We start from the raw sequence: 70154 nt of genomic DNA, 5'->3' as shown, positions 1-70154 counted from the left end.
GGTTAGAGAATTTCATGACCCATAAATCTTTAGTATGTTGTGGTGCAGGCCACACAACTTAAGGGATTGAAGAAAGCCAAAGTTAATAACCAAGTGGTCACGTGGGCTCATTTGCTTCTGTAAGTAAGACATCTAGCTGACAACTTTGCAAAAGTTCTACACCAAAACCTACGGCTACATAAACTACGTGGGCATGTTTGCTTATAGAAAAGTAGCATGCCTGCCTCTAGTCTAAAGGTCAAAGGTTAGGCGTAAACAAAAAAAGCAAAAATGAAGAAAAAAAAAGAAACAAGTTTATTAAATTTTCTAGCAAAATTGATAAATAAATAGCAAGGGTCGATGAAGTTCAAGCAAAGCAAAAAAGCAACAAGGAAAATAAAGAAAATCTTAAAGTTTACCTAAAAGACTACTCTTCAGCAGCTTAGACATCCCACGACTACTCGATTGCCACACCTTCAGCAGCCACCACATTCTCAGCAGCACCATCATCCAGCGTTTCACCCCCGACTGCCACAGCCTAGGCACCAACTTCTCTGACTACTTCACCAATGAAAGCCTCAAAAGTAATGGCAAGCAAGTATTCCGAAGAAATAGAGAAGGTCTCGAAGTCTTTCCTAACAAACTCAAAGTAGACGGCCTACCAAAAAGATGATTTACATAACGCAACTTATAGAAATCGGCCTAACTTTGAACAAGCGAAGCCTTGAGTCCAACCTTCTCATATTTTAGCTACTCATTCTCCTTGAGCAGGCCAACAAAGACGCGCTACAACTCATCCACTTCATTCTTTAGACTTTCGTTCATCTTCAACGCACCTTGGAGTTCCAACACTTGGGGTTCAAGCCTTGACGATTTTCTGGAAGTAGATCACTTGATTACAAGCAGCAATCAACTCTTTATCCTTTGCGTAAGCAACAAAACAAAGCTTAGAAATGGTACGCTCAAGATCTTTAATCTGAGGTATGTAACAACTAATCTCATTCTCTGCACTTTTAAACTTAACTTGGATCGCATCAAACTTAGTCTTCAAGTCAACAATCTCGTAGCGAACAATCTCAAGCTGTAGAGAAATGGGGGCAGAGATATTAGACCCCTTTAAAGTGACGAGCTTAGACTCCAACTTGTTTATCTTATCAGCAGAAAAATAAGCCTCAACTGTCACAGTCGTTGCCACCTCCTTGGCAGCCTTAGTATCCCCTTGGTCAAGGAACATATATTCGGCAGCCAGAATTGCTGTTTTTTTCATCATGGTAAGCAGAGCAATCCTCCTATATTGAGTCGTATGCTTCACAAATGAACTTGGGCACACAACCTCTCTAACACCATCAATAAGCTTGGCACAAGTGTTTATGTCTTCAAGTAGATCTGGTTTCAAGAGGGCACAAATCTCAGCAGCCTCCCCAGAAACAGGCTTGGTGGATTTCTCACAACTGCCCACGCAAGCAGTCTTATCTTTCTTAGCAGGTGAATTAGTCTCAACAGCAAAGGGAATGGGTTTAGGCACCACTTTAGTAGCAGAGTCCACCTTATCGCTCCTCATAATGGCAAGCCTCTCCAAAGATGAACTAGACTTAGCTCCTAACGGACGTCAGGGCATAAATTTCAGCATTAAGGGCACGACGGAACCTTTACGTTGAGCAATCCTATCAGTAATCGTACTAGCCATCTTTGGCATGGCAGACATCACCGACTCAGATTTAGCAGCCCCATCTTTCAATGGGAATTGAGATCGGTGTGGAGCAAAAAATAATCAAAAAAATTATGAAGGTGACACATGAACGTTTGGGTAAAAATGAAGAAATTACCCTCGAGGCACACCAGGGTTCCCTTTTGCATGCAGCAGATAATAACGGCTCAATCAAGGAAGAGTCAAAAGTGATTATAATGGTATTTATTCAAATTCCTTTGATCACTCCTCATCAGATCCTTATTCAAAAGGTAACTCCCAAATTTCCTATTTAATTTAGGATTAAGTGCCATGTTAATGGCAAGATATTATTTCACATAATATCTTGCAATTATTCACCCGGTTACAGCATATGTGGCCGGCCACTATTCTCTAAATAGGGCCGGTCATTCCCCTATAAATAGCCATATTATCCCACTAAAAACCTAAGTTATTTGCTACCCACAAACTCCTAAACACATTCTTTTCAAAATTCTAACCTTGGCATCGAAGATTCTTCGGCCAATGCCCCATCCCATTCATCATGGGCACTTGAGGTTTTTGGCCTGAATCTTAGGTGTTATTATTTTGCATCTACATTTTTGTCAAATGAGAAAACGGCGGAAATTTGCATCCACACAACTAGCATCATTGCAATCAAACAAGAAGACCCGATTAGCCACATGCGGCAAACATCCATTCCGAGTATAAGAGTTTGTACTTTTAAAGCCTACGCTAATACTGTTGCATCCAAAACAAAATTTACTTCTCTAACAACATGCTTCCAGAATATAGACTCATGTCCATAATAATATTCTTTAGCCTCCAAGATATTAATTTATTTTGCCCCTTAGATAATTATTTTGTTTTTATTTTTTTAAACTAAAATTTTATTTGATAATTTGTTTTAATTTTAAAATAAAAATTACTTTAATAAGTTCTCAAAAGTTGGGGTTTTTTAAGTTTTAGTTCCTAATTTTTAGTTTTTTTTTTAATAAAAGTAGTTACTAAATTTCAAATTTTAATTTTCAAAATTTTATCTTTTTCCACTATATTGTATCATCTTGAAGCTGCACTTAAACTTGTTGACACACCCCGATCCTAGAATCAAGGCATGCTGGCTGTCACGTGAGCGTGACGTAACTAAAAGTGCGATGCGGAAGCAAAAGATAAGAGAAATACGAAGGAATAAAAACCAACAACTAGCAATAATATCCAACTAGTATGCTAGAGTAAGTTTAAGTGTGAAACACACAAATTCAAAGCATAAGTACTAGGTGCAGTCAAGTAGGACCATAACTAAATTACAACACCCGCAGGTGAGTCCTACATTTATGTAGTCTGTCAGTACGCCGTGGGAATCCTCGTGGGCCACTAACACTGCTAACTAGAACCTGGAGGGGCGCAAAACAAAATTGAGTGGGTCAGTAAAACCAAAGTTTTTCAAAAACATTTCATTTAAAACATTTCTAACCCCTCGCTGTAAAACCTGTATACTTTCCCAAAAAATAACATAATATGCATATACTTCTTCAAATATCTCAAATCACCAATCTTTATCAAAACCCAGAAAATATGCCATGCCATAAATGTCAATAACAGATTAAGAACACATCAATATAACAGGTGACATAATGAATCAACCGGAGACCATGCAGTTGGTCCTGTACGGTTAATTCCATAGCTCAATATCCAAACCAACCAGAGTCACCACCGTGACCTGTACGGCACTACTCTGCACATAAGTCAGAACTACCAGAAGTAGTCTGTACAACAAGAATGGTGTAATAATACGCTCTAGTGCTTCACTCATCAATCATCTATGCATATAATCTAAGGTCACCTACCAGTCGGAACCACCTCTAGTGATATGTACGACTAGCATGTCGGAACCCTCTCATGGTCTGTACGACATGCACCTACTTAGATCCAAGGTGAGCATGCGGTGCGGTGAATAATATAAGCACTAACACCAGGGGTGCAAGTTATGAGCTCTCAACACAATTCACATCATCAATGATTCACATAAATAACATAAAACTCACTGGATACTCACCTATGCGTCCACAACACCAATTCACACATATATATATATATATATATATATATATATATGCATCAATTATCAATTCATATAATTCATAATATGTATGCATGACATCTTACAAAAATACTTTCTTTTAAATTCAATTTCTGGGAATTTCAATAGTATATAGGTAATAACAGAAAATAATTGTCCACTCACTGGTAAGTCGAAGGGTCGTAACCCCCGTGACGTCCCTGGATGCGCTCGTCCTCGGGATAGGTATCACCTATATGCGAAACAACTATAAAAACGTTAATTAAAGCACATAACCGACAATTCCTAATAATTTCTCATACGGTGCTCAATTTGGATATATGAATATACCACAGTGACCTATCTCGACGTCCCAACTAACACACCCCGTCCCGAAGGAGGACATGCTGGCCGTCACATGAGAATGACGTAACCATTTACACAGTTCGGAAGCTTTAAAGATACCATTACTAAGATATAACACCCGAGGGTGAATCCTACTTTTGTGAATTCTGTCAGAACATCGTTGGATTACTAATGGCCACCCAAAGCTCTGCTATCTTGAACCTGGAGGGGCACAAAACAAAGTTAAGTGGGTCAATAAAACAAAGTTTTTCGAAAACATTTCATTTAAAACATTTCTAACCTCTCGCTGTAAAACCTGTATACTTTCCTAGAAAATAGTATATAAATAACCATATATAATCTCAAAACTCAAATCACAAGTCTTTAACACTTTTTGAGAAAATATGCCATGCCATGCATCAAAACATAATAAGGATGCAACATTATAACAGGTGAAATAAGGAATCAACCGTACGGCACGCCTTGATTCTAGGATCGGGGTGTGTCACTTGTAGCTTTAATTTCTCTTATTTTCATGCATTTTTTTCAACATTGGCATAATCAAAGACATCAGGGCATCTCTATGGACTCTCTCCTCTGCACATCACCCCTACCTCAAGCATTTGAATGCTGTATAGTTTGAGCTCCATTGCAGCATCAGGTGTGCCTCTCGAGTATGCATCATCCTTCAATGTGACATCAAATGCATAAGTCACCCACTTCCTTAAATCAAGCCCACCCAAAAACATCAGCTATGCATCCTCCTTCAATGTGACATCAAATGCAAAACTCACCCACTTCCTTAAATCAAGCTCAACAAAAAACATAAGTTGTCGGTCTTTTTGTGTCATAATCTCGAGTAGAATCACACCAAAGCTATACACATCACCTTCAGCTAATACCTCAATTCCATGTCCATATTTTGTTTCACAACCTAAATATATATATATATATATATATATATATATATATATATATATATATATATATATATAACACAGTTAGAAGCAATTTCTCTCAATCATAATGCTCCTTTGTGGAGTATAAATTTATGTCGTATGCATACCTAGTGGATATAACCAAGGAATCTACTCTTTTAAAAAAAATAAAAATAAAAAAACAGGGCGCACATGCTAAAGATTATGAAACCATAAATATTAGGCTACCTCTAATTCCCCTATTTCTTTTTCCTGGTTCATAAAATAGAGTAGGGGATCTAGCTTTAGATTAAAAGATCACAAAAGTTGTTTTTCACTTTGATTCTCATGTCATTTGATAAATAGAATACATAGATAATATTTTCCAGTCAGCATACTAAAAAAAATCTAAAGGACGCATCATAGTAGCTCACTAATTCAAATGATCAAATGAATTATTAGTGAGCTACTAGAAGATGGAGATATTGGATTAGTCATTTAACAAATTCAAAGTGAAAAAACAACCTTTGTGAATATATTCTAGGCATCTCATTTAGCAAAATGAGCAGTGGATGGTGAAAACTCATTTTTCTGACATTCACAACCATAGGGGCACTTTTCTTAGCAATATAGTCCTTAGCTTAAAGTCAAAATGTTTTCCAGTTGTATTGAATTTGCTTGACTAACCAATTTTCTATGAATTTCTAAATGAGATGCCTAGAATCTATTCATTTCAAGTTAAAATCCAAAACTGGAAGATGGAGATATTGGATATTGAAAAGTGATTGAATTGGTAGTTTAACAATCGATTTAAACTATATACACCTACATGTATCAAATTCGATCTTAGATAAAAATGAAGATGCTGATGAAATAATCGATTCTTGGTGAGTCATCACTTCTACTTTTTTTAGGTGGTCCGACCAAATTTTCATCCATGCAATCTACTCCTTTTTGTTCAGTAGTATATTGCTCACCTATTTGCCTAAAAAAACAGTTAGTCTATTCTAATAGTGTATATTGAATTAGTATCTACTTTTGATGTTCCACTTTTCTTTCTAAGTTACATTCAATTTTTAACTCTAATAAATTATGGTATTTTTTTGCTCCTCAAATATGTTGTACTCTTCTATCTAATATTAAATTTTCATTTCTTCATCTGAGATCATGTGTAGTCATAAATCATATTTTTTTATAGTTTCTAAATATTATTTCTCATCTAAATTATCAGTATTTTCTATGAGATCAAAATTATGTTCGATAAATTAATATCTAAATTATTAAAAGGCATATGAATACTTTCACGAATTCTTTCAATTTTACTTTCATCATCTTCTAAATTCTCTAATTGCTTATAATTACTAAACCTAATTGTTATGTCTCCTGCATTAGTTTTATATATTTGTACATGATCTGAATGCCTATTTTTGCTACTTGTAAAGTAGGTAATGTCCATTGGGCTCTTTCTAAAATGTTATTACCTAGAAGTTTTGCTTCTATCTTTACATGCTTACTTCCAAATGTTTGAACTAAATCTTGAAACTCTAAATGAAATTTATGATTATATTTATCAGATATTTTTCCTATGTACATTAAGCTAATGAAATTTATGCTTACTTCTTCCTCAATGGGATAAATATTTGCTGCTCTCACTATTTCTTTTCCTTTTTTTTTTGGAAGAGTTCTATTTCTATTATCAAGGGGACTAATCTTAGGTCTTCTACTATGATTATTCGTACTCAAAATTAAATTTTCTAATTTTTGTAATAAAGGTGGTGGCAATGATGAAAATATGTTCTGTACAACTTGATTGATTTCTGTCACATCCCGGCTTAGGCCCTCACCACATTCCGGGCTCGATTCCGCCGTAACACGATATTATCTGCTTTGGGCCCCGACCACGCCCTCACGGTTTTGTTTCTGGGAACTCACACAAGAACTTCCCACTAGGTCACCTATCTTGAGATTGCTCTCGCGCGAACTCGCTTAACTTTAGAGTTCCGATAAAATCCGAAGCCAGTGAGCTCCCAAAAATGCCACATGCTAGGAAGAGATGAGAATATACATATAGGGCTTATAGAATCCTCACCTTTGGGCGATGTGAGATCTTACAATTTCTGCTATTTGATCTTCAGCTTAATCTAATTTTTATGCTAAATTTAAAACTAATTGAATGATTAATGGCTCATTTGGTTGTACTTTTGAAAGAGCCAAAAACTTTTCTTAATAAGTAAAAGTGCTTCAGTTTAAAAAAAATGTCATCTGTCAAATATTTTAAAAGTGTTTTTAGTTGGAAGTAAAAGTAGTAATAAGCATTTTCTAAGAAGGACCAAGGAGATGCTTCCTCCTAAAAGTGATGCGCAGAGAAAACATGGGAAACTCTTTGCTTCATTTGCACGCAAAATTTTCAATTCTAAAATTATCCCTATTTTTAAATTTTTGCAAAGTCTAAAATGTCATTACCCTTTAAAAAACATTTAAACTACCATCAACAACTTTATTTAAAATGCACGTTGAAAACCTAAAGGTTTTTTTTTTTATTTGTTTAGATTATTTTGAAGGCTAGAGCAGTTTTCTTGATCTCCCATATCTTGGGCTCTATCTTTCCCAAATCTCTTTACAACTTCATCATCTGAAAATTTTGTGAACGTATATATGCTATTTCTTATCTTAGATTTGTATGTAGTGTGTGAATTTAATTGGTGATATGTTATGTTTGCAAAAATTGTTGTAAATTTTGAACCATACGAAAATAATTTTGTTTGGTGACCGTTCATTTGCCTTCCGAAGATATTTTTTACATTATTTGTTTGGTGATCATTCATTGACCTTCTATAGATATTTCCTACATTATTTGTTTGGAGATCGTTCATTGTCTTTCATAGATATTTGTTTGGTGATTGTTATGAAGCAATATGAAGCAAACTTACAGATGCATGACTATTGTCTTTTATGATTGTTATTTTTAACTTGCTGATAATAAACTTCTTGCAACATTAATGATTGTTATTTTTAATGATAACATATCCTACATTATTATATAACAAATACTATGCATGATTGCTGTTTTTAGAATGTATTATGAATCATAACATCAATTCTCAAATTTTACAGACTGCTTGCCTATTCTCATGAATATAATATAGAAACGACTATATGCATTTTGCACACTTGTGAAAAGATTATTGAGAATTATTAATGAAAGCTTTTTTTTTTTTTTTTCATTTGACAACCAAACACTCTATTTAATTAAAAAGCACTTCCATACAATATAAAAGCATTTAATTGGTTGCATGCCAAATAACAAACTGCTTCCTCATAAAAGTGTTATTGAAAAATGTTACAAACAAAAACTGCTAGTGAGTAAAATCACTTTATAGAGTAGCATATTCAAACAAGCCCTAATTATTTTGTCTAATTAGAATATTACTACTAGCTACTTGTGATACAAAATCTGTTAAACTAACTAGTTCTTTATCTAATATACTAATTTCTTACAAAGTTTGATTATATTTTCTATTCATTTAGGGATTTATTTTATTATGCAACTTATTGCTCTGTTAATATTTTTTTTGTACTAAATGTATTTTTTGAACTTCTAATTTTAATTAGTTAATTATCTCTAGTGATCTAATTTCTACTTGTTTGGGCTTACAATCCATAATATCTATGAGCTGTTTTATTATTATTTTTCTAGGAAATATTTGAATATTTTTTAATTAGGATATAATATAATCTAAATCATGCCTAATGGTCTTTATGGAGTTTTTCTAAAAGTAGCCTAATAACTAGTTTAATAAATTATTAGGCTTAATATTTTCTAATTTCATATTTTCTGCTTGACTAATAATAAGATCTACAATATTATTTGCTTGAGATTTTTCTTTTTTGTTAATCACTAATTTCTAAACTAAGGTAACGTATCATAAACTAAAACATACTTTTCTCTAAAGCTATTGCTAATTGATTTCTTAAATACTCTTTCTTCTCACAAAATCTACAAAGTATGAGTAGTTGCTCTACTTGGTGCTAATATATTATGCTGAACTTGGAGTGTTCAATACACTAAGATAAAATTTAGGAAAACTAATGAAAATGACTTGAAAACTTTGAGTTTTAACGATAATGACAAAATAAAGGGTAAAGTGAATAGTACAAGGATTGACTTTTTAGTGTAAAAATGTGGTTTTTTGTTAAAGTAAACAGTACCGGGAGTTTTTCTTTAAATTTCTCATAAAATTTTTGTTTCTTCAGAGTTCTTTTAATATGCGGATAAATATTTGATAATCTTCTTTTTATTATAGTTCTAGTTGGATATCTAAGACAATAAACTCCTAGTAATTGTGGTTGACAAAGCCTGCAGGGATAATAATATAAGTATTCATACCAAATTAAGTGATTGTGTGATATTAGTTGTGTTGATGACTTCTGTCTTCAATGTACTTTACTATTGTAATTATACTGTTAAAATGCTAAATTTGGCTCTGATACCAAAATCGAAGTAGAGGCTCAGTGAAATAATCAAATGACCATTATAACAACTAGACATAAAACTCGACGTGTTTCAAGATAAAGGCCACTCATAATGAAGGTATGAAACCACGAGGGCTAAACTTATAGACACATTGGTTCAGTTATTTGTATGACAAACATTCAACTATAACAGAATACTTAAACAAAGTATAATTGTCAATTTAGCAAGATAATAATATAACTACAATAGTGTTTCTCTGTTTTTGACTGAAAGTCTAATTAGACAAACCCATTAAAAGAAAGAAAGAAAAATTACTTAAGACAAAAAAAATTTCTTGAATATTTACACTTACTCCTTGTTGATATACAAAAATATTTACAAATGATGTTTACAAGGATGAAAGTTTACTAAAGATGAAAGAAAGGATGGAAGAAAGCTTCAGATGCTTGCTCTGTTTGTGGATTAAGGTGTTTGAATTATTTTTTTTCGTGTGTTTATGAATGAAGGAAGACCTTTATTTATACAAATTTGATCTACTAGGCTACACAAATTCTTTTTCAAAATAATGTACAATCATTTACAAAGTTTCACTATTTCTGAGAGTGGATAGTCACTATTTCTGAATGACGGCTTTGGCTTTTTTCGTCACATGTTGCTATCTTTTGTTTTGTCTTCATACTCCATTGCTTTTGTTTGATAAATGCATGGACCACCTACTTTAATATAGAATGTGTTGGTTAGATGCTCTAAGGGCAATTTAGGTACTTACAACAAGTTTTTACCTAAAGATTAAAAGAAAGTGTCTTTTGAATTTTTTATTAGTTTTCCATTATTAATATTTTGTCACTTGGCAAATAAGGTGTGCCAATGCAATATTTCGTCTAATGAAGTATTTGATAGAAAACTAAGGAAAGTATGAAAGTGCTTAAAAAATCAAAATTTATGTGTGAAAATGAGACAAAATTTAAATGTAAAATGCATTTTTTGATAAGGATAATGCTAGGGAAACTAAAATTTTAAAAGCAAATAATGTGCAACTAATAAAAAATAAACATGTTAATCAACACTTAATTAATAATCCAAACTTCAATAACCACATCATTTGATTTACACAATTTGATTTTAAAAATTGGTGGGCTACTTGCCTACAAAAACCACCAAATTTGTAATTAATTATAATTTATATGTTATAAATAGGCAAATGTGAGACATATAACCTTTAATAAATTTAGAAGCGAAGAGGGTGCAATGTATTACACTGTTTATTTTCATAACTATTCACACAAAAGAATTGTAGGTAAAGAGAGGAAGGAATAGATATTGGTATTATTGCTTTCACTCTTTTATTTTCTGTGTGTTGCGATCATACATGAAGTGCTTCTTATATAGAGCCATATCTGTAAAGAATCATACAAATGAAATGAGTGCATTTTGAAAAACATCATAAAACAACAATACTTCTTCACTTTTCATCTTTGACTAAAACATGTGGGCATTCACTCCTACAACTTTTACAACATTATATAATTTATAAAGTAATTGTGGCAAAGCTAATCAATTAAAGGGGAAGAACCCCACCGAGATAATCAATTCAGTGTCAGAGACTCTTCTACTTTTCTTCTCTCACTCCAAAGTCCCACTGTCCTGGACGCTAGTATCCCAATCCACTTTTCTTCTCCACCCGTCGCACTGTTCTTTTTCCCACAAATTATTAAACTCTAATTCATAAATTTATTCAATTGAAGAGAAACTTTTGAATCATAAAAACAATTCAACTGATCAGAGTGATGTAGACTTCGATTAAAGTAAGATATTTACTAATTTGAGTATATTCAATTTGAATTTGAAGATTTGGGTATTTCTCATCTATGATGATTTTTTTTCTTTTGTACTTTTCAAGGCAAAACCAAGATGGTAGCAATCACAAAAAATCACTAGACATACAAGTATTGGGGACTATCATGTTTTTTTGTTCATACTTACTATAATTTAATTGTGATCTTGTTTGATATATAAAAGATGACACCTACTAAAAAATATTCATCTAGCTACTTGAAATGCCCAAGAAAAAGAAAAGTTGAACAATTGACTCAAGTCTAAAAAATGAGCTATTGATAAGTTTTTTCTGAAAGAAAAAAAAATCACAAAGTTCAATGGATGATTTAGTTATTGAAAAACATGATGACAATGATAAATTATTTGATGATTTGGAAATTGATGACGATCTTGGTGAGAATGATAATCATGAGGATACTCCTACTGTCTTCACTTACTGTCTTCACTGATTGATCAAGTGAGTCCATTCCCTTGAACATTTTTTATCCTCAAATTTGGGATAGTCTTGATCCCAAATGAATTGATTTGTTAGCAGAAAAAGGTTATGCAAGAGATCTATCAATTGAGAAAGGTCCTAAAGATCAATTTAATAGGCGTTTTAATGCAGCCTTTTACACTCGATACTTATCCAATGGAGAGAAACATGATAGAGACTATTGGCTAGTGTATTCAAAGGATGTTGATAAAGTGTTATATTTTTGTTGTAGATTGTCCAAGAAATAGCCTCTCAAATGTCAATTAGCAAATGAGGGCTACAAGGATTGTACACATCTGAATGTGAGGCTTAGAACATGAAACCAGTTTTGATCACATCTTGAACATGACCACTTAGATTGATTTGTGTCTTAGATTGCAAAAAATAAAACAATTGACAAAGTTGTGCAATCTAAGACGTAAATCAATCCAAACGGTCATGTGAAATCAAAATTGCAATCATTAAAAAAAAATCAAAGAAGCTAAATATTTTACCGTGATACTTGATTGTACTCTTAATTTTTGCCGCTAAGAACATATGACATTGATCTTAAGATGTGTGGATGTGAATAGTACTCCAGTAAAAGTAGAAGAATATTTTTTGCAACATTTGATAATGAATAACACATTAGGACAAGGACTATTCGAAGAACTGCAACATGTATTAAAAACTCTTAATCTTAATATTGATGATGTGAGACGGCAATGTTATGATAATGGGTCAAATATGAGACAGAGACACCAAGGTGTACAAATGAGGCTTTTGGATATAAATCCTAAGCAATGTACACTCCATGTGGTTGTCATAGTCTTTATCTTAACACTTTGTAATATAGCAAACTCTTGTGGCAAAGCAAAAGACTTATTTGGAACAGTGCACCGTATTTACAGCTTGTTCATGAATTCTACAAACCGATGGTTAATTCTGAAAGAAAATATAAAAGGACCAACTCTCAAATTATTGTCGGCCACACGATGGGAAAGCTGTGTTGCAAGTGTTAAAGCAATTCAATCCCAACGTCTACAAATATAAAAAATCTTTACTCTAATTAGTAGAAAGTGACAATGACTTAGTAACAAGAAGTGTAGCTAAATCTTTGGCAACAGATGACATTGGGAATTTTTAGTTGCTACTATGCATGACTATTCGATATAAAATATTGGCTGCTGTTAATGAGGTTAACAAAGATTTACAATCTAAAGATATGCGTATTGATGTTGATATAGAACAAGAACAAGGATTGATTGTTTATTTTGAAAAGTACAGAGAAACTGGGTTTGTGGAGGCCATGATTAATGCTAAAAAACTTGTTATTGAAATGGAAATTGATTCTGTGATTGATTCCAGAAAAGCATTAAGTTCGTATAAAGAGACACCTTGATGAGAATGATGATGAATCATTCCAATTAACTGAACAATCAGCGGCGGAATCTTTTAGGGCTCATAACTTCTTATATGTAATAGATCAAGTTATTGGTTCACTGAAAAGAAGGTTTAAAGAATATCAAGCGTATGATATTCCACATTTTCTGCACTTTTCGTTTCAATGTGATATCAATTTAAACGTATGTCTTTAAAACTCAACAAATTTTGAGTAGATCGAGTAACGACAACGCATTTTGTATGGACAATATTGTTCTATTTGGTAACATGATCTGGGCTTTTCCTGAGCCTTCAATTACATCTAATTGGCCTGATATTGTTGTTACCTTTACTTTTGTAAGCATCAAGCTTAAGATATATTTTCTATCTCGAAGTATTTTATGCATGGTTATGCTATCTGCAAGATAAGTATCTCCGTCATTACTCTTGTTTTGAGAATAACCATAGTTTTTATCCATGCTTTCTGAGTAAGGGAACCACAGTTTATTCATAATAAAAGGAAATTGAAATGCCACTTTTATTGAATTGAAATGCGAGCTTGAAACTACAAATTCAAATAATAATAGTACATCAAACAGAAATGATTCAATCAGACCGATACATTTTATTCTCTATTTCCACAATGAAGTCTGAGACATTCAGGTGGGTTGTGTTCAATTGCCCTGATAAATCGAACACTGGATTAGATATATCCATTGGTTTAGCCTGGTAGAGGAAATTGGTTTCGACACCCTTCTCTTTGAGGAAGGTTTGATACAGGTCCACCAGATGTTTTAGGGTACGACAGGTATACGCCCAGTGTCCATTGCCACCACACCTATGGGAAACTCTTTTAGGATTTGTAGGAGTGTTATTCATATGACCTTTGCCTTTGTGGCGACTCGCATTCTTGAAGCTCGGTTCTGAATTATGCCTTGGAACCTAGTTATGAAACTTGACATCATAATTATTGCCTTTCTTGTTCCACCGACATCACTTGTTGCCACATTCTCATTTGTAATTATTGCCACGAGAGGATGTGGTATTCACTTCAAGGGAAACAACATTCATTTATGGGAATGGTGCTGATCCAGTAGGTCGGGACTGATGATTCTTCATCAGAAGCTCAGTGTTTTGTTCAGCCACTCAATAAAGCTTCGCTCTATACGCTGCTGCTGTAGGAGCACGTTAGAGGCATGAAAGGTGCTGAAAGTCTTTTTCAGCATATCTTCCTCAATGATGGTTTCCCCACAAAGCTAATTATGAACATTGCAGAATTGTACTTAGCCACCAATTTGAAATCCTGGATCCTTAGATGTGTCCACTCATAACCAGCCATTGGAAAAATCACCGTTTTATGGTGATTATATATATTTCTCAGTGTCTTCTAGATGGCTAATGGATCTTCAACCGTTAGGTACTCATTCTTCAATCCTTCATTAAGGTGGCGATGAATAAAGATCATGGTCTTCACCCGATCTTGAGAGGATGCACTATTCTCCACCTTGATGGTTTCTCCAAAATTCTATGCCTCCAGATGGATATTGGCATCAACTACCCAGGTAAGGTAGTTCTTTCTAGTAATATCCAGGGCAACAAAATCAAGCTTTGCCAAGTTCACCATTTTCTTTTCTTTTCTGAAAAAAAAAAGATGTGTAAGAACTTGCAATAATATGTATTCTAGAGGAATGTAGTGTTAGAACTTTTTATTCTTACAAATTTTTCATTTTGATTTTCAGGCCAAAATGATAAGCACTCGAAACTTCAGGCTCGAGACTTACATGATTAATGAGGAGGGCGATTGTACCGTATCACTCTCATTGAAACAATATAACATAAGATTGGCGATTGTACCGTACCACTTAAAATTGCAGTAAAATTAAATCTGCAGTTTAAGATGGGTGATGATACCGCACCATCTTCGATCGTAATAAAATTAACATAAATAAACAATGGATTAATAATCAGGAGCTACACCAAATAAGAAATCAAAGATATAAGTAATTGTTATATTGAGAACTAGAAGCAAGCATGGTGGTAGCAATTCTTCATGAAGGTACATTAGGCAGGTGAGGTAAATGAGGAAGAAGAACATGAAAATCCTTGGAGGAAGCATTTTTTCGGCGAAGGGAGATGAAAACTAGTTAAGGTTAGAGAGTCGTGCTGAAAACGTGTTATAAATAGGCAAAAGTTAGAGAGATAACCTTTGCTAAGGACATGAGCGAAACGGGTACAAAATATTACATTGTTTTGTTTCGTAACTATAACACAAAATGATTGAAGATAAAAAGAGGAAGGAAGAGATACTGATATTATTACTTTCAGCTACTGTGTATTGATCACACACAGAATGCTCTATTTATAGAGCCACATCGGTGACAAATCAAACAACACTCGTGACATTACACTTTTGAAAAAGCACCACATAACAAACTATTCCCTATTATTCACTACTATTCCCTACTATTCCTAAGTCTCCTTTATTGTGGGCATTCATTCATCCTCATAATTTTACAACATTAAGATGTTTTATAAGAAGGGCCCTTTATAAATTTTGCACAAGCACATAATATCACAGATTGCCTTTTTGATAAACTTGAAGGTAAGACCATTTCCAACCGAAAGGTCCAGAGGGCCAAATGGCTAAAAATAGCCTGAAAATCGTTTTCAACCGAGGGTCAGGCCAAATGGCTCGTGGACCCCACTGGACAAAAAAAGGCCACAAGGCCAACCAAGCAGCCCAAATGAGTCAGTCAGCCAACCCCTAGCCAGGCCACATGCTGACATCATATTTGATATTTTTTTTTTTACATTAAGTAACATGAAACAATGTTAAATAACATTAAACAACATAAAAAAAATTTAGAGTTAATCTCAGTTTACTACCTTGAAGTTTCATGGTTTTCAACATTTTGTACATGAAGTTTTTTTATCTCAGACTCATACCTCAAGTTTTAATTTTGGGACAATTTCATACATCCGTTTAATTTTCTGTTAGAAATTCTGTTAATTAATGATGTGGCGCCCACGTGCCCCCTCCCTTCCTTCTTCCCTCTCTGCAACCCACACCCCTTCCATGTTTGGGTAGAAATTCAAACAAAAGCCCAAACAATTGTACTGATACTAAAATGCCTTCGTCTTCCATTGAAGAAATTGAAAATTTAAACCACCCATCAAAGCAAAAAATTACGAGGGAGAAAATCAAAATGTAAAATCAAATCGTTACCTGAGATCCGATGAGAGAGATGCAGAGAGACGCAGGAGAGTGCGAGAAGATGGGAGGGTTTTTTTTTATCAGATCAAGTTCTAAAGATGCTGGCAGGGTAGCTCAGTGGTGTGCGCGAGGGGAGAATGAGTTTCTTGTTAGGGTTTAAGCAAGAGTGGTTTTAGGGGTTTCAATTCAAACCGAGAAAGATTGTGCTCGCGAGGATATATTTGTTATTTGAGAACGTAGGATAAGGAGGAATGGAGAGAATGGAGGGAAGGGTGTGGGGGTTTGGGTTAGGGTGTAGGATAAGGAGGAGGAAAAGGAGGGTGGGGGTTAGGAGATGAATCGTTAAGGAGGTGGTGGTTGTGGAGAAGGGGGGATAAAAATGGGGGAGAGAAACTGGGGAGCCGAAAAGGGTGTTGCAGGTGCAGAAGAGAGAAAAGAGAAAATGGGTGCGGGTTGTAAAGGGAAGAAGGAAGGGAGGGGTGGGGGGAGGTAGAAGACGGGTGGCTTTTTTTGTATTTTTTAATATTGAAGTGGTCTTATATTGACACGTGGCGCTCCGTTATTGTTCAAGTGGGCGCCACGTTATCAGTTAACAGAAGTTCTAACTAAAAACTTAACAGATGTATGAAACTATCCCAAAATTAAGAATTGAGGTATGACTCTGGGATGAAAAAATTTTTATGTACCAAATGTTGAAAAGCACGAAACTTCAGGGTAGTAAATTGAGATTAACCAAAAAATTTAACAAATGAAACTTAAACAACATTTTTAAAAACATTTAACAACATGAAAATTATTGACAATCATAACATAAAATTATTGAGAAAATTTAATTTAAGTAACCAAAGTAATTCAATTAAAATAATAAATTATGTTTGACTCTCGGTTGGAGATGATTTTTGTGACAGGACTATGTTTGGCTTGGCCCTCGGTTGGAGACGGTAAGAAATATGACCATGCACTGTTCATTTAAATTTTTTGGTGGATCAGAGGACTAAAACGAGTCATCTGGCCCTCACTCGGATAGAGACGGTCTAAGGTAGTAAAACGAGATTATCCAAAAATAAAAATAAAAAAATGAGGTCGCGTGCATTGACGTTCTATCAACCGCGTGAACGCTCCTATCCTGACAACCCTTTCTGGTCACCATAAAACCTAACAACCACAGGCGGCGAGGCTTTCTCTCGCTCACTGACTCACTACCTCGCTCGCACCAAACAAGCAAAACACCCATTTACCCAAAAAAACCAAAAAAAAAAAAAAAACAAGCAAAACACCCTAAGCTCGGAAGCTCCCAACTCACTGAGTCAGCATCCATGGCGGTGGCCTCCACATCTCTCGCCTCCCAACTCTCCGGCCCTAAATCCCTCTCCTCTTACTCCGGCCTCCGTCCGTCGTGCTGCAAACTCGAATTCTCTCACTCTCTCTCCGCCACCCAATCCCTCTTCCGGCACCTTCACTCCCTCCTCCGCCTCTCCTCCTCCTCTCGCAAGGCCTCCAGAGGCGTCGTCGCCATGGCCGGCACCGGAAAGGTATATAATTGATTTCATTATCCGAGTTTCCTTGTGTTTTGTTTGGTTTCCGAGAAAATGTGGAATTGAAAGGAAGGATCTTCGATCTTAGTCGATAGAAATTTCTTATTTTTGGCTGATTTTTTGTAGAAATGTTGTACATTTTAGTCCTTATTCTAAGAATACAGCTGTCCTTCACTATAAATATCTGGAATTTTCACAGATGTACTCATAATTTATTCATATTTGTGGATTCTGAAATGCTATAGATTATCGTTTTCGGATTTTTTCTAAATGTTTGTATCTTTGATTTTGCTTGCAGTTTTTTGTTGGTGGAAACTGGAAGTGTGTAAGTACTCCTGTTCCTGCATTTTCTATTTGCTTTGCATTACCTTTGTTTTTGTTCTTTGCATGATTCCTTGATAGCATCTGTAAAAAACTACCATCTGTCAATCGATAACGCTGCCCCAGTATTTTAATTGTTAATTTCAATGATACATAACTAACTTGTTTTGTAAAATTTGTTTAATCTATTTTCGTAGCCTCTTTTGTTGGATGTTGAAGATGTATAGGAATTCAAGTTTCAAACCCTTTTAGTATGGTTCAATTCGTCTTTTGACATTTTCATCTTTTTTGCTGTTTCATTTTAGAATGGCACAAAAGACTCCATAAGAAAGCTAGTCGCTGACTTGAACAGCGCAAAATTGGAAGCGGATGTTGGTGAGATAATGTTCTGTTTGATCTTCCTTATATAAATCTTTCAGTTTGCAGTAGATTTAAAATATTGCTTTACTCCTGTCACTACATATACATGATGAATGACCAAAGTCCGGGTGGGAAGATAACTCTGCATGAATGGAAGTGAAAAGTAAGTTACTTTAGAAGATAAGGCAGCGATATAATTGTAGCTTAGGTACTTGGAACTATATATAATGAGCCAAAATGTGTTGTTCATAGATGTAGGGTGGCAATTCCAACATGTTACTTTGCATGTAAAAGTCAGTTTGTATCAATCTCATTTCAGATTATAAGTTTGTAATGTTTGTAACTTTTAGTTTTCTTATAATATGTACACAGATGTTGTTGTAGCACCACCATTTCTTTACTTAGATCAGGTGAAGAGCTCATTAACAGATTGTATTGAATTATCTGGTCAAAATTCTTGGGTTGGAAAAGGTGGGGCCTTCACGGGAGAAATCAGGTTAGTTTCTGTTCCTTGTTAAATTCCGTAGTAGTTTGTTCTTCACATATACATATAATTTTATTTTGCAATTGGAAATTAATATTTGGTTGTGTGATTGGAGACCATTCTCGTTATGACATTTTAAACTTGGTGGGTAGTGGTTTCATCGTTTCTGTTTCTTTTCCGCCCCCCTCCGAAGCTCTTCTACTATTATGTCGGGAAGACTGTTTCTCGATAGAATGCAATTAAACATTATACCAGTCCTGTTTGAATTTGAATTCAATTAAAAAAAGTTATTAAGTCCTTGTACTTCAAGGGAAGTCAGTGGTCCTTTCAAGATTGTGACTTAAACATCCAAGTCTTCTAGCAGTAGTATATATAAGTTTTGAGTTCTCTTATGAATGCATTTGCACACTTTTGTCCGTGCTTTCACTTTAATGAATTTACATGATTACTATAAATACCCTTTTCGGTTTTGCAGTGTGGAACAACTGAAGGATATTGGAGCCACATGGGTTATTCTTGGGCACTCAGAACGGAGACATGTGATTGGTGAAGACGATCAGGTGAATGCTTGCCCAAACCTATTGTTTAAACTTTTATGGAGGTGTCCTGAATAAAAAAATTAATGAACTTTCTGATCTACTGTAATTACTCAAAATGTAACTGAAATTGTTTAACTACAGTTTATAGGAAAAAAAGCTGCCTATGCCTTGAGTGAGGGCCTTGGAGTAATTGCTTGCATCGGTGAGAAGCTAGAAGAAAGGGAAGCGGGTAAAACTTTTGACGTCTGCTTTCAGCAACTGAAGGCTTTTGCTGGTAACTTCACTCTTCTTTTTAATGATTCTGCAGTCAAGATGAATAGCTTATCCTTTGTATAACACTAATATGTCTGCTGTGCACAGACGCAGTACCAAGCTGGGATAAAATAGTTGTTGCTTATGAGCCTGTATGGGCCATTGGGACTGGTAAGGTGGCCAGTCCAGAACAAGCTCAGGAAGTACATGTAGCTGTTCGCGATTGGCTGAAACAGAACGTGTCAGCAGAAGTTGCATCTAAAACAAGAATTATTTATGGAGGTAACTTTTTTCCTGCAACTTTCTGATTGATTGTCCGTTTATTAAAAATGTTAACTCTGAAGATTTCCGAATGTAGTTCAAGAGGGGCCAGGTCATGTAAATATGTGACTATAGACTCTGAATATTTGTGATCTTTGGCTTGGCTATAAGGGCATCATCTATGGATTTAACTGTAAGATGTAAGAAATTTAGGAAACATTCAAACGGGTCCTTGTGGTAAGTATCAAAACATGTGGACATAATGATTCTGCTCGTCAGTCAGCTGGTTGGGATATTCTCGTCTTGGCTCTGAATGAATATCCAAGTGTTGTAGTAAATTAAACTAAATCTGGATATGATAACAGGGTCTGTAAATGGAGGCAATTCTGCTGAGCTCGCGAAGAAGGAAGATATTGATGGTTTTCTTGTTGGCGGTGCATCCTTAAAGGTATGCTACTGCAATTATTTGCCTTGATATTTCGAACATAAAACCGTTAAAGCATTATGTGGTTTAGAACCATTTCTGTTTGTTTTCCATTGTAGTTGGTACTAACAAGTTGAGTTTTCTTCATCTAGGGTCCTGAATTCGCTACTATCGTCAACTCTGTGACAGCCAAGAAAGTTGCTGCTTGATTATGGTGGTTCCAAGATCAAATAAAGGGCCGATGCGAAGGTACCTTGAGATCGAAGCATGTTGTAACAAATGTATGAGCTAGTTTATCATAAGGAAATTTCATTTTTCTTTTTCTCATTTTTTTTCGGGTCGTTTTGGAAGTTTTCCCCCCTTCATAAAGATGGAAAAATATCTTCTATCCATTTTCCATGGGCCACTTATTGTCTGGTGGACATTAGAGAGCAAATACAGGTCATTTTATTTTCTGTGGCACGAACATTTTGAACAAAATGGTCCTTTCATAATTAAATCCACATTTTGGGGTCTTCTCTTTCCTGCCCTAATCTCATTTCTCATCTCACGTAAGTAATATGGTAAATGAATATTGTAAAACAAATAATTTCTTTGACAAATTTCAAGCTAAAAAATGATTGATATTTTGTGGACGTAGGGTCTGGTAATGAAAAATAGATATTTGTGTTATAACAGAAGACTAGATTGGTGAACATCGTACGGCGACGCGAGTCGCACTGAAAATTATGCGGTGACGTGAGACACCGAAAATTTCTCAATATAAGAGCAACTAATGACATCTACAAACATGAGCTTAAACATGAGCTTAATTAAGTTGACTAAAGCAGCGTTGACTCTGCACTTAAGTTCGATCCCCCACAATGATAGAATATCGTCCTGTTGTTTGTCAAACAAAACAGTGGACATCTAAACCAATTAGGTATCAAATCTATCACATGATTAGTGACAATTACTTGCACGGATTCATCCTTGATTAAGAAACCAATTTGCAATCAAATCATCTAGAGAGAGCATTTGTTCAAAGTAAAAGTTTGTCAGAAATAAAGCATACACTCAAAGCATATATGCCAAAGCCACAACATACTGTATAACTCAAGCTAAACAACCCACACTACCCCATTTACTTCTTATATATACACGAAGCCTAGCGTGCAAGGGCACCTGAGAAGACAAATATGGAGTGGTTCTACCCTAAGAGGAGGCGCCCACAGCTGAAGCAAAGTTGGACTGGCCAAACCCTAACCTCAATCTCTGCACCTCCCCCACATTTACTCACCATCTTTGCCATTGTCATTGCTTTGTTATGGCTCTCTCAGTACACTGACTACAAGTCCCAAATGCAACACACAGCCATCAACTTCCAGATCTTCCTAATATCGTTGCCTATTTTGTTGGTATTTTTGGTAGCTTCGTATTCTTCGATTTCTTCTAGTGGATGGTTCAACTTCGGGGTCCGGCGTCGGGAGCACGAGTCGGTTCACCGAGTTGGCGGCGGTTCAAGCTCGCCGTGGGGTGTTGCTGTCTTGTTGGTGCTGCTTCTGGTGTTGGTATCTTACCAATCGTCGTTTCATTCCAAGTGGTTTGGTGGGAGGTCGGATTGATTATATCGTTTGTTAACTTAAGATGTAATGGGTTGGAATTGGATAAACAAATGCCCGTGCATTTTAGCTTTTACCATCCGTCTTGGCTGTGAAGCATCATTCTTTTTTGTTTTATTTTTTTCCTTTTAACGTAAATGCACACAGTATGGCAAAAGTATCAACAATTGTGTCTTATGCGATTTTGGTTTAAACGCAAGTGCACAAGATAGTCATGGTATAGTGTTTCGCAACTCCAAGTATCATTTTAACGAAAATTCTAATTCAATCTCCAATTGATAAACTAAACCAGATCTAATTATTTAAAAACACAAAATTTCAAAAATATAAAACGCAAAAAATAAACTATTTTCAATCTTTAACAATTCAATTCAAGTTGTGAAGAGTTTGTCGCGATGGTTTTATAAGCAAATTAAAAAGAAAAAAAAAAGCAAAAATAGAGAATAAAAAGAAGAAAACGTTAGGTTTTAAGGCAAGGAATAAAAGTCTAGGAATTCATAATCAACCACAAACACTCTGGTTTAGGTTTCAATGCTTTCAACGGAATATTTAATCTCTTAAATGACAATTTTCCGTATCTAAGTCCGATTAAGGCACTATAGGCCATAGTTATCCTTAACTATATAATTCTCTTTGGTTAGGGCAAATGTCATATATTCGAACATGCAATCTATCCAGTTAAGGTATAAATTTAACATGTAGAACTCATTACATACAAGAGAACGAGAAAATCATGCAAATCATAAATCTTGTTACAACATCTATGTAATTCACAAACCTTATTCACAAGAATCTAATTCAAATCATAACTATAGTTACACCTCAAATTCATCTTCAAATATATGCAAAGCCCTAAGGTGACCAGTCAGAGAACTTAAACATAAAGCATTCAATTCTTATAATGAATAAGAATTCATCCGATAAAAACTAAATATCCATCAAATAGTCAATAAAAACCATAAGTATTCATGCTTGGGCATCATCCTATCCCTAGAAAAGAGTTTAGTTACTCATAGGAATTTGGTAGCCGATTCTTTCGAGTTCGGGCTTGGGCTTTTGATTCGATCCCCGAACTGAAATCAGCCCTAATCACATTCCTAAAGTAACACTATTTACAACAAATATAATAAGTTTTTTCATATTTTCATTTTGTTCAATATTTTAGAAGTTAAATGATTTGCTCCCCACGGGGGGACTTTGAATCCTAGCTCCAACCTTACGCTCAGCTCTTTGAGGCCCAATATCTCTTACTTGACTCTGCCCAACATTATGTATAGTTGGTTTCTTCTTTCTGCATTAGCCTGCCTTACATGGCTTGAATCTTGCTAATTTGTTGTTTTCTCTCACATTAAGTGTAATTCATTTTCAGTTTTACTTATGTTGGTTGGGTCCTAGCCCACACATTTCTTTTCAATAATAGTAGTTCTGTTTCAATTATGGAGTGATTAAAGTCATTTTTCTACTGAAAATATAACTTTAGCCCCTAAAATTTAATTTTCTTCACATAAAATCCGACATAAGTTTTTTACATAAATAAAACACATTTACTAGATTCCACATCAGAAAATTCATTAATTATGTTTGACTTAACACATTTAAAATTTTCTGAATGCCTAAAATACTCCTATTTGAATATTTGATGTACACAATTAATGCCATGCGAATTATAAGGGAGAATTAATAATTTTACTAAAAAAAAATTTGTTATAAATTCATTGTCTAATATATAATAACAATATAACATGTCTAATATATTGACATGCTTAATTAAGTCACTAAAATTATATTTTACATATTAATGTAGGTAAATTATTTCACACACATATATATAAAAAATGACTAATATATGTAAAATTGCATGCAAAATAATTTACCTAAAAAAATGTTATTTGATTCAAATAGTGCACCGACTATTAAAATTTTAAAATGTTAGATTGCTCAAAATAATTTACCCTATCTATGCAAAATACATGATAAATAATTTACCGACATTATAAACAAACTCCAACATATGCAAAATGACACACCCTGACCGAGGTCAAGGCATGCTGGCCGTCATGTGAGAGTGACGTAACCATGTGCACAGTACGGAAGCGATAAAGATAGCAAATACACGAATAGTTGAAAACCAAATTTACTAGTGTGCACTACTAAACAGAAAGTGATAAGAGTTAGTTACAACCGTAACACCTCTAATCAGAGCATAAATTCTAGGTCCAATCCAGTAGGACAAGTACTCGTTACACAGTACCAGGAATGTCCCACTATTATTCAAATAGGTCAGAACTGCCGCAGATCTCGAGCCACCAACAACAATCTTACTTAGAACCTGGAGGGGCGCAAAACAGAAAACGTGAGTGGGCAAAAACAAATTACAAAACCATTTCATTTATTAACATAACTAACCCCTCGCTGTAAAACATGTATTATTTTCCCAGAATCAAGATGTAAGCATATACACATATATCTGAAAACATATCAGTTCAGTTCATGCTTCACATAATCATATTCATAAGTATATATGCCATGCCAAGATATAATAGAGTAAACAATTCAGGTAAGAATAATTTCATAGAAATGTAATATGTTAGCCGGAACTCCTGTGGTAGTCTGTACGGTTGAATTCATAGCTCAAACTCAATCTAGCTGGAGTCACAACTATGACCTATACGGCAATATATTGCACATAAGTCGGAACCACTGAAAAGGGTCTGTACGACAAGGTTGGGTGTAATATAATTATGCTCAATTCCACTCTCTCAATGCTAGCTGTGCGATAATACGTTAGTCACCTACGAGTTGGAACCACTTATAGTGGTCTGTACGACAAGACTGTGCACCTAAATTGGATCCAATGTGAGCATATGGTGCGGAATGTGACATAATATACAGACCTGTGCCAATTCTCTCTGGCTAAATCGCAATCACCCGGGGTGCAGGTTTATGAGCTCATCGTTTCTCAATCATATCTCATATAGAAAATCAACATGTTCATCTCATTTATTGAATGACTGCACCTAACCTCTCGTTAGACTGCCTACATACCCTAAACAGGGATCAAGTCGTTCGTAGTTCACCTAGACCAAACATAACTTACCTATACTTACCTGTGCCTCCACAGCACCACAATTATATATATATATATATGCAACCATGAAATGCATATTCAGAATATAAAGACATTTGGCATATTATTTCAAAGCATACTTTCATTTAAAACACATTTCTGGGAAATTTATCAAGTATATAATTATATACTGAAAACAAAAGCCCACTCACTGATAAGTCGACGGGTCGTAACCCCCGAATCATTCGTGGATACGCTCGTCCTTGGAATAAGTCTCACCTATATGCGAATTAACTATAAAAACGTTATTTTAAAGCACATATACAAACTAGCTAATAACTTCTCATACATTGCTCAATTTGGGTATATGAATATACCACAGTGATCTACACAACCTCATAATCATTCCCATATTTTTAGAATTATTTTTGACCTCCCACGCGCCCTCAAGGGCACGGCAAAACGCGCCCCCACGCGCAGCCCAAACCTGACAGATTCCCTAACCACCGTTAGGGAATATTCCGTTAAACCTAACAGATTCTGTTATATTTGATTGACAGCGTGAGAATATTCCGTCAAACTTGACGAAATATTCTCCCATCTCCTACCTCCAGCTCCGGCGACCGTTGTCGGCGCCGGAAATTGGGCAAAACTTCAAACTCACTATTCTCCTTCGTTTCTCAACCATTTTTCATGCAATTGGTACCAAAATGAAGCTAGGAACATCTACAATTACGTTATACCATTTTAAAGCTCTAAAAGTCATGGGATCTCACCGGTGAATTCTAAGAAAAACCGGCCAAACTTCGTCCACACGATCTCGACGTCCAAAACCTTCAAACGATGCACTCCGAGCTTCCTTGAGACCTCATTAAGCTTCCTACAAGCTTGAAATTTCAAAAAACATGAGATTTAACGTTTGCATGAATAGTACCCCAAATCGGGGTTATGGTTTCGACGTGAAAACGAAGCTATCCTTACCTGAAAATGGTCTAGATGTGTTCCTAAGCTTGCAAGGAACACAATGGTACCTTCAACGTCCTCGATCCGTCACGATTCAACGGGTTTTGGGTTTGAGTTCGTACGGAAGAGAAGAGAGAGAGATAGAGAGAGTCTGAGGGACAGAGAGAGAACACATGAGGGAAGAAAGAGAAAGGAGAAGTGATATGTGTGGTCCAACTAGTCAACACCCAATCAAAACCAAAGTTTCTTAGTTCCTAAGTGGTTCCAAAAACTTAGGAAAAATTCAAATAATTCCATTTCAAAACAAATCACACACCACACTTCTTAATGTCCAAGGGTAATCTAGTCTTTTCACATTAGCGATAAATATTTCTCGGGACGAACTGTGACAATCTCCCAAACCTAGAAAATTTCGTCCTCGAAATTACATATAACCAATACATCCATCCACTAATAATCATAAAACAAGCGTGGATACATCTCTCTCATCCGATCCTCTGTCTCCCAAGTAGCTTCTTCTACTGAATGATTTCTCCATAACACTTTAACCAGACGAACTGTCTTGTTCCTCAGTTCTTTATCCTTCCAATCCAATAGAGTCACTGGTTCCTCATCATAAGTCAAATCCGGATTAATTTCCAAAGGTTGAGAAGGAATTACAGGTGAGGGATCTGAAACATAATGTCGAAGCATCGAAACATGAAATACATCGTGTACCTTGGACAACTCTGGAGGCAACTCAAGCCTGTAAGCAACCTCGCCGACTTGCTCGGTGATCATATATGGTCTAATGTACCTAGGACTCAACTTTCCTTTCCTTCCAAATCGTACAACACCTTTCCAAAGTGATAGCTTCAGAAACACCCAATCACCTACATCATACTTCCGATTCGTGGCATGCTTGTCTGCTAAGCTCTATTGTCGATCTTGGGCCACTTTCAGGTTAGACTTAATTACCTTAACATTTTGAGTAGTCACATCCACAATCTCAGGGCCCACTAAAACTCTCTCGCCAACCTCTGACCAACATAGAGGCATACGACAAGATTTCCCATAAAGTGCCTCAAATGATGCCATACCAATGCTCAAATGATAACTGTTGTTGTAGGCGAACTCCATCAAATCCAAGCAATCATGCCAACTATCTCCAAACTGCAGTACTGAAGATCTCAACATATCCTCTAATGTCTAAATGGTCCTCTCAGATTGTCCATCTGTCTGAGGATGATATGCAGTACTATAAAACAATCTCGTACCAAGAGCTTCCTGGAATGCTTTCCAGAACTTAGAAGTAAATCTGGGATTTCGAACCGAGATAATATTAACTGGCACACCATGGTACTTCACAATCTGTGAAATAAATAACTTAGCTAATCGGCTTAACCAATACTTCTCCCTCACTGGAATAAAATGCGCTAACTTCGTAAGCCAATCAACTACCACCCAAATACCGTCATAACCATTATGTGTGCGAGGAAGCTTGTACACAAAATCCATAATAATATTTTACCATTTCCATTGTGGACTGGGAAGTGGCTGCATCAACCAAAACGACTTCTTCCTTTCAGCTTTAACCTGTTGGCAGATGGCACACCTACTCACATATTCGACAATTTCTTTCTTCATACCCGGCCAATAATAAAATGGTCTAATGGTATGATACATCTTAGAGCCTCCTACATGCATCGCATATGCCGAAATATGTGCTTCATCCAAAGTTTTTTTCTTTAACTTTGCATTATTCGGCACATACATTCTGCTTTCCTGCATAAGCATACCATCAGTTTCTCAAATCTTAAAATCTTTCTTTTTTCCTTGATGTCTTGCTTGAATTATTTCTTGAGTCTCCTCATCAATCATCTGAGCCTCAAGCACTCGACCAATTAAAGTTGGCAGAACTTGGAAATTAGCAAGCAAGGCTTCTTCTCGATTTTCTACTCCTAACTCCACTCTAGTGAATCTCAACTTTGCTAGAAGAGGAACATGACAATCATAGATGGCATTAAGTTTGACTGGAGTCTTCTTGCTAAGTGCATCAGCCACTGCATTTGCACGACCAGGATGGTACTTAATCGTGCAATCATAGTCACTAAGTAACTCAATCCACCTCCGCTGACAAAGATTAAGATCTCTCTAAGTAAACAGATACTGGAGATTCTTATGATCTGTGAAGATCTTACATTTCTCACCATAAAGATAATGTCTCCAAATCTTCAAGGCAAAGATAATAGCTGCTAACTCCAAATCAAGCGTAGGGTAATTCTTCTCATGAGGTTTCAACTGTCTCGAAGCATAAGCAATTACCCTACCATGTTGCATCAATACATAACCCAAACCATTCAGAGAAGCATCACTATAGACCTCATAATTACCGCTATCATCTGGAAGTGCTAGAACATGTGCATGAGTGAGGTAGTACTTCAGCTGCTGGAAAATTTGCTCACATTTATTATCCCACTCGAACTTAACATCCTTTCGAGTCAACCTCATCAGTGGCAAAGCAATCACTGAAAAATCCTTAACGAACCGTCTATAATACCCTGCTAAGCCAAGAAAACTCCGTACCTCGGTGACGGTTCGAGGTTGTTCCCAATTCTCCACAGCTGCCACTTTCTGAGAATCCACTTGAATGCCCTGAGCAGAAATGACATGTCCCAAAAACGCCACTTGATTCAACCAGAATTCACATTTGCTAGTATACCAGAACATCGTCAATGAAGACAATAACAAACCTGTCCAAATATGGCTGGAATACTCGATTCATCAAATCCATAAAAGCTGCAGGTGCATTAGTTAGCCCGAATGGCATTACAAGAAACTCATAATGACCATATCGAGTCCTGAATGCGATTTTAGGGACATCTTCATTTTTAATCTTTAACTGGTAGTAACCCGACCTCAAGTCAATCTTAGAAAATACACAGGCACCCCTGAGCTGATCAAACAAATCATCTATACGAGGCAATGGATAACGATTTTTAATGGTTATCCGATTCAATTGCTTGTAATCAATGCACAACCTCAAAGTTCCATCTTTCTTCCTCACAAATAAAACTGGAGCTCCCCAAGGTGAAGTACTCGGCTGAATAAAACCTTTATCTACTAACTTTTGCAACTGTACTTTCAGTTCTTTTAATTCAGCAGGAGCTATTCTGTAAGGAGTTAAGGATATAGGATTCGTACCTGGAAGCAGATCAATAACAAACTCCACCTTTCTATCTGGCGGCAATCCAGGCAAATCCTCAGGAAATACATCCGGAAAATGTCTGACCACACGAACATCCTCCACACTACTAGGAGTATCATCATTTAACACCATATGAGCCAAATATCCATGACAACCATTCGACAACATTCTATTTGCTTTCATGGCTGAAATAATACCATGTCTCACCCTACTAGGCTCTCCTACAAATGTAACTTCAGGTAATCCGGGACCATGAAATGTGACTGTCTTTCCATAACAATCTATCTTGGCACGATTATAGTGCGACCAATCCGTGCCCAAAATCACATCAAAATCCATAATATCGAACGACATAAGATTAGCCAGCATGATAACATCCTCTACTATCACTGGACATCCTGGATATACCCGATCTACAAAACATCTATCCCATCTAGGCATAGAAAACTCTAAATCATATCCTAGAGGTGTAGGATGGGGTTGCATCACTTGAGCAAATTTCTGAGAAATAACAGAATGTGTAACATCACAATCAATCAACTCTCTAGCAAAATGACCAAGAATATTTAACGTACCCATGATTAAATCTGGGTTATTCTGGGCATCTTGTAGTGACATGTTGTGGATGCGCCCCTGACTCTGCTATCGTCCGCTGTGACCTCTATTGGCATGAATACCACGTCCCTGCCTCTGCTGACCCGACTGCCTCGAAGATCCTGTACTACTAGCAGCAATCTCTCCCTGCTGGGGCTGTCCCCCTTGATACCACTGAGATCCTCTGGTTGAATGAGGCTGATAAGACATAAATCCTCCCTGGTACTGAGGGTACTCACTCTGATACTGAGGATCCTGAGAATACTGATATTGCTGTTGCCCTGAGGTGTAGGGAACGGCATCACCTTGGTAGTTATAGGCACCTCCTCGTCCCGTCTGAGTATAACCACCAGATCCTGAAGCGTACTGGGTAGGTGCAGGTGGTGGGAATGAAGGCTGTTGGGGTCTCTGCTGACTCTGAAGGCATTGGGCAGCCCTATGACCATCTGTCCACAAGTATAACATCCATTGCTGCCTCTCCTACACTCCCAAATTGCCGATTATTACACCTGAGGCATAAGGGAGCACTAGATCCACCTAAACCACCAAAATCTCTCTGCCTCTAGAACCTAGGGACCCCAGTAAACTTGCCCCCTCTCCTCTGTATATTAGTACTCAATCCCCCGCTGGAAGAACTGGAACTGCCACCACTCCTCTTAAAGTTATGGGTCTTGCGGGGTCCCTGAAATGCTTGCCCTTTTCCTTTGTCATCTCTTCTCTGGCCCCCATTCTTTCTTCCCTTATCCTCACTCTCACTAGGCATGTTCTCTGAGGCCTTAATCCTCAGTAGAATCTCGTAGAACTTCTGGTAAGAGGCACAGTGAGTCGATGTCGCTATGGAACGCCATTTCTTCTTAGTACCCAAACAGAAACGGCGAAGCATCTCTACTGGATTCGCAGCAACTTCCGGATCATATTTAGATAGATCAGTAAACATCCTGTAATACTCATTAGTAGACATCTTTCCTCGCCTCAGATGAGTAAACTCCTGTTTCTTAAGATCGATGTATGCAGGAGGAATGAACCTTTTCTGAAACCGCTCCTTAAACACTCCCTAGTCCATAATCTCTTTTGGGGTCATCTCGTAAGACTCCTGTCTCCACCAAGATGCAGGCTGTTCTCCCAAAAATCAGGTAGTCCTCGACCCACCTATCAGGAGGAAGATTCCCCTGACTTTGCATCACCTGAAAGGTCTTCTCCACATGATTCAACCATTTTTCCGCCCCCTCATGACCTTCATTTCCCATGAAGGTATTCAATTTCAGGTTATGAACTGTTTCAAGAGGTGTCCTTTGAGGAGTACGGAATGTTGTCTGAATAGCAGAAACTATAGCTTCCCCTAATTAAGCAATATTGGGGAATCTAGATTCAGCTGGTTGACGGGGCTTTCTACGAGTCGGCATAGTTCTGACATAAGACATCACAAGGATTAGAACATTTAAGAATTATACAGGACTGCTAAACCTAGGCTCTAATACCAAACTGACACACCTTGACCGAGGTCAAGGCATGCTGGCCGTCATCTGAGAGTGACGTAACCATGTGCACAGTACGAAAGTGATAAAGATAGCAAATACACGAATAATTGAAAACCAAATTTACTAGTGTGCACTACTAAACAGAAAGTGATAGGAGTTAGTTACAACCGTAACACTCCTAATCAGAGCATAAATTCTAGGTGCAATCCAGTAGAACAAGTCATCGTTACACACACAGTACCAGGAATGTCCCACTATTATTCAAATAGGTCAGAACTGCCGCAGATCTCGAGCCACCAACAACAATCTTACTTAGAACCTGGAGGGGCGCAAAACAGAAAACGTGAGTGGACAAAAACAAATGTTTTACAAAACCATTTCATTTATTAACATAACTAACCCTTCGCTGTAAAACATGTATTATTTTCCCAGAATCAAGATGTAAGCATATACATATATATCTGAAAACATATCAATTCAGTTCATGCTTGACATAATCATATTCATAAGTATATATGCCATGCCAAGATATAATAGAGTAAACAATTCAGGTAAGAATAATTTCATAGAAATTTAATATGTTAGTCGGAACTCCTGTGGTAGTCTGTACGGCTGAATTTATAGCTCAAACTCAATCTAGCCGGAGTCACTACTATGACCTATACGACAATATACTACACATAAGTCAAAACCACTGAAAAGGGTTTGTACGACAAGGTTGGGTGTAATATAATTATGCTCAATTCTACTCTCTCAATGCTAGCTGTGCGATAATACGTTAGTCACCTATGAGTCGGAACCACTTATAGTGGTTTGTACGACAAGACTGTGCACCTAAATTGGATCCATTGTGAGCATATGGTGCATGAGGTGACATAATATACAAACATGTGCCAATTCTCTCTGCTAAAATGTAATCATCAGGGGTGCAGGTTTATGAGCTCATCGTTTCTCAATCATATCTCATATAGAAAATCAACATGTTCATCTCATTTATTGAATGACTGCACCTAACCTCTCGTTAGACTGCCTACATACCCTAAACAGGGATCAAGCCGTTCGTAGTTCACCTAGACCAAACATAACTTACCTGTACTTACCTGTGCCTCCACAGCATCACAATTATATATATATATGCAACCATGAAATGCATATTCATAATATAAAGGCATTTGGCATATTATTTCAAAGCATACTTTCATTTAAAACACATTTTTGGAAAATATATCAAGTATATAATTATATACTGAAAACAAAAGCCCACTCACTGATAAGTCGACGGGTCGTAACCCCCGAGTCGTATGTGGATATGCTCGTCCTTGGAATAAGTCTCACCTATATGTGAATTAACTATAAAAATGTTATTTTAAAGCACATATACAAACTAGCTAATAACTTTTCATACATTGCTCAATTTGGGTATATGAATATACCATAGTGATCTACACAACCTCAGGATCATTCCCATATTTTTAGAATTATTTTTGACCTCCCACGCGCCGTGACGCGCCGTCAAGGGCACGGCAAAACGCGCCGTCACGCGCTGCCCAAACCTAACGGATTCCCTAACCACCGTTAGGGAATATTCCGTTAAACCTAACAGATTCCGTTATATTTGACTGACGGCGTGAGAATATTTCGTCAAGTTTGACGGAATATTCTCCCATCTTCTACCTCCAGCTCCGGCGACCGTCGTCGGCGCCGGAAACTGGGCAAAACTTCAAACTCACTATTCTCCTTCGTTTCTCAACCATTTTTCATGCAATTGGTACCAAAATGAAGCTAGGAACATCTACAATCACGTTATACCATTTTAAAGCTCTAAAAGTCACGGGATCTCACCAATGAATTCCAAGAAAAACTGGCCAAACTTCGTCCAAAACCTTCAAACGAAGCACTCCGAGCTTCCTTGGGACCTCACTAAGCTTCCTACAAGCTTGAAATTTCCAAAAACATGAGATTTAACGTTTTCATGAATAGTACCCCAAATCGGGGTTATGGTTTCGATGTGAAAACGAAGCTATCCTTACTTGAAAATGGTCTAGATGTGTTCCTGAGCTTGCAAGGAACACAATGGTACCTTCAACGTCCTCGATCCGTCACGATTCAATGGGTTTTGGGTTTGAGTTTGTACGGAAGAGAAGAGAGAGAGATAGAGAGAGTCCGAGGGACAGAGAAAGAACACATGAGGGAAGAGAGAGAAAGGAGAAGTGATATGTGTGGTCCAACTAGTCAACACCCAATCAAAACCAAAGTTTCTTAATTCCTAAGTGGTTCCAAAAACTTAGGAAAAATTCAAATAATTCCATTTCAAAAAAAATCACACACCACACTTCTTAATGTCCAAGGGTAATCTAGTCTTTTCACATTAGTGATAAATATTTCTCGGGACGGGCTGTGACACAAAATAATTTATCTACATAATAAAGCAATCTTATTTTATTTAATACTAATTTACCTACAAAATACTATTAATTTACCTACAAAATATATTATTCGCTAATCATAAATTTACAAATAGGTAACTAATTACATACAATAATTTTTTAACATATATGTTAGTACTGTGCATATATATATATATATTTGAATTTTTAGTAGTATGATATACTTTTGAATGTATTTATGTGTGTGTGTGTGTGTGTATATATATGTTATTGGTAATAGTATGTGCAATAATTATTTGTTCATTATAATTAAGGTAAGTAATAATATTTATTGATTTGATTTGAATATTGGGGCACAAGTTATAAATATTTTGTAATAACAGGTCAATTACTTTTCTATTTGGCAGTCTTTTTCAAATTTGGATTTTATTTTGATGTTTAGAATTAGGTGGGTTTTTATCTAGGAAATAAGAGTTGCAAGGGACTATATCGTGGACATGTAAATTTCGTTGCATGAAAATGATGCATCACAAAGCTCCACGTGGCATATGACTCATCATAAATGGACAAGTCATCAATGACATGTGGCATAAATCAAGCAAAGGAAGCTCAAAACTTCCCCAAAATTCAGCCAAAAGGAAGAAATCTCCTTAAAATCGGCAAGGGGCCCAAATTGCTCCCAAAACCAGAAAGAAAGCTAAAGCATCTTCACAAAACAAGCAAGAATTGAAGATTGCTCACAAAATAGGCAAAAAAGCCCTATAGATTTCGGCCAAGCAAGGGAAAGTGATTGAAATTAAGACACAAAATATGCCTAAATTCTCCCATGGACGAATCAAGACACAAATCAAAGCCAAATCCATCCAAATGCAAGCTTCGAGAAATCTACATTGAAATTCTCACAAAAGGAGAACTTCTGCCAAATCTTTGAAAACTAATATGATGCCAAAGCTCTCTTCAAAGAACGTACAACCAAAGCCGAAGCTTTCTTTCAACCAAAGCCGAAGCATTCCCTTGAAGAATCAACAAGCACTTGTGCCGATTCCTTCAAGACTTTGTTGCAAGCTTAAAACTTGTAATGACGTTCGATTCAAGATCAAGTTGCCAAAACTCTTGAATAAAAAAAATCTCACATCAACATCACCCTTGCCGCATGTCATACACAAACCTAAAGGTGAAGACTATCCAGTCATTGTTTCAAGCTCAAAACTTGAAGCAATCGTTCAATCGTTCATCCGAGATCAAGTCATCGCGACCCTTGGATCAACAACCTAAGCATCTACATCAAATTTGAAGACTGAATCAGAGGAAAATTGTAAACAGAGATTGTAACCCTACAAATTCATCAATACAAATCTACTTTGTACACGTGTTTTCGTTTCATTCGTTACAGAATTTTCATGTTTACAATATCTAAAGAACTTTTTTTCTATTTACATTTTAGGCAAGTATAACACACAAAAAATCCAAAGTTCTCGTTCCCAGAGGCAAAAAAAGAACCTAACCCATCTAACGTCCCATTTAGTGCCCAATAGTTTGGTTAAGAAGTCAAGGTCACTGCAAATCTATAAATTCTTACACAAACACTGTCTTTCGAGCCTTCAACAATAGCACGCATATTTTCACATTTTCTCTCAAGCCTCTCTTTGGCAATAAAACCAAAAGAAACACTTGGAGCAAATCACATCCTCACATAAGTCAAGATCTGTCTGATTTTTTATGCCAACAATTGCTTGCTCGCCAAATGAGTTTCACTAGTTTTAATTATTCATTATCCTCCTTTCTTTTTTTTTCTTTTGTCTTTTTTTTTTTTTTTTTGAGTTCAAAGTAAGATATTCATTTATAAAGGAATTTGAAATTTGTACAATACATGGAGGATATGGTGTAAAAAAATGGGCCTCGATAAAAACTTTTCCGAGAATTTCAACTTGGTCAAAGGGAAAATAGCGTCCCGCACCTTAGTTACAAATATAAACTATTCTCCATAAGAGATCTATAATAATATAAGGGATTCTTCAAACCACACTCTTCGTTGCTCACTTGAAAGTCCCAAACGTGCCAATCGATGAGCCACTTTATTGCCTCTCTTTTGGTATGGAGAACTCTTGTTTGGGGGATTGAACGGAGAAAATGCCTTGTGTCATTAATTATATGCCCCATTGAGGATGTATCACTAGCCTTTTGTTACACACTTAATTGGCCTTGGCAAGGTTCTAAAAGACAATAGACGCTAGTCGGGCGGTGGGTTGGGACCTAGCGCCTAGGCGGCTAGGAGGGGTCTAGGCGGGCTCCTAGGTAGACTAGGCGAATTTAAGTAAATCCATTATATTTCGTGTAAATAAGTGTCTGTTTATACTTAAAATATATATAATCTCATCATAAACTACAAAATAGAATGACATATATGTTATGAAGTATTGGAACATAATGAAAACATAGGGAACAAGCACATAATGTGTGCTCATTTAAGTATTCAACAAATCTCTTAAAATTTATTGAAAAAAATAAAATGCAAAATGAAAGTTATCTATTTTCTGTCTAAGTGAGTCGCAACCTAGGCGCGTCTGGGCGGGCTAAGGGGTGCCTAGGCAGTCTAGGCGGGCACCTCAGCAGGTCTAGACGCCGTTTCTTAATTTTCAAATGCCTAGGCATTAATCGGGACGGTGGCCAGCTGCCCAGCGCTTAGGCGGCGCTAGGAGAGGATTTTTAGAACAGTGGTCCTTGGTATGCTAAATTAACGTTTTTTTATTGTTTTTTTTTTACAAAAAAAAGAATAAAAGAAAAAGGAAACTTAAGTTTTTTTTTTATTCAAAATTTATTCAAATTTAAATTAGAAGTCAACCATAAACCACCCACTAATGTGAAGGGTTTTTTGGTTATTTTTTTTTCTAAAGTTTTAAATTATAAATTCATTCAAAATTAAAATGTTTTAATTGTAATTTTTGAAATTCTAGAGGAGCAATTTATGATATTTTGAGTGCTTCACTATTTTGGATACTCACTTTATCCATACACATGGATGAACATTGGAATCCAAAAAAATTATACTCAAGGATAGTAGTTCTACTTTATATATATTAGTGAGTAACCTAAGTATTATCCATAAAATATGAATAATAATTAGGTACTTACGAATAAGTACTATATGTAGTTACTTTCTGATTTGACCCAATAAAAAAAGGTCACGTATTTTTTTTATTTTTAAAACCAAAGGAAAGTTAATAATATGCCCATTATTGTATAAAACAATAAAAGATCTGTTAAAATATTATTTGACAAAATCATAAGGTAACTATTTATTAGTGAGTACTCATCAAGTATTACCTATAAAATACACGACTCATTAACTGGCATATCTCCTTAGTTGCCATTGTGGTAAGTCTACGATGACTATTAAAACAAAGGAAGATAATCCATATAGGAATTTTCAGTTTTTTCCATTTTAAGCTTCAATTTTTTTTTTTAAATGATAGATTTTGTTAGAATAGATGTTAGATTAGCAATTGATAGAGTTCAAATCCACGTCATTATGCAAGGACTCGAAACTTATTCACCATTGTGGTCAAGGGTCAGTTGCTCTAAGCTTCAAATTTCCATTTGCAGCAAAAAAAACTAAACCAACTGGGTATTAAGGAAACAAATTCCATAAATTAGAATCCTACGCAGTAGTTAAAAACAAAAAACAAATGACTGAAGTAAAGATTAGATTATTAGAAAGACAATTAAAAATCCGGATAAAAGTTATTCTCCATTTGGGGAAATTTCCCCCTTGTGAATAATGTATATTTACCGTATAAATTTCATAATTGGAATTGTTCAATATCTTAACCTTCATTTGAGAATTATCCCTACAAAAAATCATTTGAATTGCATATCATTTAGTTATTCAAATGTATAAGACAAATCGACAATGTAGGTACCAAGTAACATATTCATATTCATGATGGACCCTACAAAACCCTCGGAGGGGAGGATTGAGAGATTGCAGAAAATGGCAATTTTGTAGCTGAGCAATTAATCCCAATAGTTGGGTAGTTTCAGTAAATAAAAATGATTGTGCCCCTCAGATATGCTCTTAAACCCTGCCTTATTAATCTTCCATATAATGGTTTCCTCCAATATTTCATCATTTGCTCATCAGATTGAAAGTTCCATAATATTAGAGTTGGAGACAACATAATCTATTTGTTCTTTTAAAAGAGAGAATAAATCACTTAGGGATGTTTAATTAAGTTTGATTGAATAACCACAGAAAGAAGAAAACTGAGATACATTTGAATTCTAAAACCATGCAAATGATCTGAAAGTCGGGTTTTGATATGTCATACTGTAATTGTGCTCTAGCATAAGTGTTGAACATGGACTGCGGCCATGGCGCCTTGCAACCATAGTCAGTGGCGGAGTCAAGATTTCTTGTGAGAAGGGGCCTCAAACAAGTATAGAAGAAGACAAAACGAATAGTGGTTATAAAATTACTAATGCAAAACATCATAATATTTATCCAAATAATTAAGTAGTCAAAATTAACATATGCATAGATAATTTTATCTATCCATCGTAATCAAAATTATTCTTGATGAATTGCAATGAAACAGTTGCATAATGTCATCTATAGTATTTAAATAATTATTAAACTGAATAGAGAGAAGTACGAAAATCTTTGCAAACCCTAAAACTCAAGTAAGAGGTGGGATAGAATAGAAACAAATGTTTTATAGTGAATAATAGAGTATTACAAACCTTTTTGTTCTTTATTCAATAAATTTGGGATTTAGAATGGCTAAATATATGAAATTCAATAAGAAAAGGTAAAAACTCTCCCCGTGCATAAGTGAAAGACGATTTTATTTTAATTAAAAGTGAATGATGGGTTTTAATTTAATGTTATTGATTTGTGAGAGGGTTGTGCTATCCACAGACCTCTTTTTGCTTTCCATACACCCTCTCAATTTGCGATCGTCTGATTGAATGAATTGAATATCGAATGACATAAATTAACAAGAGTGTGTTAAAGGTTAAAAAAATGTATGCATATAGCACTACTCTTTGTGATAAATGACCATTTAAAATGTATACTTATTCTTGGGATGGTATCTATGAGATGAAAAATAGATAATGATTGAATTTGTTTTAGTTGTTGAGAAGGGCTGCAAAGCAATAGAAATAGGTGTAGTAGACTAATCTTATTTTTTAAGTGAGAGTAGGCCTAGGACTACTGTAGTCCTTAACTGCCTCCGCCACCGACCATAGTCTAAACATCTTGGGGAATAGTTGGTGATTCGAATTATTGCGTTTCTTATAACATATGTAGTTGAATAAATTATTCTGTGAAGAATCATTCGTATGAGTGATCTTGAATTGAAGATTAAACAATTGAATGGTTTCCATCGTTGAATTTATACGGTCATGATACGTTATTAGCAAACAGGAGAATATGTGCATCACCTAGAATGCAAGTATAATGATGACCAGGGACAAAACCCTAGAAAACCCTCGGAGGGAGGATTGGGAGATTGGGAAAACAAGGATTGGGAGATTGGGGAAAACAAACAGATGAAATTTTGGTAACAATGAAGAAGGTATGTAGCTTAGCCATTAATCCCAATAGTTGGGTAGTTTCAGTAAATAAATAAATGGTTGTGCCCCCTCCCAAACCCTCCCTTACTTATCTTCCATATAATAGTTTCCTCCGATATTTTATCATTTGCTCATCACATTGAAAGTTCCATAATATTAGCGTTGGAGACAATGTCATAATCTATTTGTCAATTGAGATGGTTAATTAAGTTTGATTGGATAACCACAGAAACAAGAAAACTGAGATATTTGAATTCTAAAATCATGCAAATGATGAAAGTCGGGTTTTGATATGTCATACTATAATTGTGCTCTAGCATAAGTGTTGAACATGGACTGCTGCCATGACACCTTGCAACTATAGTCTAAACATCTCGGGAGAATAGTTGGTGATTCGAATTACTGCAATTCTTATAACATCTATAGTTGAATAAATTATTTTAAGAAGAATCATTTTAGTCGTATATAAACGACTTTATGTTTATTTGAAGAGTTTTTTTTTTTATCAAACGTCTAAGGTACAGCAAAATGGTCAGATATGTTACGAAGGTACCCTAAACCCTAATATACACATGCAGATGAAATACTAACTTTTCACTCAGGCATTCCCTCAAGGTGAAGCCTTGCAATAAACTCATGATTCTAATGCTTGTTTTGGTTATTAACATAAAAGATTCTTAAGATCCTAATCTCTCTAGATCTTTCTATATTACAATATATAAGAAAAAGTTGATAAATAAGAGGCCAAATTTCATGGATCATTGATACAAAAAGTAGCTAGTAATTATAATTACAAGGGTTTAACTCACACTGGAAAAATCTCTCATGGTGGAAAAATTTACACTGATATTAAATGTAACTCGTTCTAAAAGTTGTGGAGTTTTATCAAAAGACCTTGATGGAATTAGCAGTAGAACCACTCAATATAAGTGCTATCCAATTTGTTCAGGTTTCAAGGTGGGACTTTAACATTCTTCAACATACCACATACCACAGATATACCCAATCTCTATATACTTTGTTTTACCGTATATATGCCGCAAGTTAACATGAAAAACTCAGGCTTTCCCATGATCAATTCTTGAGTATGTAACAGCAACACATGCATCAACAAAATCCTCATCTATAAAATCAGTAGAGAAGATTTGCAACCTATCTGCAATACCTCTAGAGAAGCACTCCGTTATAAACAACCGTGCAAACTCATGAATCCGCCTGGTCACAGGCCTAACACATACCACAAGGTTATCAGCCTGAGGTGTCACTGTGTTCTCCACCCTGTAAAAAAATTTCCTTGATGAAATTGGAGGTTGTTCACTCAAACACTTCAAATTGTTCTCAAATTTTGTTGATGGCAAATCCGTATCAATCCAATCATCCTTCAGGTAGATAGAATTCCACAGAGGCCCCCCTGCCTTAGGGGGAGGTGAATTCCTTGGCTTCCACACACATATTATTCGCTTCGGTAACAGCTCTGAAATAGTCTTGTTGAACACATTGTCGTTCTGGTTGATTAGAACCTCTCCGAGCTGTTCTACCAAATACTTATCGAAATCAGGAGGGTCCTGGTGCCCATATTCCGTCCTGATTTCGAGAAGTATGATCTCAGACTCTGTTTCTGACAGAAATTTTTTAATGTCCTTTATCACGACATCAATGTGGTATGTGACGAGAATTCCGTGGCACACATGACAATCTTTCTGAACCCGAATGTCAAGGACTCTAGTGCCTGTGACAAGCTGTTTGTATATAGACATTGTTTGGCATTGTCCAAAAGGCCTAGTGATGCATGGAATTCCAATCTTGTTGGTTGCAGAGTCGTGAGTTCCTGGCCATACAATTTTGTTTACGTGAACTTTTTCCGGGTTGATCCCCGCTATCCAATTTTTCCTGTCTGGAGGCCTGTAGGCACATGCTGGGAAGTCCTCACCAACGCTTTGGTGGAGATCACGTAGCACTTTCCGCTCCGTTGAGATCGCCTTCCGGCGTTCGAGCTGTTTAGGGAAGCAGGAACCCATTGTTAATAAGAATTAAAGAAGAAGAAGAAGAAGAAGAGTTAGGTTTATCTCTTCCTCTTCTTCTTGTTCTGAGGATGAAAATGGATTAAGCTGAGCAGAGAAATATTATGATTATGGGATATAAAAGGAAGCATTGTAACGTTTAGAGAGAATAGATTTTTTTTAGGGTGAGAGTATATAAATTTATTGATTTGTTGTAAAAACTGATTATGTTTCTGTTCTGCAGAAATCTTGTTATATGTTTTTATCTTCAAATGTGTTGTTGCTTTTTTATTGGTCTTGGTAAGTCTTCCATTTGATTGAGTTATTGGTGGAGAGTTATAATCGATGCTTCTCTTGTGTTGACCCGCTTGTATTCGTTTGTGTTTTTTTTCCTTTGATTGGTCCACTTGTTTGGCTCTCCACAGTTATATGAGTTGGTTTTTCATCTAATTTCCTTAATATTTCCAAAGTTAGAAAGCGAACTTGTGCACTGATGCCCTTAATTACCGCATCATTCCTGCAACACCTATTACAAGAGTACGATACCTTATTGTATCCGGTCTTATTCAATCTCTTGCGATCCCTATTTAATGTAAGAGTTAATCTAATTAGACAACTCTAACCAATATTTTTGGAGAACAATTCAGAAATAAATAAAAATAACAAAATTTGAAATTCTAATACTTTATTAACTAAAAATATTTGCCATACAGAATGAAATTACATAAACAAATACAAGAATTAAAATGGTACTAACTTGATTACAACAGGTAGAGGCTAGCGCAAAAGCTATATCCTTCAAACAGTATTTCTGTCACACTCTTGTGTTTGTGGTTCTACAATGTCTGCTCGACCATGATACAACTACCTAATTCTACAACCCGCACTGGATTATAGAATTATAACGAATTGCTTTGTGTGTTTACTCTCTTTAATGTTTGTACGGAAGAGAATGAAGAAGAAAATATGATTTTCGATGGAACTGATGACTCTAGTTATATAGGCTCTTTCATACCTCTTCAAATACCTTTTGGATGTATCTGAAGCTATACAACTCTTTGGAAGAGTTGTGTCTATTAATCAAAACGTTTTTAATTAATTGTAATTAAAAACTTAATTTGAAATTATAACTAATTGATCAGATTAATTTTAATTCTTAGGCCCCAAGTGCCTTGATTAATTAATATTAATATTATGGTATAATTATCAAGCTTAATCCACACAATTAGTGGCCCAAACCTCAATTTTCATTCCAAATGGTCCAACATCTAATCACTAATAAAAGAGACTAAAGTAATATAAGGACTTCAAATTCTCTTGAGTTCCTCGATGTCAGACTTAAAAGGAGCTCAAAACTCTAACAAATATTTGCTCACATTATTAAAAAGAAATTTGCGTAGGAATGCCCTCACCTCTCACAAATACATCATTGTGTTTGGTGTCATCCAATTCCATGCGAATGCGATCCCCACACAGTAAAAGAGCTCTCCTAAGAAGATAGTCATGATGACGAATATCTTCTTCCATTGTTATGACTAATGGTTTATCCATGACACCCATTGTTCCATTTGGACTGCTTCAACCATGACAAAGTCGACATGGTGTTTGCCTGCTCATTTCATACGGAATTCCGCCATTTGTTCATTGCCTTCCATTTTCTCAAAAAGTAAAAATAAGATATTTTCATAACGACATAATACATTCATATTTCATAATAAAGTCACGCTAATAACATAAGATAGCCACAATTTAATATTAAATTCATTACAAATACATATCGTTCAACCAAGTAGAGATAATTACCACTACAATAAAAGATAGTTGTATTTGGATACTAATAAAAAGATTTGGATCTAAAATAGTTGCTCTGAGGTCGGTTTGATCAGGACAGTGGACCACAAAGACTCAGGTGTGGGTAGGGTAGGTCTGGATTATAATATAATTGAATCAGGGAGAGAAATTATTTTCTAAGTTCGATTACAGATGTGAAAGAAGGCCGACTTAAACAAACAGCTGAAAAGAAAAGGAAAGGACATTTGGAAACAGTAAATTCCCGGATTACGAAGCTCAATTCCTGGTCTTTTGGCTGGGTGGCTCCAACTTTCTAAATATAATTAGGCTTATTTTTATCTACGTCTTATGACCTTTATTTTGATGTCATTTTATTTCATATAACTCAAAAGTCAACATTTCATCTTTTAAAATTCAAAATTTGTTCCATTTTAATTTGTGAACTTACTTTTTCCTGAGACTTAAAAGATCGCCTCTTGAAATATATGTGAGATCCTACACTCAATAAAATTATGCCACATGTGCAATAAATTTGGTTATAAAACTTCATTATGTGTTAACATTTAACAATCAGATATATTAAGTTTAAAAGAATTTAAGAGATAAAAAAATTGAAAAGAAATTGATTAGTCTAGTGCATCCAAATCAAATCTACATAAGAAATTAACATATTTAAGGCAATATATAGCAAATTTTGAGTTTTATAAATATGACTTTCAAGTTTCAGATGGCAAAGTAGGGTTAAAATCAAGTTCTAGATGGCAAAGTTGATCCAATTATGATGATTTTTAAGTTATAAAGAGCAAAGTAGAGATCAAAATCGAGTTCCCGGTAAATATCGCTAAAAGTAAATCATATAATTATTGCATTAAACTTTCAAGGACAGGAAGATTTACTTATCTAATGTTTTTGATCAGACTCATTCATGTTTACCTACTTCATGACAAAAATATAATCTACAAGGAAAAAATATTATAGTCGCACTTTGATTGTAACAAGAAGTAACATCCTCATTTTTAATACGATTCATGAGCCATTCTGAACCAGTCTAACTAATTGAGCAAACTTTTTCATTAACAGCAAACTGATCAAGAAAATGAGTCATTTCATTGCACTCGCGAGGCCTGCACAACATTATAAATATTTGTAAAACTTAACAAACCCTTAATTTCATCACGAAGGTTTCACTCCAAAATAATTAGCAACGCGATCAGAAAATTGCCGAATTCTTGACAACTCGTTTTCCGCTGTGGGGTAATTTTTTGCATACTCAAATATGTTACCTACTTATATATTTCAATTTCCATTTATATGATCACTTACAAACTACAACCACACTAGCTTCAGAACCAAGTTTGTCTATAATTTGTAACAATTAATTATTTCTTCCAAGAAATCAAATTCGGCTAATGAAACAATTAAAGAAACATCATATAGAATGATCCAAAAACCAAGATGATCATTTTGTATATGAAAGGAATAATTAAAGGGAAACGTTTTATTGACAGACTGTTTGACAACATATGATACTTATATTTTAAATCACTAACCATGTTCATTTTTTCTTGAATGTGTGATCTAAATTCACAATCAGACAACATAAAATATGCATCTCTTTCTTCTGTAAAGTGTGTATCATGATTAATATGAAAGTCAAAAGCGGTGCAGAAATTTGTAGTAGAAGATATAGTTTCACCATGTACAACTCCAATATACACATACAAAACGTAGAACTTCGAGCATAAGAAAACAGTACTATTACATACACATACTAAAAGAGCCAGCTATCACGAAAAACTGACTGGTAATTCAGCAAAACAAGTAAGACCACAATGAAAGCAGCAACACCCCAAGGTGAGCTTCCTTCTGAAGGTAGATGGTGAGTCCTCCGGCGTTGTTCCCACAGCGACATGGAGAAGAGCCAATCAGGATCCATATATGAGAGCACCTTCACAATGAGGATGAGAACTACTGGTGTGAGCAAAAACACCCAATTGAATTGCACTCCAACTTCTTCCACAGCTGACTCAATGGAGGAGTACCATGAGATGCCTAAAAAGATGGAGAGTACTGCTAGGATTAGGAGAACTGGGTAGGGCAGAGGACTTAGAGAAAACCCTTCTAAGAAGGAGCTGGTTGGGCTTTTTCCGTAATAAGACATGGGATTTGAAGACAAGGTTTTTTAGGTGTTGAAAGATAGGCACAAATTCGAAAGGTGGTTATGAATTGAAGTCTTTGTGGTTTTATAGACAAACTAGCCTTCATGCACGCGCTCACGAGCGTGCAAAAGACATTTTTTGAATAAGGGCGTGTTACGCGCGACTTACACGTTTTAAATGTATTTATATGCGTAAATTGACAAAAGGAAGGTCAAATATTTGAAGTAAGTGAATAATCTTAGATCATGCTAGAACAAACCCCTTATAAACCTATTAAAACAAATGTATCCACATAATAAAATTGGTCTTTATAGAATTTACATTAAGAATAGAGAAAATTATATATAATAAACAACTAATTGAATCACATTATTGCTAGCCCATTGTGAGGCTAATCTCATCCCCTCCCCCTTAGCGTAGATAATATCGTTTGTTAGAAAAAGAAAACAATCATTTGACAACTAATTTAATTACATTATTATCCGCGTGCGAAAGATCTTTTTTATAACCGGCATTACATGCCTCTTAAGATGTTTTGAACGTGTTTAAAAATAGAAAAAATAATATTTAATAAACAATTGATTGAATTATATTATTGCTAGCTCATTGTGAGGTTAAGCCCACCCCTCTCTCTTAGTGTAGATAATATCGTTTCTTAAAAAACAAACAATCATTTGACAACTAATTTAATCATATTATTATCCGCATGCGAAAGACCTTTTTTATAACCTGCATTAAACGCATCTTAAGATGTTTTGAACGCGTTTTAAAATAGAGAAATTGAATCACATTATTGCTAGCCTATTATGAGGTACTAATTGAAAAAACAGCACAAAAAAAATCTAATTAAAATGACGAAAGCATTTTTTGAATTATGACGTGCTACGAGCGACTTACATGTTTTAAATGTATTTATATACGTATATTGATAAAAGGAAAGTCAAATATTTGAAGTAAAGGAATAATCTCAGATCATGCTGGAAGAAACCCCTCATAAATCAATTAAAGCAATTGACTTCACATAATAAAATCGATCTCTATAAAATTTACATTAAAAATAGAAAAAATAATATTTAATAAACAATTGATTGAATTACATTATTGCTAGCCCATTGTGAGGCTAAGCCCACCCCCTCCCTCTTAGTGTAGATAATATCGTTTATTAAAAAAAACAATCATTTGACAACTAATTTAATCACATTATTATTCGCGTACGAAGAACTTTTTTTATAACCGGTATTACACATCTCTTAAGATGTTTTGAACTTGTTTAAAAATAGAGAAAATAATATTTAATAAACAACTGATTGAATCACATTATTAATAGCCTATTGTGAGGCTAAACCCACCCCCTCCTCCTTAGTGTAGATAATATTGTTTGTTAAAAGAAAAACAATCATTTGATGACTAATTTTGTGGCAAGCCGTCTCTAATTTTAAGTTTTATAAATTTTAAATTAGTGATTTTATGAAAATGCCCCCTTGAGGTAAAGATTTTGACCTTTGTTGACCATCAGTTAGAAAGACGTGGAACTTATTTTTTAGCATATCCTTGTAGTACTCGTCACTACGAATGTATAAGCAAAAACCGTTTGCGAGTCCAGATTATAACAGTATATTTACAGACGTTTGAAATTGGTTATTTAAAGTTTAGTTATAAATTAATTCAAACTCCCACCATGTGGGAGTGGTAACCGATCAGTTTTAAGGGAAGAAATGAGTGACTAATCAGAAAATTTAGAAAAGTAGTCAACCAATTAGGAGAGGGGAAAGAAGCCTCAGCTCTTCCTTCCTGTGAACGTGCACACCAAACCCGACAAGGATCCGAGTTGTTCCGGCCAAATTCCACCATTTTTCACGCGATTTGCATCCATTCTCCACTTGTAACTTCTTCCTCAACCTCTCTTCTTCCATCTCCACCAAAGATTAAGGGTTTTCAAGGCCTAAACCGTGAGGAACTCCACCGAAGCACCGAATGTGCCCGACGGTGATTCCTCCAATCTGGTGAGTTCCATCACCTAAAACTACCTTTAATCAACTTCCCTTGGACCCAGGAACAAGACCCAACCAGTGGTAGAGACGTTGGAACATTGAGGAAAGAGAATCGAAGTTCACCCATTTTAGGGTTCCGGCGGGTTTACGTGAAATTGGAGCCTTTCTCAACTAAATTGGACTTGGCCATAGGTATAAAACTTGCTCTACTCTTGGAGATCTTAATTTCTATAGAATTTGAGAAATTTTGGAGATAGCTGAATTTTCCGGCGAATTGAGGCGGTTGACCGCCATGTGCGGCGGCGTGTGACGGCGGTGCATGAGCCGAGTCACCCCCTGAACTTCCTAAGCTAAGTTTGACACCCCAATTCCATAGGGGAAGTCCGATTGATGAAATCTCATCGTTTGAACATAGTTTTGTTAAAAACCGCTACTTGAACATTATGTGAATTAACGATCCGATCTTTGGATCGTCACCAAAATTTAATACATTATGGTATGTAATATTTCAGGATATTAGAAACTTACGGATTGGGAATCTGAAGTACGGATCTTCCCAAATTAGATTTGTAAGTTTGTAAAATAAAACATTGACTACCACTTGAATAAGCAATTGGCGGAGATCCAACCGTTGGATCGTAATGAAACTTTACTATGATATTCTAGAAGTATAATTTTGATCTTTAGAAGCTACGGATTGGAAATCCGAGATGCGGAACTTCCGGATTGAGTTACGTAGGGTTGTGGACCCTACCGTTGATCTTTGACCGACGGTTGACTTTTGGTCAATGGGTCTCAAATCATTCTAGAACGTCCTTGGGATGTGTTTTATGTAAGTTACGTGTTTTATTGATAAGAGTTCTGAGACGTGATTGAATATTTGTTCTAGGTGATGATCGTTCGTGACGTCTCGATATTCGTACTAGGGAGTCATAGCGCAGGCCTCAGGGGAGTGGATCCTATAGGCCTTATATGGATATTCTCATCTCTACCTAGCACTAGGCCTTTTGGGAACTCACTGGCTTCGGATTCCATCGGAACTTCGAAGTTAAGCGAGTTCGCTCGAGAGCAATCCCAGGATGGGTGACCCACTAGGAAGTTCTCGTGTGAGTTCCCAGAAACAAAACCGTGAGGGCGTGGTCGGGGCCTAAAACGGATAATATCGTGCTACGGTGGAGTCAAACCCGGGATGGGGTGTGGGCTCGGGTCGGGATGTGACAAATTTAATCACATTATTATCCGCGTGCAAAATATTTTTTTTATAACCGGCATTACACGACTCTTAAGATGTTTTGAACATGTTTAAAATAGAGAAAATAATGCTAAATAAACAACTGATTGAATCACATTATTCCTAGCCCATTGTGAAGCTAAGCCCACCCCTCCCCTTTAGTGTAGATAATATCGTTTGTTAAAAAAAACAATTATTTGACAACTAATTTAATGTAATTTAATAGCATTATTATCCGCATGCATGAGACTTTTTTTATAACCTGCATTATACGTCTCTTAAGATGTTTTGAACGTATTTAAAAATAGAGAAAATAATATTTAATAAACAACTAATTGAATCACATTATTGCTAGCCTGATGTGAGGCTAAGTCCACCCACCTCCTCCTTAGTGTAGATAATATCGTTTGCAAAAAAAAAAACAAACAATCATTTGATAACTAATTTAATTACATTATTATTCGCGTGCGAAATTTTTTTTTTATAATTGGCATTACACGACTCTTAAGATGCTTTGACCGTGTTTAAAATAGAGAAAATTATACTTAATAAACAATTGATTGAATCACATTATTGCTAGCCCATTGTGAGGCTAAGCCCACCCCCACCCCCACCCCCACCCCTTTAGTGTAGATAATATCGTTTGTTAAAAAATACAATCATTTGACAACTAATTTAATTACATTATTATCTGTGTGCGAAAGACCTAACAAAAAAAAAAAACAATCATTTGACAACTAATTTAATGTAATTTAATCACATTTATTATCTCTGTGCAAAATATTTTTTTTATAACCGGCATTACACGACTCTTAAGATGTTTTGAACTCGTTTAAAAATAAAGAAAATAATATTTAATAAATAACTTATTGAATCACATTATTGCTAGCCCATTGTGAGGCTAAGCCCACCCACCTCCTCCTTAGTATAGATACTATCGTTTGTTAAAAAAAAATCATTTGACAACTAATTTAATCAGATTATTATCCGCATGCGAAATACTTTTTTTTATAACCTGCATTACATGCCTCTTAAGATATTTTGAACGTGTTTAAAATAGAGAAAATAATATTTAATAAACAATTGATTGAATCACATTATTGCTAGCCCATTGTGAGGCTAAACCCACCGTCCTCCCCCTTAGTGTAGATAATATCGTTTGTTAAAAGATACAATCATTTGACAACTAATTTAATTACATTATTATCCGCGTGCGAAAGACCTAACAAAAAAAAAACAATCATTTGACAACTAATTTAATGTAATTTAATCACATTTATTATCTCTGTGCAAAATATTTTTTTTATAACCGGCATTACACGACTCTTAAGATGTTTTGAACGTGTTTAAAAATAGAGAAAATAATATTTAATAAATAACTTATTGAATCACATTATTGCTAGCCCATTGTGAGGCTAAGCCCACCCACCTCCTCCTTAGTATAGATACTATCGTTTGTAAAAAAAAAAATCATTTGACAACTAATTTAATCACATTATTATCCGCGTGCGAAATACTTTTTTTTATAACCTGCATTACACGCCTCTTAAGATATTTTGAACGTGTTTAAAATAGAGAAAATAATATTTAATAAACAATTGATTGAATCACATTATTGCTAGCCCATTGTGAGGCTAAACCCACCGTCCTCCCCCTTAGTGTAGATAATATCGTTTGTTAAAAAAAAATCATTTGACAACTAATTTAATCATATTATTATCCGCGTGCAAATGACCTTTTTTATAACCAGCATTACACGCCTCTAAAGATGTTTTGAACGTGTTCAAAAATAGAGAAATTGAATCACAAGGTACTAATACAAAAAAAAACCACAAAAAATTAATGATTAAAAAAATACTGTTTAAATGACGAAAATTCCCCTATCTTATTTGATGTATTATTATAAGATACCTTTGAATTTTTTTGTCTTGGGTACATTTTTGTCCAAAGATTTTTGTTGAAGTTTGGTGACACCAAAATCACTATTCACTTTTTCATTAGCTTTATATATACTAGCATATTATGAGGTACTAATTTTTTTTAAAAAAAAACCACAAAAAAATTAATTATTAAAAAATGACTGTTAACATGACGAAAATGCCCTTGCCTTATTTAAAGCATTATTTTGGAATGCCTATGAAGTTTTTTTTTGTCTTGGGGACATTTTTGTCCAAATTGTTTGTTGAACCTTGGTGACACCAAAATCACTATTCCCTTCTCCATTAGCTTTATATATAAGATATCGTTTGTTAAAAAAAAAAAAAATCATTCGACAACTAATTTAATCACATTATTATCCGTGTGCGAACGACTTTTATTTTATTTTTATAACCGGCATTACACGCCTCTTAATATGTTTTGAACGTGTTTAAAATAGAGAAAATAATACTTAATAAACAACTGATTGAATCACATTATTGCTAGCCTATTGTGAGGCTAAGCCCACCCCCTCCCCCTTAGTGTAGATAATATCGTTTGTTAAAATAAAAAAAAAACAATCATTTGACAACTAATTTAATCACATTATTATCCGGGTGCGAATAACCTTTTTTATAACCGGCATTACATGCCTCTCAAGATGTTTTGAACGTGTTTAAAAATAGAGAAATTGAATTACATTATTGCTAGCCAATTGTGAGGTACTAATTAAAAAAAAACCACAAAAAATTAATGATTAAAAAAATACTATTAAAATGATGAAAATGCCCCTATCTTATTTGATGCATTATTTTGGGATGTCTTTGAAGTTTTTTTTCTTGGGGGCATTTTTGTCCAAGTTTTTTTGTTGAAGCTTGATGCACCAAAATAACTATTCACATTTCCATTGGCTTTATATATAGATAATGGGGGAGTGAATGTTTTGGTGGCGTAAGAAGTCATTTCTCTTTATTTATAAATTACTAGCTCACACATATAGAAAAATAATCATTAAAAAGTAAAGGAAACTATTATTAGCATTTTAAAAATTTAAGGGCTTGTTTGGTATCCTATTTGAAATTTTTTATAATTTATGAAAACATTTCTTAAGAATTTTTCTTGAAAACAATTTTCTTTAAGACTCAAAAACTTGTTTGGTATGTGATTTAAAATTTTTAAATCTTACAACTAAAATTGGACAAAAAGATCCATAAAAAGGGGGTCGAGAGAGAAAGAGGAGAGAGGAGGAAAAAAAGTAAGAGATGATTGGAGGAAAGAGAAAGAAGTGAGAAAATTGGAGGAGATAGAGAGGAAGAGGAGTGAGAGAAAGAATCGAGAGAATGAAGAGAGCGGATTGGAGGAGAGACGAAAAAGGTTATAAAAAAAAAAGAGAAGGGGGAGAGAGAAAGAAGAAAAGAGAGATAGATTTGGAGTGAGAGAGGAGGAGGGAGAGAAAAGAAAGAAGTGAGTTTAAGTTTAAAAACTCTAAAAACTCACTTTTTGTGTTTTTAGATAATAGACTATATTTTTTAGTTAGTCTTAAGTTCAGTTTTTGAAAATAGTCCTACCAAACAAGTTTTTAAGGCCTAAAACTTGAAAAAAAATTTTGAGTTTAAAAATTTGGATTCAAGTAGAATACCAAACAGGCTCTAACTGTTTCAATTTTTTTATAACTAGAAAAAAAATACTCTTATGAAGAGTGTACAATTAAGTGACAGCCCGTCCCGAATGTATATATTATTTTATCCTCGATAGTGTGGAAATTCCTTTTATACCCTTGGATGTTGAGTACATTGTGTAGTGGTGTGGTTTGAATTGGGTTTTAGACTAATCTAGTTAGTTCCTAAGTTTTTGGAACTTAAAGTTAATGGTTTTGTTATTGCTTGGTAGCCCAAAGCTGGACCACACACACACATACACCCAACTCCTGTAGACCCTTTCTTTCTCTCATTCTCTCTCGGTTTTTCTCCATTTTCCATACAACTGTATGGACCACTTCAAACCTCACTAATCACGAATTGAGGCTTTGAAGGTTGGTTTTGTGTTCCTTGCTAGCTCTAGAGTTCATTCATGTTCCTAGTTCGACGTGAAGAACTCGTTTTCCCGAGAACCAGAGAACCCAGTTTTGGAGCATTGTTTCTTTCGATCGTGATCGTGGACTTTCCAGTGGACCCTAGGAAGCTTTAGAACATCTTCACGAAGCTCAGGGAAGAATTTTGAAGTGATTTGGACGTCGGGAAGCCCTGTTTTGGTGAGTTGCAGAGGTAGCCGGATTATCGTGTCTTTTTCAGTGAAATCCCGTGGATTTTAGGACCTAAAAGTGGTAAGGTCTTGTTCTTCTAGTCACAAGCTTCATTTTGGTATATAATTCATGAATTTTGGTTGAGAATTGAAGAAGATATTGAACTTTAAAGATTTTTTCAATTTTCGGCGATAGCAGCGGCACCGGCGCCGGACTCCGGCGAACCAAGGTTGAAGGAGGAGAATATTCTGTCAACTTTGATGGAATATACTAACGCCGTCAGGTAATTATAACGGTATATGCTGATTTTTAATGGAATATTCCCTAACGCCGTTAGGGAATCTGTTTGGTGTGCCAGGCACGTGCCTGCGCATGGCCGTGCCTTGGTTGGTGCGTGAGGGCGCGCGGGTGCTCGAAAAGTTTTTCTAAAAATATGGGGGTGTTCCTGAGGTTGAGTAGGTCATGGTGGTATATTCAAATACCTCATTTAAGCAATGTACGAGAAGTTATTTCCTAGTTTTGTGTATGTGCTTTAAAATAACGTTTATATAGTTATTTCGCATATAGGTGAGACCTATCCTGAGGACGAGCGCAGTCAAGTAAGGCTCGGGGGTTACGACCCTTCCACATATCAGTGAGTGGGTTTTTGGTTTTCAGTATATACTTATATACTTGGTATTTTTCCTAGAAAATGCGTTTAAATGAAATTATATTTTGAAATGTCATGCCTATTGATTTATGCTTAGAGTATGAATTAGTATAGTATGCATAAATGTGATTTGACGCTGTGGACGCTCAGGTAAGTACCAGGTAAGTTGTAGACTGTTTATATGCAATTTGATGATGATGATGTAAGATGTGTTGAGAATTTATAACCTGCACCCCGGTGTTAGTGCTCTCGCCTGTGGCCAGGGCACATGCCTTCACGTGATGTTCACCTCCCGCACCATACGCTCACCTTGGATCCAAGTTAAGTGCACAGTCCTATCGTACAAACCACTTTAGGTGGTTCCGACTCGTAGGTGACCCGCGATTATTCGCACAGTCTTCACGTGATCGTAGCACTATAGCGTATTATTTATTTACACCCCTACACCCAGTCCTGTCGTATAGACCACTTTAGGTGGTTCCGACTCGTGTGCAGGCATACTTGTTGAGCTATAGATTCAGCCGTACATGCCATTTTAGGTGAATCCGGCTGATATGTTATTTTACCTAAGTTACTTATTTTGTTGTTTTGAGATATTTGGGCATGACATATTTATGTTTATCGTTTTCTGAGCATGGTTTTGAGATATGTATATTCATACATTCTATTTTCTGGGAAACTATACAGGTTTTACGGAGAGGGGTTAGAACTTTTGTTAAATGAAATGGTTTTGAAAAGTTTTGTTTTTGCCCACTCACACTTTCTGTTTTGCGCCCCTCCAAGTTCTAGTTAGGAGTGCTTGTTGGTGGCTTACGAGGAATTCACGACAACTCTAACAAATTATCACCAGTGTAAGATTATCTTTAGTGTTGTATAATTAGTATTCGTCCTGCTGGACTGCACTTAGGCTACTTATGCTCTGATTGTGAACTCACTCTTATTCTCATCTTGCACCTTATCTTATCTAGTGCTCTAGTTAGTTGGTTTTTATTCATTCGTATTTCCTTATATCTTTATTGCTTTCGCACTGTGCACATGGCTACGTCACCCTCTCTTGACGGCCAGCATGCCTCGATCTAGGTCAGGGTGTATCAGTGTACAATTAAAATTTTAGAGTGCGACTTACAATTCTCAAAGTAAAAATTTCGCAAATATATTAGATTGGTCACATTGTTGATACATTCTCTAATACAAATAGTTCTTAGAAGTAATGTAGTGAGTTTGCTTATCTAAGAGCTTCTCCAAAAGAAGTATCAAATTTTAAACATCAAAACGATATTTGATGGCTTATGTGGCAATTCGACATTTTATACAATATTTTGCTCCACCCGATATGTTAAGTAATAGGGGCTTTTAGATTTCAGGGTTTCAATAAGATTTTTTTTAGATTTTAACCTGATTGGTTGTCAAAATCTAATAAGTCTTTATTTTTAAAATTTACCATATAAGTAGTTATAGCACATTTATTATTTATGTTACCATTCGAAATTCTTTACTCATCCATAATAAATGTATTTTTTTTTGTGCTCCAATCATATTAATAGATTAAAATTTAATAAAAATTCAAATTCTTATTATTAAAAAAATTAAACAACAAAACAAAAACAATTTATACATAACTTTCGGTACCTTATTTTATTCATAGGTACGGAAGTATCGGTACATAAATTTCGGTACGAATGTATCAGTACATAACTTTAGGTACCTTATTTTACTCATAGGTATAGAAGTATCAGTACGTAAGTTTCGGTACAAATGTATCAGTGCATAACTTTTGGTACAAATATATCGATACAAATGTGTTGGTACTAATGTATCGATACGTAACTATAGTATCTAAACATACATATGTACGTAATATGCATAGTCATAAATATGAAGAATTTTACGCACAATGAAAAATATATGATAATATATGATGAATAACATTTTTATTATGGGAAATTAATGTATGACCTACAAACAAAAAACTAAATAACTATCACAACCTCTTTAATATTCAAAAATTACAATTAAATGCCAAGGATTAAAATTAGTTTTTAATCTTAGACAAGGTTTTATTCACAAAGTAATCTTACACAAGGGTTAAAATAGATTTTTTTGTAAATAATAACGTCATTTAATAAAAAATCTACTATTTTGTAGGGTCCGATGATTGAGGCAACCAATCAAATAGTTGAAAACTTAACACATTTACTAGATATTATATTAATCTATTAAAAAATCATTTAATAAATTGGACATGTGCTGTTAAATTTGACAGTAAAAAGTTTTGCCTTCAATTGACTCAGAGCCACGTAAGAAATTAAAAGATCGGTTGGAAATAGTTTGCTGCCATTTTTTACTGTAGTAAATTTACATGGCAGTTTTAAAGTCTTATTTGAAGATGCTCTAAATGACATTATTGTTTCATTTTTAAGTCGATATGATTAGATATTTGATTTTAAGTTTCTTTGTTTCTATTGCTTAGTGAAGTTGTTGTGGGGTTTTGATGGGTGAAGTGGAGGGTAATGCATGGGGCCACAAGAAAAAGAAGACCCGTAAGATAAGAAGACCTCTTTAACTTATGCATATGTGGATACCTGCACCGCCCAAAAAGAAATATCCTAAAGATAAAAATCCAGTGATTGATAAGAAATATATAGTTTATTTTACATATTTTAAGCTTCTACATTATTCAAGAAAAAAGGACATAATGATTGACGATTTTAATTGTTGTTTTAAACTTTCATGATTAGAAATGTCTTGGAGGACTTTGTTTGGACTGATTTTTATATGGTGATCCACAAATGAATCTCATAATATTGGTTTGATTAAAAAGATCCCTACGTGTGTGTTTTCCAATATTAAGTTTTTGAAAAATTAAAATTAAAACTCTATTGTCGACGTTTTTTATTTTTTATTTTTCTATGTATCCGAGGAAATTGAACTTTGAAATTGAGTTTTTGACACTGAAGAAGGATCAGCCCCGCATATAGACTTAGGACTTTACAGAGACATATATGCCTTGCGAACCCCTTTTTATAAGGGACAATGATTGTCTGCCCTCCCACTTCCAGTCTCGTTCCGTGCCCTCTTATTTGTGTGGTCACAGTTAAATCACGTCAACATTTTATATTACTATTCATTTTTGCCTTATTATCTTTATAAAAAAAAATATAAAATGTTGACGTCGTTTAAACGTGACAACATAAAACAGGAGGGCACGGGAGGACACCAGAAGTAGGAGGACAGACAATCCTTGTCCTTTTTTAAGAGGCTCCCAAAATCAAGTTCCTAAAAGAGAGTTTTACAGAGACACAGCTTATTCTCCCTAGTGTCCTATGTCGGCTTCCATTACAAAACCCTTTCATTAAAGGTCCTTAGATATTTTTTTTTGTCAATGGTTGAGAATTTTTATTAAACAAAGTTTAAATAGGCAAATTACATTCTATGTAGCTCTAGAAAGGACTGACAAACAAAAAGAAACACCAGTTATGCAGACAAAGCATGAATAATGGTTTTTTTTGCAGCAATTACAAAATATACATAAATAGTAAATAAAGCTAAACAAAAAACATACAACATCAAAATACCCAAAATAAAATTGAAATTTATCACCAATTAACCTACCAACCGAAAGAAGCAGCCAAACATCACAACTATATCCACCAACCTAGGACCATCAAGAACAAAGTTCCAATGCCGGCAAAGTAAGACATTAATTCAGAACCAAAGGAGGCGGGGCAAAGCTCCATTTGTTTTGCACACCTTCAACTGAATGAGCAACAATTCACAGAAACTCTGCCAGACTTATCAAGGTTGGAACTTTTCTTTTTTAGGTTTTCTCTCTTAGATTAGTATAGGTGGCTTATATTAAGGGTAAAGCTAGAGAAAACAAAATTTTAAACTAAATTTGTAAACTAAATGATATGTCAATAATAAGAAACAAACACGTTAATCAATATTTAGTTAATAATCGAATAATCTACAACTATATTATTTGATTTGCAAATTCGATTTTAAAAAATTGATCTTTCTAACATTATCATTACGTTAATATGATTTTAACGGTCATTAAACCTATTTTTCTGTTTACCCAAAAAATAAAAAACCTATTTTTCTTTATGTCGACCAAAGTCACCCACATCTGTGTGGTCGGCAAACATGAAGTCGGTGGAGCCGTGGAGGCACTTTAAACTTTTAAAAATATTAACCCACTCAGCCATACGATAATTACAATACCAATTCAATTCTCCCACCAGAAGTCAAAATTTAATAATAAAAAAAACATATGGTGTGGGCATTAACTCGGACGCAGATGTTGTGACAGATATCGAAATCCCTTATGTCGATTTCATATTTTATTGCGCTGAAATTAGTAAAACCATTTGCATATTTTGCAAAGTGAGTGGAGTAAGATTTTTTTTCAAATTCCATTAGATTTTTTATTATTATTTTTTTTGTTTTGTCAAACTATAGATTTGTTAAATCAGATGTTAAATTAAGAAGGGTTAAAACCCATGCGATGGTGTAAGAGCAACACTCATCTTCACCATTGTTTTAGAGAGTCATTTGCCAAATTCCTTTATCAGGAACGCACTCAATGAACATTACAAAAGCATGCGGAGAGGAATTTGTAAACTTTTTACTTAAAATGTGTCATTTGCAAATCTCTTTTACATACCTTTAAATTTTTCGCACAAAGATAACCTTGGAGTTTTCATGAGGTTCTAAATTCCTCCTGGGATCCTAAAGCCAGCAACGGCTAATTTTGTATTAGGGACACGGCCTTTTTTTTTTTATGTTCATGTTTTTCCCCTAGGTTTAGAGAAAGCTGCAATCAGTAGAATCTTCTCAATCCTTCCTCCCCGGGGAGGAAGAACATGAAATCATAAAGGGGCGTCGAACAAAAAAAGAAGTGTCATGGACTAAAAGCTACTTAGTAGAAACTTTGTATTTTGCTTTTGTTGTACTACCAAGTCACCACGTAATGATAGAATAAAATACAACAAAAAACATGCAAAATTTACAATCAAGACTCGAATTTTTAATAACGTTACAACAACCATAATTAACCCAAATTTGATGTAGTATTAACAACTTTAACTCATTACGTACAATGAATAAACCAAGGACATGAATCCTCTTACCTAAAATGCGTACTAGACAAACCAACTCTCATGAAACGCAGTGTTTGATGATACAGTGGATAAATAACACAACCATTTTAGTAATAGCCACACTTGCAGGCGTGCCTACACTTGCAACACGGTGGAGGCACAAAACATGGCGCCTTGGGAGTTTCCGACGACAACCAATGCACAACCGCTAGCAACAGCAACGGCGTGGCTATGAGCCCCCAATTGATCTCAAATTTCGGGGTTTCAACATCGAAGGAGATCAAAGATGACAGAAGAAGAAGCACCGCGACCACTGCCAAGAAAACCAGAACCGGGTACGAGGAGGGGGCTTCTCTTCTGCAACAGTGATGATGTCCCATCAAAGATTTAATGGCCTTTGTCAATGGAAGTTGATGTTTGTACAGAGAAACAAAGTGGATGGAATTCGAAATTTGAAACCCAATTGACATATAAACAAGAACTTTTGTATATCTAATAATCTCAACCGCACAAGTATTTGGTGTTTTCTTTTGGACTCAGCATTTGGTTTGGTGGTTGCTTTATCAATCGTTTTCATACCAGCTGCCTAATCATACCATTTAGGAATATAACACCACTAAATAATCAAAATGAAAGGGGCCCAACTGAATAAGGGGGTGGGTTGAGTACATTTTAGGTGAAAATCCATCATGATCATATAGTAGAGATCGTAATCAGTGCAGTTCTCAGAAAAAACGCTTGTATGCAGAAGTGCTTTTTACGTTCGCAAACAAGCTCTAATACCACGAATCAAACCGAACAAAAATGTGGAAACATTTGACAATGCATCATTTACGCTTAAACTTATGCTTAAATTAGCAATAGAATTCAGACCCCAAAAAGGATTAGACGGCCGATTAACATGCATATGTTAGGCCCAAGTCACTATTATGAACAAACAGCTTTGTTCTTCGATGAGGATTTGCTACCAATTGTAGCTCAAAGAATGAGAAAGGTATGACTACAAAATTTATGATCTCATACACATGTTATCCTATTTGTTACAACTTACATGTTACAAGAGTTGTACAGTCACGTGAAATGACGATGCCGGTATAGCCCACCATGGAAACAAGCTTCGGTTAGACTTTTCCCTGGTATTGGAAATTGAGTTCGTAATCATGTTTTAGAGTTGCCAAGGTGTTTCTGCAAGGACCTCTGCACAAACAAGAAGAAAATGTGGGACTGCTTAAATTCCCTTCAAGTCATACGTTGAGCCTTGACAAAGGAAAAATTGTTTACCCCCAAATATGGTATGAAGACGTTGAAGATCATCTGGCGAGCTAGTATCTATTAATGCGTACACACCTGGTCTTAGAGCTTCGTCTATTTCCCTGAAAATTAAACATAAAACTGTTCAGCTAGTTCTGCATGACACAAATGTATTTCGGTCACCCCAAGATTATCCACTCCAAAAGATAACGAGTTTGGAGATCGTAAATTGTAATATATCACCTGAACATACTTTTTTCTTTGGGTAAAAATTATCCTCCCGTTGTATAAAAATGGAAGGTGATAGCATTGTTTCAAACTCAAGTTTCCGGAAAAGTTTTAAGAGGGAGGAAAATGGGAAGCAAGCGACTTATGAGCATAGCATCTACACCAACCTCACCCTTTTCACCTTTAACCCTGGGCCAGTGGGAATTGAAATGTAACATACTAATTTTGGATGTATTAATTCATAACAAATACAATTGATACATATGTGTATAATTAACTTATCGGTTATGCCTTTTGAGCTCATCAAGAATCTCGTGAAACATCACAACAACAAATATTTTAAGGTACCAGAAATTACCTTTTGATGCCTGTTTTACAGGGGCCATATCCTGAATAAATCCATATGTAATTGGATAAAAATTGGGCACAATGCGGACCAAAGACTTCCTTTTGATGTCTTATCTGCAAAATAGATATGACAAAATATGGTGAGAAAGATCCCATTTTGTTCCCCCCTTCGACGTAATGGAACATACCCAAAATACAAGATGATATATATAACTTTAGTGAGGCATGCATATGAAAAGTCACCTACCTCTTTGTGAATCCTTCGGAGACTACCAGCACATTTGACTCCCTCAGCCACTTCCCATGAAAAGAAACCTTTCTTGACGACTGCATCAGCGTCCACCGTCTCCAAACAATGAAGAAGTACACGAACAGAAGCTTCAAGTGTAGCAACGCACCATTCACATTCACTAGAAATTTTGAAACAACGATTGCAACTATATTCAGAGTCTACTTAATGAGGAAGGAAACTATAAAATGAAATTAACTTCAGAATGCCATCTCAACTCTCTTCAGTAATCAATTTGCAAAAAAAGCATATAAAAGATTAAAGCTATTCTTCTTCATATTCAGCCCTTTACTTTTATGCTTTCCAACTTGGCCCAAGGTTAATAGTCCAAGTAAGGTTTTTCATACGAAAGGAATACACTAACCTTTTGTGATGCTTCAGAACATTATGCAACAACTGACAGCAGGCAGAAAACAGGTCAACCGAGTATTGCCTATCCATGCCAGAGTAATGAAAACTTGCTACTGGATTAGAAACTTGGTTATTTGGAATTGTTGAAGAATCATCAGGAACGGGAGCTTCCGAAAGTTTTAAAAGATGGAAGTCTTGAAAAAGTGCTGAAGGTATACATAAAGATTGTGCTACATGGCAGGGTCCATTTGGTACAGAGCATGTTTGCCAGAAATTCTAACCAGTACATCAACACACATAAGAATGACTGATCCTGGATCTGGATCATTATTTTTTTTTGAGAAGAGGATCTGGATCATTATTAGTATCACCTTTCCTCTGGATCATTCTCTCATAAAAGATTACTGGACTTTGCAAGTGTAGAATAACATTGAAGGCGCTAGCAATGAAGCTCTGGATGTGTCTTTGAACGACCTTCAAACGTTTGCGTCCTGAAGGGAAAACAAATGATCAGAAAAGCAAGTCCCAACAACCTTTAGTCATATGCACTTGAAATCTATATAAAATACGTACTAATAGCGGACATGACCATTAAACATAACAGAGCGGTGACAAACAATGTGATTTCATAGAGCAGCATCAATTACCTGGAATCTACAAGGATAAATATTATGAAATATACGTAGCAAACTTTCATATTTTTTTCTCAAACATTATGACTAGTAGAAGACATGTAAAGGCAAAGATTTAGTTCATAATCCCTATGCTCCAACACTGGACCAGTATCTTCCAATATAGGTTCCAAAATGCTCAAATGTTTTTAAATTACATTCATGATATGCATGCAAAAGGAAGGAGGTTCAGTAACATTAGAAAATATATCCCAATATGTATTACAGCGTTTCCATTTAAAATGAAAGGTCCAGTAAAAACTTTACTGATAGTAAAACACCTGGAACTAAAGTATAAGTTAGAATTCAGTTGCAAATGCTACTTGAACAACAGTTACTATAGACACCTTAGACAATATAATAGAATCATATCATTCAAAATTATCAAAATATTCCATCCATAGATGTGTTGATTACCTGAAACAAACTCCAGTACCAAATCCAAGCAATCCAGGCCAGCAGCAACAAATGAAGAAACCTTTCCCCCATCTACACTTCCAGTATGTATGTCATAACTCATAGTGCACCCTTCCCACACACCGACTACTTCTCTCTCTATAGCTTGTAGAGCAGATAAAAGATGCAACTCTGATGGTTTCTTTATGAACACTATGAACGATGACCCTAACCTAGCTTTAAGTTCATCCAATAAGTATGGCCAGCCAGACAGAGAAGCTTCAGAAAATCCATAGGATAATGGATCATTTTGGTGCTCGACTCTGTCTCATGAGATACCAGGGTGGCTCTTTTTCCCTGTAAAGTTATGCATTTCCCCAATGCCTGTAACTGTAGCTGAACCATCTTGTCATACAAATTTCTGGATAACGGTTAGTCAGTGGAAAATGATTCGCCAATTCTTCCACGTACTTAAGAACACCATCTTAACACACAAAATAAAAAAAGTGTGGCACCTGATCCATGTCCACTGATTCCAACAAGAAGAGTTGTGTGACGCCATTAAAAATATGCACGAAGCTTGGGGACAGGGGAGCACTATTCATATGCAAACTTAACTTCAAAATAGCTGATGATGCAACAAACAACTGCCTGAGCAAAAATGCTGCGTCCAGGTAATCACCTTTTAGCAGGCGTCTCAACAAAGGCTTATTTAAAAATTGCAATTCAAATGAATCAACATTAGTCAATGCACTGGCAGCCAAAACTGCACCTTTCAAATGCAACTTTCTTCTACGGACATTACCAGACCCCGAGTTATCATGGATGTCAGGTGATGCTGAGCAGGTCATTGCAGCTCCTGATTCATTATGCAGTCCGCCGAGTGCAATATCAGTCTCAACGCCAGTGCCATCTGTTAAAAACTCCTCTGCACCTGAATCTACATTGCAGTTTGTCTTTTGAATATTTTGAGCATCACATAAAGTTCTGGACTGTTGATTATCGTCAAAAAGAACATTTGTAAGAGAATACTAGAAAATTCTGCAAAAACATTTATACAAAGGTTGAGTTCGGTGATGGGTTCAAGCTTCCGACGTGATGAGTATGCTTCATGATCACTATTTCTCGCATCTGAAAGGTTCACAACAAGTGCTAGGCCCCATAAAAACCCACTAAGGCAAGAAATTAAGGATGAAAACTTGTTCAAATTTAGAGCATCAACATCAATCCCAAGTTTTCCTTTATAAGGGCCCTCCTTCAAATTAAATAGTAAGCTTTGCATCTGTTCTGTCAAAATCTTAGCAATAATGGCTACACTTTTCCTGGCTTCAACACATTTGAAAGGATCCAAGCACGGTTCAGATTCACTTGAATTACTATGTTCATAGACAGGTTCAGCATTCAATTCGGCAGCTTTGGGGAGACAAACAGCATGATTAAGTTGGTATTTACTTGATGTCAGAAACACATAAAATGTGTGATCCATCAGTGACAACATCATTCCATTAAATGGGTGACGATTATCTTTTGAAAATGACTCTTGAGTCCCAAGAACCGCATAAACTGACTTGTAAAGCCATAACATAGGAAATGTATCCTCGAGGAACACTGAAGCATGTGAGGTTTAACTAGCTACTGTCTCCTCTTCACAAGCCAGAATTACATGTTTTAAGGCCTTATGACAAGACACAAACAATCTGAAGAGCTCGTGATAATGATGTGAGTTCAAAGCATTCTGACAATCTAATAAGCCGCCAACAAGAAGCCTGAAACACAGAACAGGTAATATTAACAAATATCTTCATTGAATGGCTACAAAGACTACACTTAATCAGAGCGCTTCAATTGTTAAGCACATAAATGTTTTTCATGAGATATGAATTCTGTAGGCTGCTGCGGAAAAGGTGCACATGAGACTATAGAAAGAAAGTTCACAAGTTGAAAGAGTATGGCAGTGATGAGCTGTTCTGCGCAAAACACTTTCTGAAACGATTTTACAAGAAGCAAGATTTTAGCCATTTTTCTCTTTTTACATGTATTCAAATGTATTATGTGCAAGAAAAACTGAACAACCAAATCATAGTATCTGTGTTAGGTTTTCGTAGAACTCAAATCAATTAAGTGGATAACTCTCTTATTGAGTACTCAAATTTGTGAAATAATTGTTCACCAGACGATTTTTTTTTTAAATATTTTATGTTTATTGAAAAATAAAAGCAACAAGAGCTATTATGGGGACCAGTGGTACTATATCACACCATAAAAACTAAGTTGAAGGGATAATGTTCATACCTTTCAAGGTTGAGAATAGAAGACACATAAAGTGAAATTGATTTTGAAGTCAAATGACCTTTTGGCATGTGGCACAAAAGATTAAGTAAACTCCGGCAAGCTGTAAATTTCATGATGTGATGGTAGGGCTTTTTGTTCCTTGCAACTTCCTGCAAGCAGCTTATCAGAAGAATGAGTGACCGAATTTGCTACTGAGGAACAGTCAAATATGTTGTGTTTGTCAGAGGAAACGACAGCTGATGAGTTCTCCAGGTCATTTAAAACTTTCGGCCAATTAGGTGATGTTTTGAAATCAATATTGCCAGATGCAGCGCCACTCATGAATTGTATTGTCGATTTCTCCAATGCATGGCAAAAACTCGATGCAAAATACCTGCAGACAAACTAATAAAAGAGATAGAATAAATAACTGGGTAGAAAATCTTTTTATAAAGGCTCATTGAATGGTGTATGTGTCTATAAGAGAGAATAAAGTGTAAGAAAGAGTCAACGAAGCACCACGTGATGTTTGATAGCAACTTACTCTTTTGCTCATACAGAATGGAGTCGATGAAGCATTGTGATGAGATTTGGTGCAAGGTTACTTTCTTCATCCTATTCCTGTCAGCATGAGTATTGTGCTCTCTAACCACCCCGAAGCTGCTTCTTACACAAGGAAGGGAAGTTTGGATTAAAAGAGAAATAAATGTCTTCAAATTCTTTTTAGTCACATGGGTATCAATATTGTGGCAAAGAATCCACCAAATTGCAGTTGGTAATGACTTCTTGTTCAAAGCAGAAAAATTGAAATCCCATTCATCACTTTCATAGGCAACCATTTTATTACAGCTTGTATCATCCGGAGTGAAGATTGGCTGTTGATATTCCGACACTAATGATAGGTGCTCCATCATAAAACCAGTAAGACCTGTAGCCTCTTCCCTCAAGGTAGAGATGTGCCTTTCCAGTTTTTTTATTCTTTTATGACACCTTGACAAGCCAGCATCATCAAGCAACCTGACTTGCACCAGATTTTTATTATTTTGCATCACATACTCAGAAGACTTTATATGCCTATTCAAATCAACAAGCCTTCTAACAGCCATAGCATGCATTACATAAGTCAGAGACCAAGAATCTGTCGCACAGTTTTTACAATAGATATTTGAAATGGATTGAATAACAACAAGAAGAGAAGCTGAAGGTTGCTTGATCCAAGAAAAATACCCCCCATTGGTCCAGTCAGTCATCTACATCCAATCACTACCAGAGTATGATGCGAATGAATCTCCCATTGCTGCTGACATCTCTCTTGATAAATCTGAAGGCATAAGGATCATTGCCGACCTATATAAGCTTTGGCAGGACATATACAATCGAAAGAAGAACACAAAAACCCAATGAGTGGACAATCCAAATATCAGCAAATTATTTTTATTTTCAGCTGTCTCGTTGTCAAGACCTTTTCCAGCAACAGAAAAAAGGAACTAGTTTAAAGCATCTGGCTGTAGTCCAACCAGACTACCCATGCAAGGACAAAGTACTGTTATAAGGTCCTTTTAGAAACTCCAAGGAGGTTACAGTTTCCAGTTGTGGCAAACAGTGAGTCTAGCACTAGTGCATATATTTCAGACAACACTCTCCCCAAAAGCTCAGCTTCCAGATTAAAACCCTGCACGCTACTTTGCACATCCTGTCTGCCAACTTCTGTTTCATCAGATTTTGAACAACTAATTTTCATCCACTCTAGACATTCTGATACATCCATTGTTAACCGACCAATACACCCACTTGCTTGTCCTTCTGGTATGGACTTAACAGCTTGTTGGATTGCAATCTTAAACTCTTGTGAGCATAATAACATTTCCACTGATTTTGCATGAGCTTCACCGTGTAAAGAAATCACAAACCTAGTATAGTTCCGTTCACCATCACCATTATGTGAACTTAGAAGCCTTATTGCTTTACACAATGCAAAAATAGTATTATTCACCTGCAGTACAATAGTAAACGATGGGATTAAACCACAGAAAAACCTGAAGAGAACAAAACAGACTATCAGTTCTAGAAGTGATCTGTGACAATTCACCACCACCCCCTAAAACTCATGAGTGAAACTGGTAACATAGTTGATTTTGGAAACAGTAACACATATATAATCAGGTATATGTATATGCACGCAGAAGTTAAAAAGAAGTCAAATGCTTGATCAACGAGCATTTTACTGACCTGGCGAAGTTGACTATAGAGAACAACAAATTGGCATCCAATATCAGTTATCTTGAAAGATAAGGAGCACTGATCCGGAGCATCCATCAGAGAAAGCCCAACAGCTAAGTGAGAAAGCATCAGAAGCCACATGCTTACCAAATCCTTCTCTATAACCTCATATTCAATTTCCAATAGGTACCCCACAGCAGAAAGCACCTCATTGGTTATTAAAGTTAAAGTTTCCACTCGTGTCCCGTTAACAATATCATGTTTCGATGACTGAATTAAATTGGAGGACAATGATATAATCATATTATAAACCTTCTTCAAGAAATTAAGGCAAGCTCCCTCAGATGTGTCCTCTGTTCTCACATAAACTTTTCATGCATAAAGCCACAAAGTAAATTACTAACAGATTTAAGCGTGCAATGGACATCCAACAATACAGGTCCCAATTGCAGCTTCCATAATCTGTACAAAAAAATCAAGAAGTGAGTTTCGTGTTTCTGCATTGAAACTAGTTGAGCAGTCATTATTCCCCATCATTTTGGTACTTTCAGTCAGCACTGAAGCTCTTTTTAGCTTTTTAACTTGATCGATGAGCAAGAGAAATAGTTCTCCTATGCTTTCCACTGCCAAAGCATTCTTTCCAGTTTACAAATAGATGTCTGTGATAACTCTTGAGCGTTGTTTTGGAGTCCTGTGACTTCCCAGAATTGGATGTGGCATATTTTTCACTACTGCACAAGCTCAAAAATCCATCAATGTGGATTGGGTGATATAGCCCATGAGATAGGACTTCTTCAACTAGCTTCAGTAAGCTCCTTGTCCAACCAGGATTACTTTCATCAATCTGAAGATGCAAGAGACCCAAGAGATGCAACAGAGGCTCAAGGAGTTTATCTATAAAATCACGAAACCCGTTCTTCCAAGCTGGGTGAGCCCTCAAAAACTTGGCAAATGGCTCAAGCACCAAGCACAAAAATCGGAAAACAAAGTCACCTCCATTGCCACAAACAAGATTTTCAACGTAAAATTTGTGGAGTAAATCAAGCACTGCACCTACAGTTGAAACCCACAGATCTAAATTTTCATCTGACATGCCTCCATGGGATGCAAATACCAAAGATATGCAATCAAGCACAGTATTGTACAATTGCAACTCTTCACTACTGATAGACAAAGTCGGGCGTGAAGATGTTTTGTTCAATAAGGACAGTGCATTTCTAGCTATCAAATCAATAGAGCGTACAAGGTTCCGTGAGAAATTTAGAGAAACATTCAATTTCAAAGACTCCTCCAAGCAGAATTTGAAAATTTCCCAGCACCTAATATCCAAATTTGTGTCATTAACTTCGGCTTGATGCTTCACTCCAACACTCTGAATTTTCTTTCCTGAAGAAATCAACAATGATTGGATCCAATCATTGACAAAAATTATTAAACGTGACATATTCACTGCTTGATTATCCTGGTCACTCTTGCCGCCTTCTTCTTTTACGCTCGATATCACTAAACCATAAGCTAGTTCCACCTTCCTGCATTTTCATTCCTCGGTTATCAGAATTGAATATTCTTTCAGATTAGAAAGTATATTCATAGGAATTAAATCTTAAGCCTCCTTTTGATCAATTAATGAGGAAACGAAGACAACATGAAACTTGAATCGTGGTTTTTACACTCAATTGTTCCTCTAATTCAACCAATTTGGCTCGAATGAGGTTATAAGTTCCTTGGTTCCCTCTTTCTAAAACAAAGCTTCACCGACTTTACATTTCATTAATCTTGGTGCCTACTCGTAAAATAAATAAACAAAAACGCTTAAATATCGAAATATTTAGCCAAGAACCAACACTTGATCACAAACTTTTAAATTGAATTTTCCATTCTGTCAGCTGAGAAACTTGTAGGAACATAAATTAAATCACATCCATCAAGCTCAATGTAATCAAATTTCCGCACTTCCGAAACCATCAATCGAGTGAATTCAAACTTTCTCGCAATCCAAACACATTAAAGCAAATAAATCAATAAAAAGGTATAAAATATACTCACTTCTGAAGATCAATTTCTTTGTTCTGGATTGACAAAACCAACTCCAGGTTCCGCCATGGACCAGCTTCTTCGAGATCGTGACTGGGTTCTCTCAGCTCGTGTTTTTCAGCTCCTTTAACTTCCATCATGTCTTGCGGTTCAGTCTCTTTCTCTGAGAGATTAATACGCTGCGTTTTGGAAGGTCTTGGGAGCGCTCCAAGACTCCTCTGCTTTCTCTTTTTGTTCTTTGATCGTTGCGCTTTAGGGGTGGCTTCGGAGCCGGCCATTGTTGAACTCTTCTGTCAGTCACTGCGGTTTTTTGGGGTTTAACGGATATACAAGTTGACCTTTTAGGGTTTAACGTATGCAGTCAGGGCGGGCTGCAGGGTTGAAGAAAAGATAAAACGGCACCGTCCGGTTTTAGAGCTTTTGATACTTTCTCATTTTATTTGTTCACGAGGACTATTTTAGCGCCCGTAAGGGTGCGTTTGTTGTACCTACCTCGGACTGGACTAACTTTGTGCTGCTCAACCACACTGTGCTATTGTATGACTTCTATTTCTCCATTGAAGAGGGCAGAGGAAGGTCTCCGGACAACTCACCTAGCATTTTGACGACTACCCACTTTCTATCTCTGCAATTACAGAGCTCTGAAAACCCTAGAGGGAAACTGAAGCTTATGGATTGATGTGAATTTGGGTGGGTTTGATGGGGATTCGGTGGAAAATTAGAAGATGATTTTTGGGGGAAATCGGGGAAATCAGGGTTTTGGGGTTTGAATTTGTGGCGAGATTTACATACTGACTGGGATTTTGAAGAGAAGGAAGGAAACAAAGCTCAGTCAAGGAAGCGAAGAATGAGGCGCTTAGTGAGGTCCTTAGCAATCCCATGGTTCAACAGGGGACTAATTTGACAACGTAACGAAGCTCCGAGTCAAAGCGAGTGAAGGCTAGTCTCATTTAACTTAGTCCCCAAACATAACAAACATGGGATAATAGTCCTAGCTAGTCCACTCCCACTTAAGAAGGTGAAACAAACACACCCAAATGTCTTGCTAGTCTTGCATTAGTTGTTTTTTATTGTAATTGCAAAGATATATTTTTAATGTATTGTGCAAGGAGAGGCTTTTTCTTTGTCATGCATGTTCTAAAAATTTGTCATGGTTTTTTGTTTTCACTTTTGCGTAAAGTAATGAATTATATGTTATTCATAAAATTGTCAGACAACATGGGATTTTGGATGCAAGTTTCTACTTAAAGCCCATGAACATAGTATGTATATACCATATGTAAATGAAAAACATAGTAGATAAAAACATTAAGTATGGGTAGTAATAGACAAAACAACTTAAATGTCAAAATATAAAGTTCGCATAACAAAATTTACATTATTCAAGCATAATCTCACTTTGAGATGACATGCCCAAAAAGTCCCATGTTTTTCTTGGTTGGACCAGCCTAGCCGGCGATTTCCATCTTCTTGAATTAGGAGGGCAAGAACAAGTGTAGGAAAGGCCCAAAGCCAATCCCAGAGTATAGTAAAGCTTCATAGGGTCTTAGCTCGAAGATGTAGAACAAAAATTCGTTCACCCAAATAAAAAAGATTTTGATTATAGTTTTCCTTGCGATGGTCCGAGACGAGGTG

The 70154-nt window shown here is 35.7% G+C and overlaps 3 protein-coding genes and 1 pseudogene across 3 annotated transcripts; 2 read left to right on the top strand and 2 right to left on the bottom strand.

The window, feature by feature from the left end:
* The first annotated feature begins 17529 nt into the window (after nt 1-17529).
* Nucleotides 17530-21039, top strand: LOC126585821 (triosephosphate isomerase, chloroplastic-like). The gene is made up of 9 exons (XM_050250368.1): nt 17530-17880; nt 18182-18208; nt 18510-18579; nt 18937-19060; nt 19524-19608; nt 19729-19861; nt 19948-20121; nt 20466-20548; nt 20677-21039. The coding sequence occupies exons 1-9, from the start codon at nt 17665-17667 to the stop codon at nt 20731-20733; spliced, it is 969 nt and encodes a 322-aa protein (XP_050106325.1). The 5' UTR covers nt 17530-17664; the 3' UTR covers nt 20734-21039.
* A 491-nt stretch (nt 21040-21530) lies between these two features.
* Nucleotides 21531-22201, top strand: LOC126585822 (uncharacterized). Its single transcript, XM_050250369.1, has one exon. It carries the CDS (start codon nt 21703-21705, stop codon nt 22126-22128), a length of 426 nt encoding a protein of 141 aa, XP_050106326.1. The 5' UTR covers nt 21531-21702; the 3' UTR covers nt 22129-22201.
* Nucleotides 22202-40111: 17910 nt separating this feature from the next.
* Nucleotides 40112-44933, bottom strand: LOC126585820 (uncharacterized). Its single transcript, XM_050250367.1, has one exon. It carries the CDS (start codon nt 41394-41396, stop codon nt 40437-40439), a length of 960 nt encoding a protein of 319 aa, XP_050106324.1. The 5' UTR covers nt 41397-44933; the 3' UTR covers nt 40112-40436.
* Nucleotides 44934-58279: 13346 nt separating this feature from the next.
* LOC126585819 (uncharacterized) lies at nt 58280-69688 on the bottom strand (annotated as a pseudogene).
* Nucleotides 69689-70154: the final 466 nt, after the last annotated feature.

Source organism: Malus sylvestris, chromosome 10 (genome assembly GCF_916048215.2).
Source record: "Malus sylvestris chromosome 10, drMalSylv7.2, whole genome shotgun sequence".
NCBI classification, from domain to species: domain Eukaryota; kingdom Viridiplantae; phylum Streptophyta; class Magnoliopsida; order Rosales; family Rosaceae; genus Malus; species Malus sylvestris.
Note: the sequence above shows the minus strand (reverse complement) of the source record. Positions and strands in the feature narration are given on the sequence as shown.

Excerpts from the sequence above, each read along its gene's own strand:
- LOC126585821 (XM_050250368.1), top strand. The coding sequence starts at position 17,665 with ATGGCGGTGGCCTCCACATCTCTCGCCTCCCAACTCTCCGGCCCTAAA. Across the intron at positions 18,209-18,509 it reads TTGGTGGAAACTGGAAGTGT|AATGGCACAAAAGACTCCAT; the intron begins GTAAGTACTCCT and ends GTTTCATTTTAG. Across the intron at positions 19,609-19,728 it reads TGATTGGTGAAGACGATCAG|TTTATAGGAAAAAAAGCTGC; the intron begins GTGAATGCTTGC and ends GTTTAACTACAG.
- LOC126585822 (XM_050250369.1), top strand. The coding sequence starts at position 21,703 with ATGGAGTGGTTCTACCCTAAGAGGAGGCGCCCACAGCTGAAGCAAAGT.
- LOC126585820 (XM_050250367.1), bottom strand. The coding sequence starts at position 41,396 with ATGGGTTCCTGCTTCCCTAAACAGCTCGAACGCCGGAAGGCGATCTCA.